The 71,180-nt window shown below is 37.0% G+C and overlaps 6 protein-coding genes and 2 long non-coding RNA genes across 12 annotated transcripts in view; 5 read left to right on the forward strand and 3 right to left on the reverse strand.

The window, feature by feature from the left end:
• The first annotated feature begins 3,480 nt into the window (after positions 1-3,480).
• LOC17894539 (agamous-like MADS-box protein AGL80) lies at positions 3,481-4,079 on the forward strand. The gene has a single exon (XM_006301080.2). The coding sequence runs from the start codon at positions 3,543-3,545 to the stop codon at positions 4,032-4,034; it is 492 nt and encodes a 163-aa protein (XP_006301142.1). The 5' UTR covers positions 3,481-3,542; the 3' UTR covers positions 4,035-4,079.
• A 1,195-nt stretch (positions 4,080-5,274) lies between these two features.
• LOC111832145 lies at positions 5,275-7,080 on the forward strand. Its single transcript, XM_023788482.1, has 2 exons — positions 5,275-5,477; positions 6,675-7,080. The coding sequence occupies exons 1-2, from the start codon at positions 5,275-5,277 to the stop codon at positions 7,078-7,080; spliced, it is 609 nt and encodes a 202-aa protein (XP_023644250.1).
• Positions 7,081-11,243: 4,163 nt separating this feature from the next.
• Positions 11,244-12,544, forward strand: LOC111832002. Its single transcript, XR_002835108.1, has 2 exons — positions 11,244-11,418; positions 12,397-12,544. It is a non-coding gene; the product is annotated as an uncharacterized LOC111832002 (long non-coding RNA).
• Positions 12,545-14,415: 1,871 nt separating this feature from the next.
• LOC111832037 lies at positions 14,416-15,480 on the reverse strand. Of its 2 annotated transcripts, none has more exons than XR_002835166.1 (4): positions 15,317-15,480; positions 15,126-15,232; positions 14,820-14,993; positions 14,416-14,692 (listed from the first exon to the last, which is right to left on the reverse strand). It is a non-coding gene; the product is annotated as an uncharacterized LOC111832037 (long non-coding RNA). The 2 variants fall into 2 exon arrangements; XR_002835165.1 differs by having other exon boundaries at positions 14,416-14,707.
• Positions 15,481-28,731: 13,251 nt separating this feature from the next.
• Positions 28,732-33,054, reverse strand: LOC17896304 (probable disease resistance protein RF45). 3 transcript variants are annotated; one of them, XM_006300650.2, is made up of 6 exons: positions 32,939-33,054; positions 31,742-32,611; positions 31,512-31,655; positions 29,402-31,083; positions 29,147-29,191; positions 28,732-28,942 (listed from the first exon to the last, which is right to left on the reverse strand). In XM_006300650.2, exons 2-4 carry the CDS (start codon positions 32,601-32,603, stop codon positions 29,405-29,407), a joined length of 2,685 nt encoding a protein of 894 aa, XP_006300712.1. In that variant the 5' UTR covers positions 32,604-32,611; positions 32,939-33,054; the 3' UTR covers positions 28,732-28,942; positions 29,147-29,191; positions 29,402-29,404. The 3 variants fall into 3 exon arrangements, with proteins under 3 accessions (XP_006300712.1, XP_023644103.1, XP_023644104.1); XM_023788335.1 differs by lacking the exons at positions 28,732-28,942; positions 29,147-29,191 and having other exon boundaries at positions 29,587-29,824; positions 30,289-31,083; XM_023788336.1 differs by lacking the exons at positions 28,732-28,942; positions 29,147-29,191 and having other exon boundaries at positions 30,062-30,181; positions 30,289-31,083.
• A 29,238-nt stretch (positions 33,055-62,292) lies between these two features.
• On the forward strand, positions 62,293-64,504 carry LOC111831886. The gene is made up of 4 exons (XM_023787420.1): positions 62,293-62,831; positions 63,186-63,239; positions 63,668-63,793; positions 63,966-64,504. The coding sequence occupies exons 1-4, from the start codon at positions 62,427-62,429 to the stop codon at positions 64,161-64,163; spliced, it is 783 nt and encodes a 260-aa protein (XP_023643188.1). The 5' UTR covers positions 62,293-62,426; the 3' UTR covers positions 64,164-64,504.
• Positions 64,505-64,644: 140 nt separating this feature from the next.
• LOC17894782 lies at positions 64,645-69,556 on the reverse strand. Of its 2 annotated transcripts, none has more exons than XM_023788426.1 (12): positions 67,290-69,556; positions 67,085-67,213; positions 66,850-66,978; positions 66,718-66,764; positions 66,466-66,599; positions 66,297-66,376; positions 66,031-66,228; positions 65,740-65,946; positions 65,509-65,656; positions 65,279-65,412; positions 65,100-65,186; positions 64,645-65,002 (listed from the first exon to the last, which is right to left on the reverse strand). In XM_023788426.1, exons 1-12 carry the CDS (start codon positions 69,237-69,239, stop codon positions 64,883-64,885), a joined length of 3,363 nt encoding a protein of 1,120 aa, XP_023644194.1. In that variant the 5' UTR covers positions 69,240-69,556; the 3' UTR covers positions 64,645-64,882. The 2 variants fall into 2 exon arrangements, with proteins under 2 accessions (XP_023644194.1, XP_023644193.1); XM_023788425.1 differs by having other exon boundaries at positions 66,850-66,984.
• A 1,529-nt stretch (positions 69,557-71,085) lies between these two features.
• LOC17895882 (defensin-like protein 226) overlaps positions 71,086-71,180 on the forward strand; it is a 380-nt gene continuing 285 nt past the window's right edge. Inside the window, exon 1 of the mRNA XM_006301612.2 lies at positions 71,086-71,168. Within this exon, the coding sequence (XP_006301674.1) occupies positions 71,102-71,168 (67 nt within the window). The 5' untranslated portion in view covers positions 71,086-71,101. The remainder of the gene's footprint in view (positions 71,169-71,180) is intronic.

Consider the following 71,180-nt stretch of genomic DNA (forward strand, 5'->3'; position numbering starts at 1 on the left):
GCATATTTATTTCCTTTTTTTTTTTGGTAAATAGCATATTTATTTCCTTTGAAAATATATTTTGTTGTCTTTAAGATATTTGAAAATTTTGATATATAATATAATAATGCTTAAACTTATAAATTTTTAATTGAGTTTAAGTATTTACTATATTTTAAACTTTACATTTAGTTTAAATATTTATAATATTTTTAAAACCTTTTAAAGGAGTAAATATTATTAATACCTAAACTTCTATAGAATTTAGATATTTATAGCATTTTGGATCTTTCCTTGGACCTAATTTATTTTGCATGTTTATTTACCTAATTTAAACTATTTACATATATACAATTTAAAATACTATAAATGGCAATTTATTTCCAACGTTTCAAAAATTAAAATATCATAATATTTTGAAATATATTAGTTTAAATTATCTAAAATTTATTAGAAAAATCTAAAATATGTTTAAAAATATAAAATTTCGAATTTAATAGGCCTTATTTTATGGTAACAAATTTATCATGATTTTCATAAATATTGGTTAGTTATTAGTTTTGATTTTTCTATTTATTTTAAAGCATATTTTTTTATTTGAAAATCTGTTATTAATTTTGTTTGGCTATAGGTTTAGGATTACATTTTATTTCATTTTTTCTATTTAATCTATTTGGCTACACCTTTAAAAAATGCTTCCCTTTTAATAGTATAGATATGAATCGTGCTTTTTTAAGTTTGTGTAGTAATATTGGGTAATAATATATGTTAGATTAATGAAATAATATTTACTAATTTTTTTAATTTGAACTTAGTAAACGGACTTCTAATGAAATATAATGATTTTTCTTCACAAATCTTAAGGATAAGAATCCATGAGGATGGTGTAAGTATTGTTTAAGTGTTGTTAATAATATTTCGAAATCCAAACAAAAAGGCCCCAACTAAAGAGTCCATTTTAAATGTCTTACCAGCAATACACGTAGGTAAAATTAATTATCTCACAAAAGAAACAAAGTAATCAACGCATACACAGTGAATGTTCTTAATTTTCCTAAATCTAGATGAACAACCGATTTCCTTCCATGGTTTTTTCCAAAAATCGTTTCCATGATATCTCGAAACTTTCATTTTTAAACTTTAGTGAATAATGTTTACACGGTTTTCAGAAGAATTGTATTTTTGAAAAAAGTAAATCTTATTCGATGTTTGCTTTGAATCTATACATGGAACAATAGAAGATATGTTCATAAGACACATGCGATAAACATGATTGGTTGCCCTGAATTTTTTCATTGCCTTAGTCAACATGAAATTCTCAATGATACTCCATTGTCCAAGTACCTTAGAAAGGATAGAAATTAAAGTGTTGTTAGAAGACGTAATGCATGAGAAAGCAAAAATGGAAAAACTTGTGAATCAGTAGCCATTGTCATAGGGAAATAATTAAGATGGAGAAGAATGGTTTTCTTGAATGTCGAATAAAGACTTTCGACTACAATCGTTATATAGGAGAAGGGTTACTGCGTTAATTTAGGTTTAGTTTGGTAAAGAATATTCAGGCAATATTCTTTAAATAATTATACGTGATTAACTGGGAAAGTTAATTACAATAATTTTATGATTTGATCTACGTATATATGGATAGTTTAGCTTTCTCGACGCTGTTGACAAAATTAATTAAATTTTTTTAACAAATGTTTGAAGATTGTAATCAAATTATTGTATATTCTTTCAACTTATAATCCCGTAATTTGATATTTTGTAAACATAAAATTCCGTAACAAATGTAAAACATAAAATTAGGAATATGTTAGTCTAATATATTAATTAGCGTTGCCATAAATGTTACAATTTAATAATTAATGACAGAATTAGCGTTGATATAGCATAGCATAACATTCGGCGATGTATTAAGAAAAAATTAGGAAATGGATCTAACCCGAACCCATAGAAATATCCGATTAAAAAGATCCAATTTCAATTTCCGGATATTTTTTCTATTTAACCCGACCCGAAAGAGTTTTTTGTACTTCGCTTTTACTAATATAGAGATATACAAGTAAGCAATTAAGATCATGATCACATATTAATAGTACCAAAAACATCCAAACCAGTCAATTAAAAACAAAAATTGCGCTCACAGAACACTGTCGATTGACACCATCAACTAGTGTCGGTCGACACCCTCAACTGGTTTCGGTCGACACCACCACGATAATGCACTGCGAACAACAGTCTAATGTCGATCGACACCCTCCTGGTGTCAATCAACACTCACACCCTAGAACACATCCAATTTTGATCTGATAAACTAGAGGACCTAAAATCATCACCACATCATCTCCCACGCCGACACAACCAAGGAACAGCTACAGAAGGCCACATAAACACCAGAAACACATAATACAACAAGGAAAATCATTCCACACATCAAATAAACACAAAACACACAATCTTAATGCTTAGATAAGCCGTGGTCACGAACTCACTTTGATAAAGAACTAACAATGAAGAAAACAACACAATCAGAGGCAGCACAAGACTCTCTTAACACCACAGCCACAAAATCTTCCTTCCCTTTAGTCAAAACTCTCAAGAACATCACCTAAATCTCTCTAAAAGCCCATAGAACTTCACAGGAAAACTTAGGAACTTTTTCCACTCTTCTGAAAGAATAAAAGCGGTTGATAACCCTTCAAGGCGCCGAGTTTTCTCTTTAAAATGAGGTTTAGGGTTTAGCGATACCATCCCAAATTAATTTTTCAATTTAAAACAAACATGTCAAACCGAAATTTGTTGGTGTTGATCGACACTAACAAAATTTCAGACAGGGGTGTTACAATTAGGGATCGACACTAACCCGCTCAACAATCCTGAAAAGACCCATAAACTCGGGCGTTATAAGTAGGTATTTACAAATATGAATACCTTTTATATCCATAGTCACTACAGCCTAATATAATTTTGAAAGAATAGAAACGATAAGCTTTACTTTGTCCACACATAGGCTTTCGTGATTACCAATTAAAATGTTTACTGATTATGTCATTTGCCCTACTGTATGATAAATTATTTTTTGTTGTTAGTATAATAAATTTGTATTCACATTACAGCTTGATTTGCAACTCATCACTACAACTTATCAAATCAACTTTCTAATTGGTCTAGTGTAAGAAACCAAAAAAGAGTTCAAACCTTTTTACATGTGTATATGGGGACATTAATAGAAAAATATTACCTCCCTTCTTTTGAGGTTGACTAGACTAACCAACAAAAGACACATAATAAATAAATAAAACTTCTTTTGATATAAGTCTTCTTATATAGAAAGCTTTCACATATAGCTATTATTTTTTAAAATTTTAATTTCTATTTTTCTGTAACAACCTTTCTATATTTTTATTTATATTAAAAACTACCTATTTCAATGTGTTGAAACATCTTTTGTGGACCTAGTAGAAAAATATCAAAGCTAGAAGTCATCTATATAACATTTTACCCATTAGTATCTGAAACCACACAAATCCTCCTATCCTTCTTCTTCAAACTTTTTTTTCACCATGGGTAGGAGAAAAGTTACACACCAATTGATCACCGACAACACCACTCGCCGAGTTACATTTCAAAAACGCAAAGCTGGTTTACTGAAAAAGATCAATGAATTAACCATCCTTTGTGGTTTACCAGCTTGTGCTATCATTTACAACGAGTACAAGGATGGTCCTGAGCTCTGGCCAAACGTTAACGAGGTTCGTTCTCTTCTTGACAGGTTAAGCAAGCTTCCAGTTGAGAAACAAATCAAATACATGATGGACCAAAAGGATCTCATGGAGAAAATGATTCAGGACGCAGAGAAGAAGTTGGAGAAGGAGAAGATGCATACTCGTGCTATGAATCTTGGGATAATGGCTTCAACCAATGATCTAACCACCGAATCAGATTGTTCAGAGGAACTGGTGAAAGCAGCCAAAGTGGTTGACAAGAAGCTCAAACTCATCCAAGAGAGAATCAAGGCTGTGGAAGCAGGAGCCCCCATCATCATGAGAGATTAGTCTTATAAAAAATTTATTATCTTATTATCTAATTTAATCTCATCGTTTTTATAATTCTTTCCGATTACGATGTTTGGATTAATGGTGTTGACATTTATGTTCTATGATTTATGCTTTGCATTCTTAAGAAGGACTAGGAGAATTGTATCAATCTCGTTGGCCTTTGTGTTGTGTAATTTTTCATAGATTTAATAGAATGGATACCATGAGTGATATATTCGATTTATTACCAAATTTGTTTTATATTTATGAAGATTCTATCCCTTATATGTTTGCTATTTTAATTTATTTCTATTTTTTCAGTCAACGATATACTTTCTATATTATAGAAAATCATATATCTTATTTCTTATCAAGAAAAAAACTTATTTATTATCTTCTACAATAATTCAAATTTTTTTTTTTTATATATGAACTACATACGATTTAATCCGTGATTTATAGGAAGAACTTTTGTTGGTGCCAAAAATAACGGTGACAATCGTCTGTAGTGAATTCGATAAATATTTCATATATAAATTAATAAAAATATGTCTTGAAAACCTAATTAAATTGGATTCATGAATGATAGTTTACTCTCAACGGTAGCTATTTAATTTTGTTATTATATATTATCTAAACACAATATTTAGTCCAACTCAATATATAGGCAGCAATAAAATTGAAAATTTTAATTTTACAGAAATTTATTTTATTGTGCGCGGGTTATAATTTTTTTATATTTTTATTTTTAATTTATTTTTGCAACGTTTATTTTGTTGGTTTTGTTATTCTATTTTTCATATGATTTTTTTTAAGTTTATATTAGTTTAATATTTGAAATGTTATTGTTATTTGTTTAACTGTAAATTAGGCTCAATAGTAGATGGTACAACCTGATTTTACAAAAACACAAAGCATAACTGCTTTTCTCTCATGGGCGATATCAACGAGAAAAACAAGTCGTTCGTTTTTGTCACTCTTGCCGGCCATCGTCATTTCTATTTTCCATTGTTTGAATTTCTCTAATTCCCTTCTTAATCTTAGGTTTTGAATGAATATAACGGCAAATCATGAGTATCAACAGTACGCTCTATGCTATGCGATGATGTTGTGTAAAGTATTGAGTGTGTCTTTTCTACGTAAGAGTCCGATATCTCTATGGGATCCATCTCTGGTTTGGTTTTTGGATCAAATTGACCAGAGGCTTTCAGTAGATATGACAAAATCATTTCTTTTACAATGTAGTTCCTCCGCTATTATGTCATTTCGATGGAATAGTGATGTCCTTCTTTGTAGAAGGTTTGTTTCCGGTGCTTTCACTCGTTGCCGGTGTTTCTTTCGGTTAATAACCGGTGATTGTCCTCTTATCCGAGGGTATGGAGGTTTGACTTGGGTGTTTGATCCTGGAATTAATGGAGGCATCAATGGACTCGATGGAATCATCATCAGAGATCGAATCAGGTATAATCTGAAACAAGTGACATACGTTATGGAAAGGACAATGGCGGTGAGTGACTGTGATGGCGTTGCTCTCTATTTACCTTGGCCGGAAATTTCTGTTTCTATTGAAAGGAAAAGTATGGCCACTAAACGGCTGTAACGCCCGTGTCTGGAAATCCGGGTGGTGTCGATCGACACTGTGGTCGGGTGTCGATCGACACTAGTAATTTTGGTTTGACGGTTTAAGTTTTAAATCGTCGGTTCAATTGAGGTTTTGGTTAGGGTTTAACCCTAGGTCTCGTTTAAAAGAATAAAGGTCGTGAGGTGGCCGCTTTTATTCTTTTAAAAGGTTTCTAAGTTCTCTAGAGAGGTTTGTGAGGTTTGAGAAGTGTTCTGAGGCTTGTTCTTGGTGTTTCTGTCCTTGGGAAGATAGATCTCGTAGCTGTGGTGTTAGAAGAGTCCTTGGTTGCTGTTGTTGTGATCTGTTCGTCCTTGTTTCTGTCCTTTTGAAAGGTGAGTGCATGACTAGGCTGATCTAAGCAGTTTTGATACATATTTTGAGTGTTTCTTCTGATTGATCTTTGATTTCTGTGTTTGCATGCTTGTCTATGTGATATGGTGTCTTGGTACGAGTCTGAGAAGGAGATAGATCAGGCCTGGAGTCCTGGAGTTGGTGGATTCGTCGATGAGAAGCGGCTGGAGCGATGTTAGGGTTTCGGTGTCGCTCGACACCAAGGGAGGGTGTCGATCGACACCAACTTTCTTTCTCGCAAGGATGGTCGCGAGTGTCGAGCGACACCAGCGGATGGTGTCGATCGACACTGCTCGTCAGAACGGGTCATGATGTGTTGTTTTGCGTTGTATTGGTGGTTGTTTGAGTTATACTTGAATGTGTTCATTTCTGTTTGTGTGTATAGCCAGTGGTGGGATGATTGTCTCACTAAGTAATTATGAAATACTTATGCATCTCTTTCTTTGATGCAGGTAAAAGCAAAGTGTGATCCGTGGAATCATGGCGAGGAGAGGAGGATGATCTAGGTGCTCATTGGTGTTTAGATGTTTGTAGGATTTGTTAGAGTGCTAGGATGGAATTTAGAAGCATGTTAGGATGAATTCGTTTTCTGGAATAATGATAGTTGAACTTGTTGGATTAAAGGAATTGTTTGATTGGATTTTTGTTTAAGTCTTCCGCTGGTTACGTTGAATTGGTTGTGTTAGTGAGATTGTCTGGTTTGCTTTAAATGGGTTAATCCGGATTGTTCGCATGTTAAAAAAAAAAAAATGGGATGGGTTCTTTCAACGGCAACGATACGATAGGCGTTTCGTGCATATTTTTTTGAGTTTCAGACAGCAAGAATCAGAATCATTTCAAACAACATTTCTGTTTTTTATCTCAACAAAAGTAATGCGAAAAGAATTTTGGAGTTTCTTCTATAAGATGATAGCCAATTATGAGTATGTGAAGGGGGGACGTAACATATTTTATCTGTTTGCCTGTAAGGCTTCCAATCGAAAAGCAAGGTCATGTCTACTTCTTTATCAAAACTGTATTCAATTTCCTTTATTTATGTCAATGGTTGTTTATGAATGGTTCATGTATCATGTAAAACTCTTTATAATATAATATACTTGATTTGGCGAAAAAGTAATATTTCAGAAGCCTTAATTAAATTGTTGTAACCCTCACAAACTATTATGAATTATCAAATTAAATAGCTCTCTGTATGTATCCATTTAATAAGTTCATATTGTATAAAAGTAACATTATAGACTCACATAGATATAATTCTTTGCATTTCTATTGGCTCTCATATAATAGATATATTGGAGTGTGAATTGATTTTGAGGACATATCATAACTATTTTCTCCTTAATAATAGCCCTTTAAAAAGAAATCTTTTTGTTGTTTGCAGGTTAACAAAATTTATTTTACTCACCCTTGACGTCTCGTCATTGCCACCCTGTCATTTGACTCATGGTCGTTGTTTCGAGAGATGTTGAACTTGGCTAATTGCATATACTTGAGGTTGACAACTTGAATTTTTTTGTGACTTTAGGTTGGTATTTTCATAGTATCAAAGTTTGGGTATTAAACAACTGTTAGGATGAATGAATGAATGAATTTTCAAATAGTTTAATTTATTCATGTGCATTATTATCTTGAGAAATTCTTACTAATAACCTTTTTATGATACCCTCTTGCAAAACTACCCTTTTTGTTTGCCATTTTCATTTTTGCCCGCTCTTAAATTTTAATGGTCATTTTACCCCTAGTTGAAAGAATATTCCTTTCTTTGGATGAAATATTATTTCCAAAAAATATTCCCGATAAAAAAATTTTCGATAAACTTTTCCTGCAGAAAAATTTTTTTTTACAAAATTTTCCCGCCAAATGTTTTTTTAAGGGTTTACAAGAAGTTTTAAAGGGTCTTTTAAAGGATTTACAAGGGTTTTTAAAGGAATTTAGAAAAGTTTTTAAATGGTTTTTAAAAGATTTGTAATAGTTTTTAAAGGGCTTTAGAAGTTTATAAAGGTTTTTGAATGGTTTTTAAAGGACAATGATTTTTAAAAGTTTTTATAAGTTTATAACAGTTTTTAAAGGATTTACAAGGATTTTTAAAAGATTTTCAAATGGTTTTTAAAAATTTACAAGGAATTTTAAAAGGTTTTTAAAAGAATTAACAAGTGTTTTTAAAAAGAATTACAAGTGTTTCTAAATGCATTTACAAGGATTTAAGGGTTTAAAAATTGTTTTAAAAGGATTTACAAGCATTTTTAATGGTATTTACAAAGATTTTAAAATAGCTTAAAGGATTTACAAGGGGTTTTAAAGGGTTTTAGAAGTTTACGAATGTTTTTAAAGGGATTACAAAGGGTTTTATAGGCATTACAAGGACTTTAAAATGGTTTTTTTAAGGATTTACAAGGGTTTTTAAAAGGTTTTAGAAGTTTACAAAAGATTTTATTAAAGGATTTACCACAGTTATAAGGGGTTTAAAGGGATTTACAAGTGTTTATAAATGTTATAAAATGATTTACATAGGTTGTAAAAGGTTTACTTAAGTTTTGAAAGGTTTTGGATGATTTTAAAAAGATTTACAAGGATTTTAAAAATATTTACTAGGTTTTTAAGGAATTGCGGAAAATTATGGCTGAAAACTTTTGGCGGGAAAATTTTTGTCGGAAATTTTTGGCGGGAAAGTTAATGTCATAAATTTTTGACGGAAAATTTTTCGAAATGAATATTCTTTTGTTGGAAAGAATATTCTGTTCTTCAACGTGGGTTATACTAAAGGATAGTAATTTTGTCATTTTGTACATTAAAGATGGTATTTTTGAAAATGGACATCTAGACAGGGTATTTGTAGAAAATGATATCATAAAAAGGTTATTTGTGCAAATCCCCCAATTATCTTTTCAAGTTTTAATAATTTATTGTAAACTCGTTTGACTACTATGCGTCTTTTGTTGGTTGATTTAGTCAACCTAAAAAAAACAGAGGTATTATTTGCCTATTAATGTCCCCATATACACATGTAAAAAAAACTTGAACTCTTTTTTGGTTTCTTACATTAAACCAATTAAAAAGTTGATTTGATGAGTTGTAAATGATGAGTTGTAAATCAAGTTGTAATGTTAATACAACTTATATTTATTATACTGACAAAAAAACATAATTTATCCTACTAAGTAACTGACATATGTCAGTAAACATTTTAATTAGTAATCACAAACGCCTATTTATGGATGAACAAAGTAAAGCTTAAGGTTTCTTTTGTTTCAGATACATATTAGGTTTTTGTGATTATTGATTTTAATGGTGTGCATATTTGTAAATAAGTGTTTACACCACATCAAATCCTCTTTTAATTGGTATAATATTAAAAGTTAAGGCCAAAGTTTTCTACTATGGTAAAACATATAAGGCAAAATGAATATATATGTTTCATTTAAAACATTTCATGAGATCTTATCCAAAACATTACATTTTTCTACAATTGTATTTTAAAACCCAGGATTATGGTTGGGCTGACAAAAAATTCAGACGGGATTTTGTTATAACAAAAGTGGGGAATGTTTGTTTAACCCACTGTAAAATTGGGATAGGAAAAGACTAAAAAATGATCTTATGAACAAACATATAAAAATATGCTATTATAACTTATTTTTGAAAAACGTACTAGTTTGACGATTTTTTTCAAAAACTTTTACTAAAACATGAAAACTAGTCTCTATGCATGGCCTCCGCGTAATATACCTCACATGCTCACAACTCCTCGCTCTCAGGTCGCAACCTAGAGCCATACCGCTCTCACACTTAGACCTTAGTCTTTAAGTCATACCATCTCACTTTTGGGTCGTCACCCTCAAGCACTCCTAGTATCCGGGGAACTAATCATACCCTATGAGAACTAATCATCTCATCTGCCACTCTCATCAAAGGAATCTTCTTACGCCAAAGTTCCTTAACCCTCCTCTCGAGAACCCTCACTGGTATCGTCTCCAGGGTCATGTTGGGCAGAAGATCTGTAGGAATCTTCGCCAACACCTCATCATCCTTATGCCACCATTTATTAAGCATCAACTCATCTTTCCCCTCTATATATTTCATCTTTCTTAGATGATATATTTTATGCGGTGTGGGGAAGCATTTACAACATATATCACACACCCATATAATTTCAAACTAGAAATATTTTATCTCCAATAATGAATACATAACACGGGAGAAAGATTTCTTACAAATTGTTTTCCTCATGTATAATCATTACTACATGGAAAATTTCACGTTTAATCACCTATGAATCGTTTTGCAATCTCTTGTATTGCACTATGAACAATTCATTAAAGCTCATTTTTAGGGTGGACATCATGGATGTTTCACATTATCACTTCAACATATATAATCGATAAAATATGGGATATGATTTCACCAAATTTATTTCGCTCTGGGTGTCAAATTCACCAAAGTTTATCGACTTAGTGTCAATGTGGGATTCTTTAATTCTCCTCCTCGAGATGATAACTCTTGGAGTACATTCATCTCAGACTGAGTCCCACTTTAGGATCAACAACATACCACTTTTGTTCATGTGTATTTACATCTTAAATCAAATATGTGAGACCAGTATTACCCCCTCTCTAGGTGATGACTTTTTCGAGTCCATTCACCTTGGAACAAATATAAGTTGTAGATCGGCTATACGAGGCTTAAATTATTATCTTATTATCTTCCCACAAAGCTATACAAAGCGTAGCTAAGTGTAACACCCCAACCGTCACCCCTCTAGTGGGCCACATGTTCACTCTCATCCCATGTGCCCACCTCTCTAAATGGGTCTCACGTCCTCTCACTAGGCCCATGAGCTCATCCATCCTTTGACTACTACAAATCATCTTGAGTTCTCTCAGGACCTTTGACAGAAAAATAATTGCAATTTGGTGACATAGGTGGCCAAATAAATTCATTTAAAATTAACCAACTAAACCAACAGAAGAAATAAACCAAAAACCAATCCAATAAACAAATATCGTTAAATTAGCAAATATCCAGCAATTCTTATCCCTATATTAGTAAAAGAGAAGTACAAAATGGAATACGGGTCAGATCAAAATAATAAAAAATTACCCGATTTAAACAAGAGAATTTGTTAGAAATACCCCTTTTGGGATACCAATTTTTAAAAATACCCCATTTTCTTGGCATTTTTAATCTTACCCTTCTTAATTCTAATTTGCCTATTTTACCCTTCATTTGATCTGTCTTAATTTCTCAGATCTCCGATGACGACTAAATTGCGAAAAAGATAAGCCTGAGGGCGGCGGAGTTGCTGCCGACGTCGGAATTGCTGCCGACGGCGGAGTTGCTGCCGACGGTGGAGTTGCTACCGACGGCGAAGTTGCTGCCGACGGCGGAGTTGCTACCGTTCAGTCTTCGTCGTCGATGTGTGATCCCATCATTGTCAATCTCTCTCTCTCTCTCTCTCTCTATCTCTCTCTCATCACTCTCATCTCTCTCTCTATCTCGCTCTCTATCTCGCTCTCTCTCTCTCTCTCTTGTTATCGTAGATTCTGTTCTTCTCTGTTCTAAAATATGGTTTCTTAGATCTGAAGAGACAAAATCGGGATATGAAATTAGCATTTTATGTTGTTCAAAATTGATGTCTGCATTTTTTTATGTAACTAATCATAGTATTGATGTCTGCATTTTTTTTTGTATTTTGGATGATTAGCTGATGGTTTTGAATCGGGAATTGTTCATATGATTGTGAAATAGATGGTGATGGTGATGATTAGAGTTAGCATTTTGTAAGCTAATTAAGGGGTTTTGATGGTGCTTAGTGTTCCAAGGAGATAGTGAAATCATTCCAGATCGATGTTAATTAATGGGTTTCGTTCATTTGATTTGGATGATAGGTTTCAGCCCAACATCAGGAGATGTAGTCATGGAAAAAATGACCAAGTTGGTTCTTATTATGGTGTTTGACCATGTTGCTCGTGGTGAAAATGAGTTCTAGAGTCAAATCCCAAATTATGTTCATGGCTGAAAGAATCACAACAATATGGATTTTAATTGTATGTACGTTACTTTCAAAGTTAGAGTATGGGTTTGAGAGATGCTTTTGGTTTATGAGGAAATGATAAATCATAGTTGAAGGTTTAGATCCAACAAGAATGAACTCACTCAAAGAAAGCTTGACATTCCTTTTAATTTTTCTTGTTGATGCCGTCATTTTATATTTGGTATTGATGATTTGTAGAGGACCCTTTGATATTTATTCTAGTTACATGGACATGAACGGTAGGGACATGAACGTTATTCTTATTTTATTGATTGTCTTGAGGATTTACTTGATATTGAATTTTCCCTGCATCTTCTCTTCAAAGAGGTCTGCTTATGAGAGCTTGATTTTGATTTGCTTGAATTGGTATATTTTAGGAATGGAGCAACGTTGGGGATAAAGTATTTCTGCAGTTGTACCATATGATGAGAGTGGATAGAATTATGCAGGGGAATAAGAACACCCACAAGATCACGTTGTATAAAAAAAATTATGGCTTGTATTTAAACCTTATACAGTTCGTTACTTTACGATGGTGTGTCTTGACTACGTAATCTCAACATGATCTAGGACAAGGCATGATCTAGGACAAGGCATGACTAACAGACTTATGAAAAAAACTTTTGTTTTGGCGGTTGGTTATGGATTTGATGATTTGATTATTTGATGAAGACTGTGTTGTCTTGGCTTATAAAGAACTGAAGGGGAGCATATTAGGTCGACAAAGGTTACTTTTAGTTGAAGATTGGGAAGAAAGTTCTTTAACCATTATGAAACCATGAGAGTGAAGAGCTTTTTATATAATAATTGATTGTATTAGCTTTTTATGAATTGCTTCGTAAGACTTTGTAAAACCTTCTAAATATGTTGTAAAAACTTTTTAGATACTTTATAGAAACCTTTTAAAACCTTATAAAAGCCTTATAAAATCTTTATAAAAGCTTTGTAAAGCCTTATAAAAACCTTATAAAATTTATTTAAATAGTTTTGAAAGCCTTAATATACATTTAAACGCCTTATAAAACCTAGTAATCATTTTAAATACTTTGTAAAATATTTTTAAAAAACCTTTAAAAAAGCCTTATAAAAACCTTATAAAAGCCTTATAAGAACCTTATAAAAGCTTTATAGAATCTTACAAAAACATTGTAAAACTTTTTAAATAGTTTTTAAGACCTTAATATACATTTAAACACTTTATAAAACCTTTTAAATACTTTTTAAAACATTTTTTAAAAACCTTATAAAAGCCTTATAAAAGCTTTATAAAAAACCTTATACAAACATTGTAAAACTATTTAAATACTTCGTAAAAAATTTTTTAAAAACCTTATAAAAGCCTTATAAAAGCTTTATAAAAACCTTATAAAAACATAGTTTTTAAGACCTTAATATACAATTAAAAACCTTATAAAACCTTTTAAATACTTTGTAAAACATTTTTTAAAAAAGCCTTGTAATTTTTTTAAATAGTTTTGAAAGCCTTAATATACATTTAAACACCTTATAAAAACTTTTAGACCCCTTGTAAAATGCTTTAAAAGGTTTTTATTGATCTAACAAGGATCCTCGAGTTGACTCGATATATAATCACCCCTCAACGTCCAAGAATATAGTTCTTAAACCATTTAAAAACCTTATAAAATCTTTATAAAAGCCTTGTAAAAATTTATAAAAGCTTTATAATAGTTTTAAAAACCTCAATATACATTTAAACACCTTATAAAACTGTTGATAAAAAAAGAATGGATTTTAAAAAGAAAGAAATTGTTGACATGTTTAAAAAAAATATTTAAAAGGTTGTATAGGGATTTTAAAAGGTTTTACAATTTTTTACAATGTTTTTAAAAGTTTTAAGGAATTTATAAGAAATTTATACGGTTTTTAAATAGGTTTTTGAGGTGTTTAAATGTATGTTAAGGTTTTAAAAACTATTTGAAAAATTTTACAAGGTTTTTATAAGGTTTTATAAGACTTTTATAAAGATTTTATAAGGTTTTATAATGTTTTAAAGCTTTTATAAGACTTTTATAAAGATTTTATAATGTTTTTAAGCTCTTAAAAGATTTTATAAGATTTTTATAAAGATTTTATAAGACATTTATAAGGTTGTTAAAAGGTTTTATAACGTGTTTAAATGTATATTAAAGTTTTCAAAACTATTTAAAAACTTTTACAAGGCAAACAACGCGTTTATAAAGCTCTTATAAAGCTTTAATAAGGTTTTACAAGGCTTTTATAAAGCTTTTAACATGATTTTACAAGGTTTTTAAAAGGGTGTATGATGATTTAAAAACTTTACAAGGGTTTAAAAAGATTTTATAAGATTGTATAAAGATTTTAAAAGGTTTTAAAAAAATTAACAAAGTTAAAGGGTGTGTGTGCATTTATGTCTATAACAAATATTCGAATATTTTCATTGACAGACAATGCAACTTTAAAGATATATTATGAATCCTTAATATTCTATAACTGATGTACTACTTGTATAATCAAAAATACAAATAAGAATTGCAGAAAAGTTAAACAATGTAACATGTCGTGTTTCATATACAATATAAGCTCTCCTGCAATATAAAACCAGTCCGAGCCATGTTTCTTATTGTTTGATCCTTTCACACTAAATCCACATAAGCATGAGCTCCTAATTGTGTTGCATGTTGTATGTCCCACCTTCAACAAGAGCAACTTGAGCCAGATCATTAAACAACATTCCTCGCTTGGATTCAACATTATACAAAAACTGATGGATTTGTGTTCTCTGCAACATTCATAATTTTAAAAGAGAATGTATTATTACCTCAATGCAAGTCAAGATCTCTTGGGGGTGAAAGAGATTGTGAATATTGGGCATCTCTCCTCCATCCTCCTTTGTCTATAGTCTCAGGTGCTCCAACAAAGACGCACCAATCACTATACATTTACATCATCTCTTCTTCTATGTACAAAGACAATCCAAAATGAGATTTTCTACCTAAGTAGCATAAAAGACAACACATATAAAACAAATGCACGTAAGAATGAAAAACACAAGTAGCTAAAAGCAAATAAATGTCATTCTTTACGATATATAAACATTACAACTAATCAAATTATGAGACCAAACCTTCAGATCAATATCCATTAGTCGATTTAGGTATCACCTTAGACTTGGTTCAAAATCATGGCATTCCTGACACCCCATATGCTCAATTGACCAAACAAGATTTCCATCTATGAAAATCAATAGAACTAAATTAATGATGACGAGAGGGGATACAAAATGTCAAATAAGGTTGTGACAGAGAACTCCACTACCTCCGCTGCTATTTTGAGAAGCGAAAGCTAGTTCGAGATCGAATCGCAATGAAGTTGAGATTCGTTTAGATAGACGACGAGATCAGAACGACAACAACAGCGACGATGACGATGACGATGACGACATGATGATGAAGACGACGACGGCACACCGACAAAGATGAGACGACGACGACACACCGACAAAGACGAGACGATGACGACACACCGACGAAGACGAGATCGAGCAAGAGAGTTTGACGGCGAGAGGCAAGAGAAATTCCAAAACAAAAGAAATTAAGTTAGTTTTTGAAGGGTAGAATTGTCTTTTTGACCAAAAATGGGGGTATTTTTAAAAATGGTCTTCCTTGTGGGGTATTTTTAAAAAATTTCTCCCTAAAAGGGGTATTTTTAAAATTGTCCCTTTAAACAATTGGATACTTCAAAATTGGATATTAAATTGGGTTTGGATACATACATCGGATACTTCCCATATCTAATTTTAGGATTGTATTATTTCCATAACTAATTATAAGATTTCCTAATATTTTTTGGGAGATTTTCACAAGTAACCTTTTTATGATATCATTTTCTATAAGTACCCACTTTAGGTATCAATTTTCAAAAATACCCTCTTCAAAGTACAAAATGACTAAATTACCCTCATTTATGATAACCCATGATGAAGAAAAGAATATTCTTTCCAACAAAAAGAATATTCCCTCTGAAAAATTTCCCGCCAAAAATTTCCCCCCAAAAAAGTTTTCCCGCCAAAACATTTCCGATAAAAAATTTCCCGCCAAAACTTTTTCCGCAATTCCTTAAAAACCATTTTAAACACCTTGTAAATATTTTTGAATCTTTTAAAATCCTTTAAAACCCCTTGTAAATCTTTTAAAAGTCATCCAAAACCTTTCAAAATTTGACTAAACCTTTTAGGCATTTCGTTTAAGGCAACACGACGTCGTTTGTACTTGTGATTCTCATTTTTCGACTTAACAGAGATCGATTAACGATCCTAAACGGCTGTTAACTCCTCTGTTAGACTCTGTTAGAGGATTTGATTTGACGACATGTTCAATCTAGCTCAGGCAACAGAAGATGGTGATTTAAAAATAATGTCAACGAAAAGTCTATGATTTTAATTGCCACAGTGGAAATCGAGGATTAAAATGGCCAAAATTTGTTGGTTGGTTGGTTCTTTTCTTTGGATAATGGTTGAATGTGCTTGTGTGTATAGCCAGTGGTGGGATGATTGCCCCACTAAGTATTAATGAAATACTTATGCATCTATTTCTTTGATGCAGGTAAAAGCAAAGTGTAATCCGTGGAAACATGGCGAGGAGAGGAGGATGATCTCCGCGCTCATAGGTGTTTTAGATTATTGTTAGATTTGTTAGGGTGTTAGAACGGAATTTAGAAGCATGTTATGGTGCTCATGTTTCTGGAATAATGTTTGGTTGAACTTGTTGGTTTAATGGAATTAATTTCATGGATTGTGTTTAAGTCTTCTGCTGGTTATGTTATATGTGATTTAATTGATCTAAATTGATCAGGCTGGTTTAGTTGGTTTACAATTAGTTGGGTTAATCCGGTCTGCATGTTTTCAAAAAAAAAAAAAAACGGGATGGGTTCTTTCACACTACTCCTTTTACCAACAATTCTCGGTTTTAACGCCGTGACCGCCACCTCTATAGTGGGTCCCATGTTCACCATCAGCCCATGGGCCCATCTCTCTTAATGGGCATCTCGTCCTCTCACTAGGCCCATGATCCCACCATTATCCGACAGCCAGTTTGCTACGTCTGGGAGGGTTAAAGACTTGCTTACCAACCCTACAAATCAACACATGATCTTTCCCTGTGTTTTGGCCTCACTCACACAGTTTTTACAATCACTTCCCGGAAGGAATTCTGGAGTAGTCAAAGGATGGGTGGCCTTCCGGGAAGTGGTTGTCGGAACTGTGTGAGTGAGGCCAAAACACAGAGGAAGATCATGTGGTGATTTTTAGGGTCAGTAAATGATAACCCCATATTTTACCCAATTTAGGCATACTTTTATTGCATGTTTTTCATAGTTTGAGTCTTGTTTCATATGCATTAGAGTCTCTTTTCCTTCATTTTGCACTCTTAGGTGGTTTTTGCATTAGCATTGCATATTTTGTGAAGTTCGAGCATTATTAGGTGTTTTGGAGCTCTAAAAGAGAAGGAAGGTGTTATTTTCATTTTTGAGACTAAACAAGAGAATTGGAAGCATAAAAAATGAAAAAATGAGGCATTCGCCAACCAACTCGACCGCGTCAACAATCATCCGATCGGATGCAGTATACGTCCCTCAAAGATCGACTCGAATGAAGATCTTGAGTTGGGTTTTAGCTTTTGAGGTCTTCATCAAACTTGTTGGAAATTAAGTTATCTTTCCATTTCCGGTGATTTGAAGCCGATCCGAGTTGCGGTTCAAGAGTTATCACTATTTTAGTGAAGGTATATACATCCAGATTGAAAACTGAAGCTGACCCGACCAAGCCACTATCTGACCCGATCGGATGGAGTGAATTACCAGATTTTCAACTAAGCAATGGACCCGACCGAGTCTTGGATGGACCCGAACGAGCCCAACATGCACCCGACCGAGCTCACCTCAAACCGACTTTGTAATTCGTCTTTTTCTGTTTTAGGGCTTCCTGCCTTTAGTATAAATAGACCCCTTGGGTCATTAAGCTAAAGACGAGTTTTCATTAGGGTTTTCTTTGTAGCCACCAAACATTTCCAGAAACTTGTCATCTTTATATCTTTTAATCTATTGAGAATTTGGAGTTGTTTCCTTACAATATCTTGCTCCTTAGATCATTATCTATCTGGTTATGCAAGATTCAAAGATTTCTGGGTTTGTGTTCTTCATGATGAACTCCAGATCTGAGTAGTTTTTCTAGGGTTTAGAGGATGGGTTAGGTGATGAGGAATCTTAGTTTCTAGGGTTGCTTAAGTATAGAATTAGATAGATACCTTCTGGATTAGGAGATCTTAATGCTATATTAACCATGTGGGATTAGATCTTAGATATTCCAGCACTCAAAAAAGTGTTCAAATAGAATGTCTGATCAACTAATGCCAGAGATCTGTTTACTTACCCAAGAGATTGGTTGTTAAGGAGTAGATTGACATTAATGAGCTTGTTCTTTATGCCTATTTATAGTATGTTTCATCAATGAAAGTTGAGATTAGGAAGTGTTATAGATCTGATAATCTTTGCCAAGAGATTGGACTGATTAGGTTAAGTGGTTCATTGTCTAGGATTAGATCTATCTGAGCATGTTAAGCATCCCAAACATACTAAGAGGATTCATCACCCCATTAGCCCATCCTTAAGACCCTTTCCTATCTGATTGATTACATGCTTTTACTTATTGCTTTTAATATTGCTTTCTTTAGTTTTCTTTTATGCATTAGAGTTCTTTAAACCAAACCTTAAATTACTTGGCTTGACTTGATTAGATCTGCTATATCTTGATTGCTTACAATACATCCATTTGGATCGATAACCTCTTATGCTACATCGCATTGGGGAATTAAACTCCAAGGGTACAAAAATACTTGTTTTAATTTGGCGCCGCTGCCATTTGGATGTTATTTGTTCCATTTAGGATCCCAGTTCTATCTAGATCAAGTTCTTTTTATTTCCTTTCTATTTCATTACTGATTTCTATTTGCTGCTTGTCTGATTTGCATTTCAGGTACACGACTACTCGAGCCCGACCACCCAACCCGATCGAGTTACACCAAACCCGATCATGTCTGCTCTCAGCTCGACCGTGTCTCACCTCTTCTCATGAATCCGATGGACCAGTTCATGATGAATTTTCACTACAAGCACCACCCAATGCAAGTCACTTCACCTTCTTATCAATTTCAAGATGTCTATCATCAATCTTTCGCTCCACAACATGATTTTCAACATCCAGCACCTAGGATAGCCCCTGCTAAAGATTTTCAGTTGAAGAACATGTTGCAGCAACTTCTACAGCTGCAAGCTGATGATCAATTGGAAATGACTAGGATGTTCGATGAGTTCTCCAACTATATAACTTCCTCATTCAATGATCTGTCCCAAAAGTTTGACGCTTTAAGCAACAGGATCATGTATTTAGAAGCCAAGGAGTTTGCACCTCAACAAGCTATTCAACCTCAACAACAATCCCAAGCAAGTGACGTCCAGGCAGTTGTCAACAAAATCCTACAAAGTCAAACCGACAGCGATCAACAATACAGCAAACTACTGATGGAAAGCAGAAGGAACCACACTACATCCCTCCAACCTACAAGTCTCCATTACCATTCCCTGGAAGATTTAAGAAAGAAATCAAGGAGGAGTATAGAGGAATACTCAATACATTAAAAGGGGATGAGCTAACAAAGGCTTTGTTAGATGCTTTTGCCAATATTCCTTCCTACAACGTGATCCTGAGAGAGGTACTAATTGAAAGGATTCAAGAGAAGAAGGCTGCTCAAGAAAAAGCTAACCTTAAATTACTTGGCTTGACTTGATTAGATCTGCTATATCTTGATTGCTTACAATACATCCATTTGGATCGATAACCTCTTATGCTACATCGCATTGGGGAATTGAATTCCAAGGGTACAAAAATACCTGTTTCAGTAAACAAGTATTTAAGCCTCCCGGGCGTAGCAAACCGATCGTCAGATATTGGTGACTCACGGGCCTAGTGAGAGGACATGAGGCCCATTAAGAGAGGTGGGCCCATGGGCTGGTGATGAACATGGGGCCCACTAGAGAGGTGGAGGTTGGGGCGTTACACTACGCCACGCATATGAGGGTCGATAACCCATTTTAGTCTCCAAGAAAAGCATGTTTGGATAATGTACTACTTTATAAACCCTGGCTAGTAGAGATGAAGGAGATTTTAGAAGCCTCCATGACTGTTTTGCAAGCAAAGCTTGATTAAACCTACCAATATCACGAAATCCCAATCCTCATATGTCCTTTGATCTACAAACTTTCTTCCGAGCAACCCAATGCATCTTGTTTTTATCCTCATGAGCACTGCACCAGAACTACATCATGGCACTTGTAATTTGCTTGCATTGATGTTTAGTCAGCTTAAAACAGGACATTGCATAAACAGGAAGGGTCATTGCTTTAGATTTTAACAAAACTTTCTTCCTGTCCAAAGAGAGTGTCTTCTCAAACCAGCCACTTATTCTTGACTTCAATCTATCTGTGATAAAATTAAGGAGGTCGCACTTTGATCCACTAAAACACTCAGGAAGTCTCAGGTACTTGCTATCACCACCCTCTTGTTCAATACCAAAAAACAGCCCTAGCATTTGTCGCATGTAAGGGTCTAGCTTCTTCCCAAAAGTAATAGCAGATTTCTAGAAGTTAATCTCCAGCCCCAAAGCCTTTCCATACAGCTCAAGGCATTTCAAAATTTCAGTACACTCTTTAAGGCTTGCTTGACAAAGGAAAAGACTATCATCCACAAAGAGCAGATGTTGAATCGATGGACAGGAACGTGAAGGTTTCATTCATGTTAATCTTCCGTCAAGCTCAGCTTTATTCATGATGTGCACCAAAGCTTCAGCACAAAGAATGAAGACAAAAGGCGATAACAGATTACCATGCCGTAGTCCTCTTTGTGGTTGAATATATCCATATGAAGCTCCATTAATAAGAATAGAATATGAGACCAAGGTAAAAAAACTCATTATCCATTTCACCCACATGATATCAAAACCTAGCCGACTAAGTAGCTCTTCTAAAAAAGACTACTCAACTCGATCATAAGCTTTAGACATATCGGCTTAATAGCCATGAAATCTTCATCACAACTAGTATTTGTCTTCAAGGCATGAACGAGTTCATGTGCAAGTAAAATATTGTCTAATATCAACCGGCCGGAAACGAAAGCTCCCCGATTATCTGAGACAATAGAAGGTAAAATGCATTTTAATCGATAGCACATAACCTTAGAAACAATTTTCTATAGTACCGAACAAAGACTAATTGGTTGGAGATCAGTCATCTTTGATGGCTTTAAATTCTTTGGGATCAAACAAATATGTGTGAAGTTCCACATAGGCGGTAAGGAACCAGATTCAAAGAACTGTTGTTCCTCAGATATAACTTGAGGCCCAAAAATGTCTCAAAAAAATTGATAAAAACACCCCGACAAGCCATCAGCTCTTGGGGTACTGTCACCTCTAATACTGAATATTGCCACCTTAATCTCCTCGCCTGAAACTGGATGCGCTAGAGTGTTCTGATCCCCATCACACATCCATTTTTCTTTGCTCTGCTGCTTCCAAAAGAGTTCTTCCTCATGATAAGCTTCAACTAATTTCCACAGTAGAGTCTCCCAAAACTAAAAATCTGGTATTAGTTTAGCTCCCTCAATTTCAAGTTCATAGAACAGCCTCGAAATATTCTCCTGAGAGTTCTGGTTATTAGATTGATTCCAGAGAGATATACACCTTCTACAATCCGCAATATGGCTCATTAAGGAATAGTTATCCAAAGCAAAACCTTTATTCCAACCCTCTCTCACTACCTCAGAGAAATCCGGTTTCGAAACCCACCTGTTCTGAAACATAAACCGGCCTCGTTGTGACATGTTTTCATTCACAAACCTTGTGATGATAGGGCGATGATCAGAGCCAATCCTTTCCAAATACTTAGTTTGCACCCTTGGAAAAAGATGAAACCAAGCTGCATTACCAAGAGCTCTATCAAGCTTACATTGCACCCAAACTTGATTGTGTTCCCCAGCCCATGAAATTTATTACCAATACTAGCAATTTTCGGTTTACCAGACACCGAATCAATGCCATCGTCATCATCAGTCAAAAATCCAAACAAAGGATCATCCTTACTAGTTTTTGGAACCAGACAACTTGGAATGATCGATTCAATTCCCCCGTAGCAACAGTTTGCCGGTTTGAGGGATTAAATGGGCAGCGTTCCTTGTCATGAGTTAGCCTTTGACACTGATTGCATCGGCGCTAGATTCTCTCATACTCCATCCCAATGTTAATCTTCTCTCCATATGGGATCTAGAGTTCTCTAGAATTCTTCAAGGGTTTGTTTACATCAAATAGAACTCTAACTCTGACATATCCCTTGCTTAGTGGTTTCAAGGGATCAAAAGCAACAATAACTGTCCAATATGCGCTGCAATTTCCTTAATGGTATCAGCTGTGTTAAAGTTACCGGAATATTGCGAAGACGGATCCATATTGGCAGCACTTTCAAGTAATCAGTTGGCGGTTTCTCCACCCATCGCTCCAGCGTAATACTCCAGTCATTTAAGGTCCAAGCACTGATTTCTAAGACCGTAGTTAACTCAGACTCTGAATCAAAGAAGAAGTGAAACTGTTCATTAGAAAGAGCTATTCCTCTAGCTCTGTTGTACACTCGCCATAAGTGAGGCATTTCATGAATCAAATCAGACATCTTCTAGTTCTCTGGGTACAAAAGACGACCAGTGATACTACTCTTGTTTCGCAAGAAAGAGCTGAACTGCGGAAGGTTTTGCAGCACAATCAGTTTATCATCTTCAATCGACATCTCCTGCAAAGCTTTATCCAACTCATACTCTATGACTGCACGTAATTAACGTATCAAACAAGGGTTTTGAGCTTTAACACTAGTAGGTTCGACGACGGCTCTCAAGAACACGACGAAATAGGTTAAATATATAAAAGATCTCCAAAGATTTTGTAACAAAAGTGATTAAAACAGAAAATATTCTCCCAAATCCGGCGAAAACAGAGATATTCCCGGTTTACTTAAGTTCTCTCCCTAGAGAGAAAAATCGCTTTCCCAACTAAAAAAGAAAAGGTTCCTTTCATCGGAAAATCAACAACCTAATTCAACTCACTTCTTTTACCGGGCGGTGGAAGACTAGGGATATATCATTTAATCAGGAAGGGCATCACCAGCGTTAGGGGCGGCCGGTCCGGGGGTTACCCGCGATTGGTAATGGCATAAGCAGAAGAGGGATAGGGGGACAAGGTTACGCGCTGGGTAGCGCAGCGAATCTGTTTTGGGTACAGAGGGTCGAACCTATGCTAGCAAATGGTAGAGTTGTTACAAGTGAAACAGTTGGTACAGTTGTGTTAAATTTGCATCTTAGTTTCATTGAGGTTTTCTACATTAAGAATATGGGCTTTGATTTGATCTCGGTAACACAACTAATGGAAGAAAATAATTGTGTGATGCAATTGGCTGTTCCATTTTGTGTTCTTAAGGACCGTATTACGAGGACGCTGATTGGAATAGGTGAGCCGGCTGGGGGTTTGGTCTATTTTTGGAACACCGAGGTTGTCGCAGCTTCGAAGGGTCTCACGAATCAGTCCGTGGAGCTGTGGCATCGTGACTTGGGACATCCATCACCAAAAATAGTGGAGATGCTTTCTGATTTCAGTTTTAGTAGTAGTCGTACTTCTATGAATAAAGTGTGTGACATATGTACTCACGCTAAACAAACTCGTTGTTCTTTTCCGTTGAGCATTAATAAGACTTCAGAGATGTTTGAAATGATTCATTGCGATATATGGTAACCCCGTCTTTCTCTGGGGCTAGATACTTTCTCACCATTGTTGGTGATTTTTCGCGTGGAACTTGGATATATCACATGAATGCAAAGAGCGAGACACCGACAAAGCTTCAATTTTTTTTTTCTCTCGTAGAAGGACAGTTTGGAAAGCAAATTCGATCGTTACGTCGTGATAATGGTAGTGAATTTTTATCACTAACGACATATTTTTTGGAACACGGCATACATCATGAGACCTCGTGTGTGGGAACACCGCAGCAAAACGGCTGCGTTGAACGTAAACACCGTCATTTGCTGAATGTTGCTAGAGCTATTCGTTTTTAAGGTCATTTGCCTATTAAATTTTGGGGAAAGTGTGCTCTAGCTGCAATGTACCTCATCAATCGGACACCATCTGTGATTTACAAGGTAAAACTCCTTAAGAAATTTTGTATGGAGTTAAGCCTTCTTATGATCATCTTTGTGTTGTGGGTTGTGTATGTTATATTCATAATCAAGACCATCACGGGGATAAATTTGCAAGCAGAAGTCGCAAATGTGTATTTGTGGGTTATCCTCATGGGAAGAAAGGATGAAGAGTCTTCGATTTAGAAAAGGAATTTATTGTGTCTCCCATGACGTTATTTCCAAGAAGACACTTTTCCATACCAAAAGAACGATACACAAGACATTGGTTTGGTCGATGAGCATCCATCGTTGCAACCACAAACCTGTCTCGGTGAAACTCTAGTCTCTCACCCGTCTCTCGTGGAAGATACACCGGCAACTGTAATTCCAGCTGCAGACACGACGACTTCAAGTGCATCTTCAGCGGACGACAGCTCTAACGATGATGAGTGACAAGTAACTCTGAAAATGGAAAAGAGCACGTTGACTACGAAATTGAAGTAGACCTTGATATGGATAATGCTCCAATTGCTGTTCGCAAAGAAGCTCGCCAACGACGTCCACCGGGGTATCTCGCTGACTATGATACTACACTTGTGTGTACTGGATCTAGCTACTAGTTTATATCCTCTATCTGATGTGTTGTCTAACGAACGCTTCTCTGCAAGTCACAAAGTGTTCTTGGCTGCTATCACCATTGCAAGCGAACCGAAAAATTTCTCTGAAGCGATGCAAGATGCTCACTGGAAAGATGCAGTTGGAAATGAAATTACCTCTCTCGAACTGAATAATACGTGGACGCTTGAAGACTTACCTGACGGGAAAAAGGCCATTGGTTGTCAATGGGTCTTTCGTATTAAACACCGTGATGATGGCTCCATCGAACGTTTCAAAGCAAGATTAGACGTTTTGGGAAATAGACAAGTTGAGGGTGTTGACTATGGTGAGACAATTGCTCCAGTTATTGAAATGACAACACTACGTTCTTTTCTTGCCGTGGTCTCCGTACGAAACTAGGAAGTACATCAGATGGACGTCCATAACGCTTTTCTACACGGTGATTTGGAAGAAGAAGTGTACATAAAGCTTCCTCCGGGTTTCTCTAAGCCAACTGATGGGAAGGTATGTCGTTTAAGAAAGTCTTTATACGGTTTAAGCAAGCGCCAAGATGTTGGTTTGCTAACCTTTTGACGTCTTTGGAAAAATATGGGTTTCAACAATCTTGGTTTTGTGTTCAAGAAAGCGACGACTGAAATAAGAGTTCTTGTTTATGTGGATGATCCGGTTGTTACGGGAAATAATGTTGAAGTAATCGAAGCTTTCAAATTATATCTCAGCACATGCTTCCACATGAAAGACCTTGGTGTGTTGAAATATTTTTTTGGGAATTGAGGTAGCTAGAAATTCAGAAGGTATATATTTGAGTCATGGTAGGTTCGAGGATCTTGCGCGGCGGAGCGAACTCCTCGAGAGAAAATATACACTTGATATCTTATGAGAAACTAGACTACTAGGCACAACCTGCTGCATTTCCTCTTGAACAACATCTTCAACTTGGCCTGGCGAAAGGTTCTCTTCTACCCGATCCCAAACCATATCGACGATTGGTTGGGAAGTTGATCTATATCAACGTCACTCGACCCGACTTGGCTTACTCCGTGAACGTTTTGTCCCAATTCATGAAAGCTCCTTGTGCAGATCATTGAACAGCAGCACTACGGGTCGTTCGATATTTAAAAGGCACCCCAAGTCAAGGAATCTTGCTCCGGTCCGATTCTGATCTCCAAATTTTAGCATGGTGTGACTCCTCATATGCTGATTGTCCATTGACTCGACGATCTACGGCCGGCTGGTTAATACAACTTGGTGCATCTCCTATCTCTTGGAAGACAAAGAAACAACAAGTGGTTAGTATGTCTTCTGCTGAAGCTGATATAGAGCAATGGCTTGGACGAGAAAGGAGTTGATATGGCTAAAGGCATTATTTCTTGATCTCGGAGTTATTTTGAAGCAACCTATGCGATTGTTCTGTGACAACACCGCTGCCTTGCATATTAATGCTAATCCGATTTTTCATGAACGAACCAAACATATTGAGAAGGATTGTCACTTTATACGCAATGAGATTAAATCCGGGAGCATTGCAACAGCACATGTCTCTACAAAGATCCAGCTAGCTGATATTCTCACAAAATCTTTGGGAGAGATTGAGTTCAGCATGTTCTGGTCAAAGCTGGGCATTTTAAACCTCCATGCTCCAGCTTCACCTAAGCATTCTAATAAAACACAGAAAACATTCTCTATTAATCGACTCTGAATTTATCAGGGCATGAACACAAAAATAAGCTACATGGTGACTTCTCACAAGTTTCTAATCCATGAACGTATATAGAGAAAGAAGAAGTTGTTAGAACGGTCTCCCTCTATTATGTAAGTTGACTGGCCAAGCCCGAGTGCTTCAGAGGAGTTTGTTTTTTACCAGAGACCTGAGTTCATCAGTAGATTGCCGCTTCTTGAGTACATTCATCCACGGTTGGGTGTTCTGAATGTTGCAAGCAAGTTGATTCAGGTCCAAAGATCCACATTTCTTGTGGGATCTATCAAGAACTTGGTCAAGGCGATTCAGTTACTCATCTTCACTACAACATGTGTGACATGGTTTACCTGTTAGTGCATACATCTAAAGGAATGGTAGATGCAACAAAAGAGAGGAAAGCTCTGAACCAAGATCACAAGTTGGAATCTTCTCCCACGGACTGTAGCGGAGCTCGATGGGATATCTTCAGGTGTCAAGACAATGCAAAGCTCGCTAAGTATCTGAAAAGGAAAACGAGAATATTTCAGAACCCTCCTAAGTATTGTACAGATGACTTTTTGAGTGTTATCATCTAAAATCATTCAGTTGTTGCATCTAATTAACCGTTGCGTTTCGTTTCTGAGTGTTTTTCTGTGTGTTTTAGGCATCATGCTAGTTATATGAAGGACATTACCTAAACGAATACCACAAGAGATAACTAATAACAAGAGTTTGGTAAGCAAATCAAACGTTTTGTGTATCCCGTGGAAAAGTTGAAAGAACGAGACACTTAATCTTCTTTATACGTTTCAGGAGTTGAGCCATTTTCATTTGAGCAGCGTCGTGGTGAAGCCATTTTTATTCCGACTGGTTCTACCTTCCAAGTTAAGAATCTAACGATGAAAAGGAAAAGAAGGAAACACTTTCTTTTCTCGTTTGTTTACATAATAACTGATTCTTGCACATGTATGTATAAACATAGTCGAACGTTCAGATAGCATTCGACTTCTAGTTTCCTGAAAGCGTTAGGGAGGGCGTGAGACTAGCTGAAGAGATTCGATGTTTACCTAACGACAATGAGGCAAAAACATCAGATTGTAGAGGTACCAAAACAAAACTATTCTTGATTCCTTTTATAACATTAACCCTCAAATGCCTTATTGCTAAACTGTTGAAGTTTTTGGGTTTTAGATTGGAAAGTTGTCGCTATACGCAGCAAGTTCAGCTATCAAAGAGGTTCAAAAACTGGTATTGGATCCTAAGTAAGTCTTAAAAACTTTATAATGGATAAAGCAAAATCCAAATCTTTGAGCTCAAAATATTTGGTTTTTTATTGTAATTGTTGCAAGATTGGGAGCAGAGCTGGGTTTCGATCGAGTTTCTTAACTTGACCAAAGAAGTCACTGAGAAGTTGGACTATGCAGTAAAGCGTCCGCAGCTGATCAGCTGTCAGTAATCAGATAGGCCTTGTACATACATTGCTATGAATTTAATGCACTCTAGATAAGTTGTATCAATTAGATAGTCTACACATGTATATGCTTTTTATGTGAATCATTCCCTTGAAAACATCCCACTCGATAGTAGACTGGCTGTTGCAAGCTACTTCTTTTTTAATGAATAAAAGAAGAAGCAGAGACTACCAAGTGCTAAAGGCATGGGCATTGGCAGTCCATGTCCAGTCCCACACCCAAAAAGATAAAAAAAAATCAAAAAATAAAATATATAAAAGGGACGTACCTCCAAACGGGACCGTTCTCTGCTTTGTGTTTCACTATTCGCGGGCCCCACTGACATGTGGCGGCCCGCGATTGGTTACCTGTTTTTTTTTTTCTAAAAAATCTATTAAAAAAAAAACTTTTTTCTGAGTCCTACTGATGCCCATGCTCTAATAGCTCAACTGGTAAAGATATTTGGCAAAAGCTCAAAAGTCACCGGTTCGAGTAGCGCTTGGGACGAAACCATATAACATGCTCTGGTTTCGGGTCTGGGGGATGTATGAGTTTCGGCCCAGAATCTCTTTCATTATTAAAAAAAAAAAAAAGAAGCAGAGACTTGCAAGTAAAACAGAAGTGATTGAATTGGTTGATTAAGCATAGGTTTTAACCAACTGTAATGAACTGGAAATTTGGTTAAATTTCATTATACAAGGGGGATCTTGGATAAAGCAAGACTTGCTGGTGAAAACTAATTTCATTATACAGCAACACACAAGGTTTAAATAAGTGTATCATTCAATACTCAAACCAGCAAACATAAAACTTAAAAAAAAAAAAAAAAAAAAAAGAAATTTGATACAAACCACAAAAGCATAACACAGTCTCGTTTATTATTCGGTTGATTCGCTGGTGCCCAAGTTGGTAAGAGATTCAGTTCAGATCATGGTCGGCTACAAAAACATAAGAACCAAAAAGAAAAAGTCAATGAGATTCAGAAGAAATGTTCGTCTCTGTTAGAAAAAATGTGACACGGTATATATATGGGTAAATTGTTTTTAGAATCTATTTTGCCAACAAACACTTCATTTCTCTTTCAGAAAAAAAAAAAGTTTTATTAGAGAGGCTAAAGAGTTTCTAGACGTTTCGTCGAATACCTTCAAGGGCTTCATCCAGTTGATGAAATTGAAAACCATCATAATCTGCAACACATAGTCACATAGCATCAAACGAGTTCCGATGAAACTAACTAAAAGTGTAGTTTAGGCTATCTCCAATGTATTCCTCTATACATAGAGAAAAATACAGTTTCTCTATAAAAAGAATAAAAAATAGAGTTCTATATGCTCTTACGTAAACTATTCTCCTCCCACACAAATAGCTGAAAAATCATAATTTACCTACTAGTTTACCTGCTAGTTCCCGAATTCATCAATGTAAACAGGATGGATGTGTTTGACTTTGTAATAATCTGCTCCTCCTTCCGACCATCTATTCTTCCAATCCTCTCCCATATCAAAAAAAGTCAGTTCTTTTAAGGATCGCAGCACATCATCAGGAATCTCCTTTAGTTTCTTGCAATTCGAAATAAGAAGAGAATTGAGAAGTGGCATGGAGCCTTCTTCTACTATCCATTCTTCCCACTCATCTAATTCATGAAAACTTAGTGACTGCAATTGAGGAAACCCACCCCTAGAGCAAACCATTCTCCTCCCACAGAAAGAATTTCGAATTAAAAAAACATCTTTCAATTGACCAAACTTCTCTAGAATGGGCATCGGATCCTCCTCCAAACGACACTCCTCTAGAACCAGCTTTGTAAGACTTGAAGGAAACTGCAATTCATTAGATAACAATGGAATATTTATATCCAAATTCAGCTGTTGGAGATTAATGAATTCGAATAGACTTCTCCATTCTTTCGTCCCCTTAGCAGCCCCGTTAAGTGTTATATCAAGAGTTTCCAGGTGTCTAGCTCCACCTATCGATGCAGATAGGGTTTCTAAACTGATCTCACCAGTTAATCTGATTTCAAGAGTCCTCAACATGGTCATACCACAAAGATCCTCTAAACTGCAATTCTCTGTTGAGAAATTAATCAAGATCTCCAAGTTTACTAGATGGCTCAATTCCAACTTTGTCTCCATATGCATATCATATGGTAATCTAAGGTATCTCAATTCTTTCATCCCCTTCAAGACATTAGGCACGAATATAAACTCTCCATCCACATATAAATTTAGATAGATCAGCAACTTTAGATTTCCTAGAGAAGATGGTAGATAAGATATGTCCGCACCTTTTAAGCTCAGATATCTTAAGTGGATGAGCTTTCCAATGCTAGAAGGTAACTTCCTTCCTTTGAAAGTGACTCTAGGGAGATGTAATACTCTCAGCACTTGTAACCTTGTAAAGCTTACACATGAAACTTCACAATAATTTTCCGTCACATACTTCTTGAGAACAATGAGAGATCGAACCTTTGAATTATTTATCTCTCTCTCAACATGTAATGCAGATGGTTCATGTGAGACAAATCTCCGAGATGTACTTTCAGACGGGGAGCTGTTACCGACAATTTGTAGGAAGTTCTCTTCTTCTGCTTTTGACAAACAAAGATCTCTCATCAAGTCATGCATACGGCATTTCTCAAATCTCCAAGTGGTACTGACTCTTTCAGATATAACCATATTTCTCTTTACCAATTCTTCTATGTAGCTATCTCCAACATCTCTAATGCTCTCTCCATTGGTATACTTGATTATTCCTTCTGCAGCCCAGTAATAGTACAAATTTTTTATACTTATTTCGTAATCTTCTGGAAAATGGGCCAAGTAGAGGAAGCAATACTTTAAATGACCAGGCAGCTCTTCAAAGCTCAGAGACAATACACGGTTCAATAAATTGTTGTTGCCATCATTGGCTCTTCCAACGAGATGAGATTCAATATTCTTAGATACTCGTTCCCAGTAGAGTTCTGTGTAATTTTCAGCCAACAATCCTCCTAACACCCTGACAGCCAAAGGCAATCCCCCACAATGTTTAAGCATTCGTCTACCCATCTCTTCCATTTCCTTAGCAACTTTCTTCGGTTCTACACAACATCATCAAACAAATAAAAAATACATCATTTATACCATGAAAAGAATTTCAGTTCAGTATGATGTAATAATGATATACTACAATAAGCTATTTTAAAGCTATGTCTTCCGAGACATAGGTAATCCTCGTTATGACGATGGTCTCCGTCTCTGGTTCTCCACCCGCTAATATTCACCTATAACTTTTTAAATTCTGTTTTATTTTCCAAATACTTTCTAATTTTTCAAACCAACTGAAACATTCTTTGTACACATGGTTTTTAATTGAATAAAATTTTACATTCAATTCAAAAAAAAAAAAGCTATGTCTTGCGATCATCCCTTCTTGAATGCTTACCAGATCCATTCATATTTATGTGATCAAAGTCTATAAGAAATATATATATATATATATATATATATCCTTCATTTGAATGCTTACCAGATGCATCTTTCATTGGTATCGCTATTCTTTGGAAAAGTGTCCAACTGTCTTCATCAGATAGGCATTCTGGTTTGAAGTTGATAAATGGTTCTTCACGTCCAGCGACTCTTTCATTTCGTGAAGTAAGTAGCACTTTCCAACCTGTACAACTTAAAAATTAATATAACACAGAGAGCATAATGAGTGTGATTGTGTGAACTGGAATTTTATCTTTCTTTCATCATCACCTTTATTGTGTGGAAATATTGGCTTGATTAGGTTCCAATCTTCTTCTTTCCATATGTCATCAATGACAATTAATGATTTTGATGTTTCCAACAATCTAGAGAGTTCATCTTGGAGTCTTTCTTCTTTCATCTGCATGATTTCGTTTTCTTCTGCTTTGGTTCTGAAACTTTGCAAGATATTTTGCCACACAATCTTCCGATCACAAACTTGTGAAACACATACCCACGCAAGTCTATCAAACTTCTCCGTAACCTTGTCGTGATGAAAAGCTTGTCTAGCAAGGGTGGTTTTCCCAAGACCACCTATCCCGGTCATTAGTACAATTGGATCATCATCTTCCTCCACCAAATATCCAACCAACTTCTCTACGTTTTCTTCCAGCCCCACAAGATTGCTTTTTTCCTGTCTAGCGAATTCTTTTCTTTCAGGAAGAGGTTCTGGATCCCTCATGTCGCCAATAATCTTTTGTACTCCTTTAGTTTCCATATCACGAATCACCTTAGAGATCCTATTACTTAAGCTTCCAATTTCTAAAGCGATTTCCCTGCGTTCAGGAATGATGCAAGCAAGTCTTCTCATATGTTCCTTGATGCCACCACTTTTTTGGAGTTGGTCTTTTAGGATAAAAGTTTCAAGTATATCTTCCGCGTCAAAAATGATTTCCTTGATCACTTCCACACAGTTCCTCACCCTCGCACTTGTATGCTTTTTAGCCTCTGCGTCTTCCATAAATGACTTTAACCTGCCTAGATCAGTTTTTAGTTCATCAACTTGATCTTCAACTCCCTGAAATTGTTTGTGTTCATGGCTCAGTAGGTCCCAAAGCTTTTGTATTCCAAATGACAGAAGCTCCGTAGCCATAGTGCCTCCTGCTTAAATAGTATGAAAATAACAACCAAGTTACTTAGTATTTGACGAACATTTATAATCACACCAGATTCACAAGAGCCAAATATCACAAGTTCCGTAAGAGGTATAACAAAGCAATATAAGATTTTCATAATTCCATTAAAGCCTATATAAACTAGTGAGTAACCTGTAAGATCCAATCAAACTGCCAGAAATTTATATGGATATAGACAAGGTTTTAGTATCAAAACTTGAAAGATATATAGAGATTTCATTCACCGTAAACAAAATTTGTTGCCATGAACAAAAGAAAACAGATTGATAACATTAAAAGAAAAATGACTAACCTTTTGAAGAAGAGAGATTCTAGCTCTTTAGCTCATCCTGAGGAAGAACTACCTTTATGTTTTCAAGACTTAATTTCCCTTCTTTCTGATATTTTGTTTCTCAGACTTTTCAACTATCGACAACTCATGGTGTTCTTAACCACATACTTTTTTGTCTATCTTTCTCTTTATCTATTCTTTTTTTTTTTGCAGAAATATTTTTCTTTTGTTATGAAATTATTATTTTATATATAGGTGTGAGGAAAGTAATTATATAAGTGTTTGTTTTATATTAGTATATATATATATATATATTAACATTTTCGAAGTACCTTTTGTGTTCTACCCTTTTATTTTGTAATATTTGCATAATTAAATCCTTACCATTTGATTAAATAGAAAAAGTTTAACATAAATTTTGTAATTAAATCATAATAATTTTGCAAAATTAGAAATCAATATTTATTGCATTTAAACAAAATTTCCTAAAATCTCTCCCTAATAAATCAAAGATTTCTCCAACATCTTTATATGATCTTATTTGTTTTTAAATTTATATTATTACATAAACATATATATAATAAAAATAAAAATATAATTTTTTTTTGCATATGTTGCAATTTGAATTTTTAGAAACGGATGTATATTACTCAAACGATACAAAAATGTATGTGCTAAAGTATTATTGATAATTGTGTAGAACGGGTCATGTGATGGAACGGGTTATAATTTACATAATTATGATTATAGATATTTTTACGGGTTGTTTACTATAGTATAACTCACAAAAATATTTTAATATGAAATTATATTATGTAAACGAATATTATGTCAGTATCATTTCATTATTTTAAATATTATACTATTTAATTAATTTAATCAAATTACGATTACATAAAAAAAAATTATCATATAATATTCTACGGGTTAAATCATAAACTTAACAATCAATATATAGTAGTACACTCTTATATACCAAACAAAAATAATAAAAAGAATATATTTTAAAATGTCGTTACGCGGTGTACCGCGGGTTAAAATCTAGTATATATATTATATTTGTTATTGGTTAAAAGGGAGAGAAAGTGACGAAGAGGAAAGAGAGTGAATTATTATCACTCTTGCATTTTTGTTGCTTTCATACACACAGTTGTGTATTTAAAAGAACTAAACCGACCACAAACGACATGTCTAGGCCTTGAAAGACCATCCACATCGTCCCTCCAAATAGTCTCCAATACATCAGGAACAAAATCAAAAGTAAATAAACCTAAAAGCAAAGTAAGGCATAGTTTGTTAATCTATCCGCAAGGTGATTAGCTTTTCTATACATGTGAGGAACCCGGACAATCCAGTTTCTCGATAAAAAGCCATAACACAAATATACTAGGGATGATGATGGGTAGGACTTGCAGATACCCTTCTTGAGAAACACCACCACCATTTTAGAATTGATCTCCGGTTCCACTCTTAAAACTTGTTTCTCCCTGGCAATAACAAGTCTATAGTAGACAACCCAAAACTCTGCTAGAGGTGCGGAACATCGACCAATATTGAGTGCAAATCATTCACACCAGTTTCCCTCTCCATCACGTAGAACACCACCACCAGCTGCCAGCCCTAGATTGCCACTTGAAGCTCCATCAGTATTAAGCTTATACCAGCCGTTAACTGTTTATTATCCTCTAATGTCTTTAATTTTTTTTGGTGTGTTTGGGAGATTCCAAGCTTGATTTCTATGGAATTTTGGGTCTTCTTTCTACATTATTATAATTGAAATTGTTTTATTTCTATATATTTAAATTAATTATGAATATGAATTTTAAAAAAAGGATAAAGTAGTAAATCTATTATTGAGATAGAATATTTTTGGCAACCAATTCATATTTATATTTAATTGAAAAAATTTTGATCAAAGAAAAAATAATAATAAATAGTTCTACATATAGAGGTCTCGGGTTCGACGTCCAGATAATGTGATTTATTAATTAATTTGCAGAAGAATGAGACAAGCTTTCTAGAGATCTAACACGATGTACAATTAGAACTGTTCACCGTGATTCTACGCATGGTGAATGAAGTGTCGTTCGTCTGAGGAAAAAGAGTAATTTGTGATGAATCTATTAGGATCGGGGAGAATAATCTATAGTAGAATCTTTATTTTAATAATTCTCATAATTTTCAATAATCAATAATTCAAGAGTTTAAAAAAAACTAGAACTATATAGAATGCAATCTAGGGGTTAAAACGGAGTAATGCTTATTTAGAGAAAAATAATTCTTATTTAGAGTCGAATTTTCTAAGGAAAAATGATTCTCAGCTACATGAAGTATCCGCCAACACATTGTTACACATGTAAACAATATAATTGTCTCGTTAACTACATGAAGTATTACCATCACATAAGGACATGCATAAATGATGCAACGCATCTTCTTACCGGGCTTGGTCGTTGCTATTGTGGGCTTTACGCAATCGACCAAATGGGTGTTGATCTTTTAATTTCATTTGATATTTTGACATTGTTTTAAAATAAGGATGTTAACATATCCATCCCTTCTTAGATTTGGCTTTATCTTATTAGTTGGTGTTTAGGGCTTTATAAACTTTGTTGCGTCTTTGTTTCGAGTCAGTTTTTGATATTTATAAGAAAAAAACCAAAAAGAGGCAAACCTTTGCCCAAAGAGCTTGTGTCAAGCTAGAGAGGAGGACTCTCAATATCCTTCTGTTCTTTTGTTACCATTTCCGCTTATGCCTCTACATTATTTGGTATCAGATTCATCTCGTTCTTAGAGAGAATTTGTGTCAACGTGTAGCCATGCCTCCAGCCAACAAGAAAGGTGAGGGAGACGACGGCCGCCACACGATGACAACGACTGATTGGGCTGAGTTTCGTGATGCTCTGTTGACATCAAAACACAACCTACAAGCATATCTCCTAGATGCTATGCGAAATTTAACAGACACGCTTGTTCACAGTCTCGGAGATCGCCATCATCGACGAGGGGGAGAAAATTTTTGGGCCATGGACAATCCGTTTGCTCATGAGGGAGCACATCGTGGGGAGTTAGTGAATTTCCGGCAACAAGACAACCATGCTCAAGATACACGGTGGAAAGCTAGCTTTCGAGTGGAGATTCCAGAGTTCCATGGTGGGATTCGCGGCGACTCTCTCCTTGATTGGTTAGTGGTTGTAGAGGAAATTCTCGAGTTTAAGAAAGTACCAGACGATCGCAAGGTTGCCTTAGCTACGGCACGGTTTCCCGGACACGCCGCATCATGGTGGCAACATACCAAGGCCACACGCAGCCGTACGGTGAAGGATTATATACATTCATGGGAAAAACTGAAGAAGAAACTACGAGCCACGTTCCTACCACACAATTATGATCGCACCATCTACAACAAGCTACAGAACTTGAAACAGGGGAGTCGATCCGTAGACGAATACGTCGAAGAATTTTATTTGTTGGTCACTCACAATGATATTTTCGACAGTCCCATCCAGTTAGTGTCTCGTTTCATTGGTGTCTTAAGAGTACAACTACAAAATGCGATGTCGCAATTCGATCCTACCTCGGTTTCAGAAGCGCACCGTCGAGTTGCATCCTTTGAGCTCCAATTTCGCTCACCATCGTGCTCTACTCCTTCGGCCAAGACACGACCATACGACCAGAGCACAACCACCACATCGGCCGCGATAAAAGAACTTGGAACCGCTAATGAAGTGACAAACAGAGCAGCTCGGGAGGAACAGCCGCTACGCCGTTCCACTCGACCCAATGCTCTTCGATGTTACTCTTGTGGTTAGGCGGGACATCGTCAAACGATATGTCCAAACCAAACACGTCGTGGACTGCTCATGGATGACGGACAAGATAACTCACCACCAGTTTTCGATTAAGAAGAAGATGGAAGAGACGAGGACAACGTGGAAGGTCTTCACACAACTGGCGACACGGGAAGGTTGTTAGTAGCACGGCGGCTCTGTATAGAACCACCTAGCCGGACAGATTCTTGGCTGAGACACAACATCATTCGCTCATCGTGTATAATCCAAGACCGTGTGTGCACGTTCATTATCGATTTGGGTAGTTCAAGGAATATTATGGCGGAGTATGTTGTGCAGAATTTGAACATCCTGGCTGAACCACACCTACTCCTTACTCGCTTGGTTGGATGCAAGATGGCGTCGATATTCGCATCACTAATTGAGCCTTGGTCGCTTTTACTATTGGTCATCACTACAAGGACCGTTTCTATTTTGATGTTGCTCCTATTGATGTGAGTCACCTAATTTTGGGTTGACCTCGGGAATTTGACCGAATGATTTTCCATGACGGAGCCAAGAATACTTACAGCTTCTACTGGGAGACATATCGCATTGTTTTGCTGCCAACTCTGGAGACTCCTCTACCCGTGACGCCTCCACCACAGGCAGCATCTTCGACACTGTTATGTTCCGTAGCTACCTTTGACGATGAGTTCAAAAAAGAGGGGATCGCCTTTGCTGTTTTGCTTCACCGCTGTAGGCGACGTCCGTCCAAACCATTTCATCATATGCTCCGTGCTGCGCGAGTTCACCGACATCTTTCCAGAAGAGCTACCACCGGGTCTCCCTCCCCTCTGGATATTCAGCATCAAATTGACTTGACTCCAGGTGCAGCTCTACTGAACCGTGCTCACTACAGAATGAGCCCTCAAGAACCCGAGGAGCTCCGACATCAAGTTGAAGACTTGCTGCGCAAAGGGCACATTCACGAGAGTCTTAGTCCTTGCACCGTCCCAGCCTTGTTAATTCCAAAAAGATGGTTTGTGGCGAATGTGTGTGGATAGCTGGGAAATTAAAAATATCACAGTCCGCTACCGGTTTCCTATTCCCCGCCTTGACGACTTGTTGGATCAAATTGGAATGGCCTCTAATTTTTCGAAGATTGATCTTAAGAGTGGCTACCTTCAAATCCGTATCCGCCCCGGGGATGAATGGAAAACGGCGTTCAAGACAAGAGAAGGACTTTTCGAATGGTTGGTCATGCCGTTCAGGCTTTCCAACGCGCCTAGTACCTTTATGCGTATCAAGAATCAAGCATTACGGCTGTTCATCATGAAGTTTGTAGTGGTATACTTCGACGATATTCTGATCTTTCGTTCCTCCGCCGCTGCCCATTCTTCCCATTGCGTGAGGTGTTGTGTGTTTTCCGGCGTAAAGAACTCTTTGCGGCTAAACACAAATGCGAGTTCGGCGTCACACGTCTTGTTCTTGCTCACGTCCGCTCCTATATTGGTACTGCCGGATTTTTCTCTTCCATTTGAGCTACATTGTGATGCATCAAAGCTGGGTATTGGCGCGGTTTTGAGCCAACAAGGCCGTTCAATCACATATTTTAGTGAGAAGTTAGCCGGAGAGCGAGGCCGTTACAGTATTTACGATGCAGAGTTTTATGCGGTGGTGCAAGCTATCAAACATTGGCGACATAACTTGGTTCACCGGGAGTTTGTCTTGTTTACAGACCATGATGCTCTACGCCATTTAGATAGCCAAGCAAAGGTGTCTTCCCGTCACGCCTCATGGATTGCATTTCTTCAGCAATTTACCTTCTCTATACGATACCAATCAGGCAAAACAAACCGTGTAGCTTATGCATTAAGTTGTCGCCACACCTTACTCACTACGATGCACACGTTGGTAACCGGGTTCTCCAAATTTGCTGACTTGTATGGAACTGATCCGTACTTTGCTCCTCATCTCGCTGACATTCGCCAAGGCCTACATTCTAAATTCACTATGCACGACGATTTTATCTTCTATGGTGCTCGGTTGTGTGTTCCAGTTTGTAGCTTGCGGGTCAAGATTATTGAAGAATTATACAATGAAGGTTGTCATGGCATCGTATTTTTGGCCTACTCTTCGTAGGGATGTTGAACGGTTTGTGGAGAGGTGTCGAGTTTGCCAACAAGGAAAGGGTTAGGCGTCGAACTCTGGTTTGTACATATCGTTGCCTGTTCCCACCCAGCCGTGGACCGATGTTGTAATGTTCCTAACCGAGGCCTAATATTCAGATGGAATGGTCAAAGAATGGATCAAAGGAAAATGGATCAAGGAAAAGGAGAATTAATTTTTGGGCTTGAGCCATATTTCATATGACGATGAAGTTTCTGGCCGAAGGAGTTTTGAGTACGAACGCGATCACAAGCATATCATTTCGTTTGCATCCGCAAGCTAGTAGGTTGGTAGGCAAGCTACTGCACTATTATGGATAAGAACAATAAATGGATAAGCATGAAGTTTAGGATAAGCATCAACATTTGGATAAGGATAGAAATAAAAATAAGCTAAATCAAGCCTATCAATGCCACCTCGTTGTCACGGACTTGATCTTTGGTGATCAAACTGTGCAGCCCTAGACGCTCTCTGTCTCGAACAAATGGACTAGGTAGCCTAACTCTCCCAATATTTCCGACCCTTTGTGAGAAAAGAACCCAGAAAGAACGAAAAGAACGTGAAAAGACAAGTGATTACTGAATTGCTCTAGTATTGATAAAAATGCTGGATGATTACAAATGAGGGATCTCACCCCTATTTATACAAAACACCGCCTTAGTGGACGGTAGAGATTAAAGCGATATAATGGCCGATATTTAAGATATCGTCATAAATACAAGGATTTGGCTTGGTGACAAAGTCTTCCGAGAATCCTCTCCAAGTCTTTCCTTAAGTGGCTTCGAAGCTCTTCAACGAAAAAGGCTGGAAAATGCTAAGTGTTTGGTGGGCTTTCTCCATAGTCCGGCCCGTATGTGTGTTCAAGTAAATGGGCCGTGACATCCTCCCCCATCTAATTCGGCGACGTCCTCGTCGTTGTGAATGCCTTGAGTTCCTCTCTGAATTGCCATAGCTCTTCTTCTGGTTCCCATGAAGCCCCCGCTTTTGGTAAACCCTTCCATTTGATGAGGAAATGTGTTCGTCGAGGAACACCACGTTTCCGAACTACCTTTGACGAGAGTACTTCCTCGATCTCCTTATCGTAAGACTTCATCATAATGGGTGGAGCTCGAGATGACTCTCCATGATGTTCGTCCTCAACATCTCCGTGATAGGTCTTGAGCATACTCACATGGAAAACCGAATGGATCTTCAAAATGTCGGGTAGATCAAGTTTGTATGAAACCTTCCCTATCTTGGCTATTACTTCAAATGGTCCGGAGAAGCCCCTTGTGCATGCTCCCGAAAACCTTAAATTGTTGGGGAAGAATTTTCACCAAGACTCGATCGCTTACTTTGAAATCCAATGGTCGTCGTTTCTCGTCAGCCCACTTCTTCATACGCTTGCGGGATTTTTCGAAGCATACCCGGGCAAAGTCCGCATGATCTTCCCATGTTTTTGCCATATTCTGCACTCCCGGACTTCGTGTCTCGTTGTTCAGTATGACCATGGAATGGGGAGTCATCGGTTGCTGCCCGGTCGCCAGTTCGAAGGGACTCTTCCCTGTCGCTTCGCTCCGTTGTAAATTATAGGAGAATTGGGCAATATCGAGCAAATTTGCCCAATATTTTTGGTTTGCAATTAAGTTGTGTCATAGGTAGCACTCCAACAACAAATTCGCCTGTTCTTTTTTACCGTCGGTTTGAGGATGAAAGCTTGTTGAAAAACTTAGCTTTGTTCCGAGATTCTTGAACAACTCCGTCCAAAGCTTCCCTGTAAATCGAGGATCCCGATCGCTCATGATATTCCTCTGGTATTGGTAATGGCTCCAACAATCCTGCTGGTTGTCGGTTTTCGGACTTGTCTTGGTAGCACACCAAACAAGTCTTCACATAAAGCTCCACGGTGTCCCTCATCCGTGGCCAATAGTATACTGCTTCGACCAAGGCCATCGTACGTTTTTGTCCCGGATGCCCCGCCCACTGAGTATCATGATACTCTCGAATGATCTCTCGTTGTAGGCTCCCCACATTTGGGACATATAAGCGTCGACCCTTGGTGTAGAGTAACCCATCCTCTACCCAAAAGCGAACAGTCTTCCCCTTCGACGCCAATCTCATCAACTCCCTGGCTATCTGATCATGCTCGAGACTCTCCCGAACACGACTCAAGATTTTCCCCTCGGCTTGACTAATGTTTGCGAGTTCGGCCTTCTGACTCAACGCATCAGCCACAACATTAGCCTCCCTCGGCTTATACTCCAACGTGAAGTCAAACTCAGCTAGAAAATCTTGCCAACGAGCTTGCTTCGGTGACAACTTCTTCTGAGTCTGAAAGTAAGTTGTTGCCACGTTGTCCGTCTTAATGGAGAAATGGGAACCCATTAGATAATGGCACCAAACACGCAAGCAATGCACAACGGCCGTCATCTCTTTCTCTTGAACCGTATACCGCCTCTCAGTGTCATTCAGCTTGCGGCTCTCAAAGGCTATTGGGTGTCCTTCCTGCATAAGAACACCACCGATGGCAAAATCAGAAGCATCGGTTTGTACCTCAAATGGTTGACTGAAATCCGGAAGGGCAAGTACTGGTTCCCGGCTGACCGCCAACTTAAGCTCCTCGAATGCCTTCTTACACTTATCGGACCACTCCCATGACTTATCATTTTTGAGGATATCGGTCAACGAGGCCGCCCTCATGGAGTACCCCTCGATGAAATGCTGGTAATAATTAACAAGATCGAGAAAAAACCGTAGTTCATGTATCTTATTTGGAGCTTCCTAACTCGTAATCGCTGAAACTTTGGCATTCTCCATTCTCAGCTTCCCTCTCCCAATGATATGCCCCAAGAACTGCACTTCTTCGGTGGCAAATGTGCATTTCTCCCGCTTCACGTATAACTCGTTCTCTCGTAGAACTTGGAATACTATCTTCAAATGCTCAACGTGCTCCTCCTTGGAGTTGGAGTAAATGACGATATCATCGAGATATGCTACCACAAACCGATCCAAATAGGGCTGAAGGATCTGGTTCATGAGTGTGCAGAACGTGGCCGGCGCATTTGTGAGGCCAAAAGGCATCACTAACCATTCGAATGAACCGTACCGAGTAACACACGCGGTCTTGGGTTCATCCCCCTTGGCTATCCGAACTTGGTAGTAACCCTTTTGTAAATCCATCTTGGTGTACACCTTCGCACATCCCAGCCTATCGAACAAGTCGGCAATTAACGGAATCGGGTAACAATTTTTGATGGTTACCATGTTAAGTGCCCGATAGTGCACGCACATCCGGAGTGAGCCATCGTGCTTGTTCTGAAACAAAACCGGTGCGCCGTAAGGAGCCTTCGATGGTCTCAGTATTCTGGTTGAGAGCAACTCGTCGAGTTGCTTTCGTAGTTCGGCCAATTCGGATGGAGCCATGCGATACGATGCCATGGCCAGCGGTTTCGCTCCAACTTCTACCTCGATCCGATGGTCCACCACTCTCCTAGGTGGTAATTTCTCTGCTCCAAGACTTTCTCGATCACCGGTGGGATAACAAGCGCTTCTCCAAACTCGTCATCCAACTTCAAGAAAGCGAGATACGTTGGGTCTCCTTCTTCACTCCCTTCGAGAATTGCATCGCCAAAAGTTGCCGAACTTCACCATTCTTTCGAGCTTCTACGGTAGGCACCATACATGGTGAATTCTCCTCAAGGATGCACATTGTAGTAAGGGCGGGCATAGGTATCGCCGATACTTGCCTTTGGAATTCGAGGCCAAGCACGACCTTGAAGTCGTCCATGGATACCACCGAGAAATTCACGCTCCCCTTCCAAGCCCCGATACTAAGCTCCACCCCATGTGCGATCCCGTGAAGTGGTTGAGCTTTGGCGTTCACTGATTTCAACCATCATTCACCCTTTTTCCATGTGAGACCGAGCCTTTTCACATCTCCCTTGGATACAAAATTGTGGGTTGCACCCGTGTCCACCATTGCTTGTGTGGCTCATCCGTTGAAATGGATATCCACGTACATCAATCCTCTACTTTTCGCCTTGGACGTAGTCTTGAGGGCGTTGAGTTACTGCAACGACCCGATCATTCCAGTCTCTTCTTGACCATCGGCTTCCGTTTTTTCAAGGAGAGCGGACAATGACCCCAGTTTTGGGCAATCCCTCGCAGGATGTGGCCCTTTGCACACGTAACAACTGCTCCTAGGGACAAAAGAATGCTTCTTTGCCTCATACTCTTCTTGTCCTAAACTCTTCCCCGGGTTCCGAGTATAAGACGATGCCGGCTGGTCTCGCCTATCTCCATTACCCCTAGGCGCTACTTTCTCCTTCTTCTTGTAGGAATCAGGTTGATTTTGGGTGACAAAATTGGAAAGCGACTCAGCTGCAGGAATTGCCTCATCCACGGTGCTTACATTCCGCCATTGCAACTCTTGCTTCGCCCATCCTTGCAGTCCATCAATGAAATGGAACACCAAGTCTTGATCGGACAAGTTTGGGATTTGCAACATGAGGGTAGTGAACTCCTTCACATAGTCCCGCATCACACCCCTTTGGCGAAGCTCTCTTAGCTTCCTCCGTGCCTCATACACCACATTTTCAAGGAAGAATTGGCGCTTGAGCTCCTTCTTAAACTCCTCCCAAGTGTCTACCCGACATGTTCCCCGCTCAATGTCCGCATGACGCCTCCGCCACCATAACATTGCCGTATCGGTAAGGTACAACGTGGCAGATTTTATCTTTGCAGTCTCGTCTCCGAGCCCGAGATTGTCAAAGTACCGCTCCATTTGCCACAAGAAATTCTCAACTTCTTTGGCATCTTGTACCCCCATCAAATCGGGATGGTCTCGGGTAATCCATTCTACCCAAAATTGCGTTGCTAGTCCCCCCACTGGCAACAACCTTCTTGCACAAGGTAAGGTTTTCTTGCATCGCCTCGATGCTCACCTGCAATGCTTGAACCACCCCCATCATCTTCTCTTCCAGTTGGACGAATTGACTCTCAATTCCCCCCACGTTCTCCTTGACTCCACTGAGCTCGGAGAACACAATTTTTTGAGTTTGGAGGCCAAGTACTTGACACGCTCGACCCTCTCCCCCAACTCGTTCACCACAACAACCAGAGACCCGAACTCATCGCGAACCCTGCTCTTCTCGCGCTTACTCGCCTTCCTCGGAGCATGGACATCAGCAGTCTCCGTCACCAGGTTTATGTCCTCTCCGTCAACAATGATGTTTTCATCACGACCCACCATCTTTCAGTAACTTCCTTGTCTTCGAACGAACCTGGCTCTGATACCACGTGTCACGGACTTGATCTTTGGTGATCAAACCGTGCGGCCCTAGACCCTCTTTTTCTCGAACAAATGGACTAGGTAGCCTAACTCTCCCAAGATTTCCTACCCTTTGTGAGAAAAGAACCCGGAAAGAACCAAAAGAACGAGAAAAGACAAGTGATTACTGAATTGCTCTAGTATTGATAAAAATGCTGGATGATTACAAATGAGGGATCTCACCCCTATTTATATAAAACACCTCCTTAATGGACGGTAGAGACTAAAGCGATCTAATGGCCGATATTGAAGATATCATCATAAATACAAGGATTTGGCTTGGTGACAAAGTCTTCCGAGAATCCTCTCCAAGTCTTTCCTTAAGTGGCTTCGAAGCTCTTCAACGAAAAAGGCTCAAAAGTGCTAAGTGTTCGGTGGGCTTTCTCCATAGTTCGGCCCGTATGTGTGTTCAAGTAAATGGGCCATGACATCGTGCTTCCATAGCTTCCTCCCCAAGTAACCACGTCCTATAAATACCCCCTCTCCTTTTCATTTGTTCGTCACACCAAAAACCAACAAAAACTTTCCCAAGTGAGTAAGTGTTCGAGCTGGTCCGTGGTAGTATCCGAGTAGGATCGCCAAGAGTCCCAAAGCGTGTGAGGTAGCACACGACTAGGATTATTTAAAGTATTTATTTATTTATTAATATTTAGCATGAGGTTAGGGGTATATTGGCATTATTTGTGGTAATGGTGAACTGTTCTTGATTGATGATTATGTGATAGTATAACATCGCGATAGATAACTGTTATGCTAGCATTTAATTGCATAACCATTATGCTGTCGGATTGTTATATTATTTGGTTGTTGGTTATGCTTTGGTTAGATATCTAGCACTAGTCGGATCGTGCTATCCTCGTCGTATATGATACATTAGGTAAAGTGATTATATACGGAGGCTCGGGGCTGGGCCGCGACAGATCGGGCAGCTACATGACGATGTAGAGTGAAGGGATGACAGATCTTCTATAGACTTTGTGTCTAGAAGTGTAGGTGTTGCCTTGAGGATATCATGTAGTTTTGTGTATAATACATATGACTCTATTTTCCCGATATTAATAAAGCGATGCGTTTATAAACACCGTGTCTCCCATGATGTTATTAGTCTTGTCCAGATTAACACAACTCGTGTTCGTGGTACGGGTTGCAAAGCCATAGGCCGTGATCTTGAAGAACGACTCCTGCGGTTGGATGGCCTAGGCGTACGAATTCGTTTCGGGAGCTTGAGTCGGCCGCCTACGGGCGTCTAACGTGACGCTCTTGGCTCCTTCTTGGCCTATAACGGGTCGGGGGTGTTACAAGTTTGGTATCAGAGCATTGTTCACTGTGCTTACGGGACGCACGTTTTCAAAAAAAAAAATTTATCGAGTAAATATAGTCACAAAGGAAATTAGGGAACCAGTACGTCCTTCTGCAATTAGGTAGATGGGATAGGATTTTACCCTTGAATGTTGGATGCAGATGTCTTGCCAGAAGGTGGAGAGATGAATACCATGGGGTAGAGTACATTCCTTCCCCATTGGTTACTCATCAAGCAAGAAATTCGGCAAGACGTAAGGTGAATGCCAATGAAGAAGATAAACCTTAGGATTATATTACCCTTCCCATTAGGTATCATAACAGGTAAGTATGGGTTCTATCTTTGTCCTTTTTATCGTGTTTTGTGTGTTGATTGTTTGTTTTATTTCAAGTAAGTGTTGGTCTAGTTAGGTGTAGTATATTAGGGGAATGGCAACCCCATATGTGTCCAGAGTTAGGATTTTAGTCTTTGTGTAACCCCAAAGACTATGAATCCTAAGAGTGAGAAATCTAGAATTTAGGAAACCATAGTTTTCTAGTAGAAACCACCCTTTACCTTTTGGTGGTGACTTGTGGTGTGGAAGTAAGGCATGTGGAGATAGGTAAGCTGTCAGGTAATAGTAACAAAAGGAAAAATGAAGATTGATAAATAGAGGAGTCCCTAGTATGGTTGTGATGCCAATAGCCATGAAGGAAGGAACCTTCACTAGAAAATGGAAAAGTTGATAGTAGTATGAAGGATTGAGAGGAAGAAGCGAGTGCAGAGTATTCTGTAACGACAAGGCGAAGAAATTTTGCGAGGACCAAAAAGGAGTATTCATTCTACTCACAAAAGAAGAAAACTCATGAGTAGATTTTAAGGTTCGAAAGAAGTAAATCATGAGGATATAATCAAGTGCGAATGGGATTTTGAAGGGTCATGACGACCCAATGAAGCAGCTATCAAGCAATGAACTGGTTAGAGAGGACCACTTATCATGCTTGATAGAGGAACGGTTCCACATATGGAGTAATGGTGGCACCAAGCAGAGAGCAGAGAAGATGGATTCATTGAAGGACCCAAGAAGAATCATCTAATGGAAAGGATAATTAGAAGAAGAGAGTGACAAAATGGAGTCAAGTATAGTGGAGAAACGAAAAGAGAAAATTACGGGACAATAAAAGAAGTGAAAAAGAGGACAGCAAGATTAACCCCATGAGATGAAAATCGTGAGGTTAAAAAGACTATATCTAAAGACAAAGATAGCTAGAGCAAAGAGAATGGAGAAGTTTGGTGTACTTGCCGATGAAGGGTGTAATTCGAAAGACGTACTTTACATATAGTCAAGTTAAGTCGAAGGGTAGATATATTCACAAGGCGCAAGAGGGAACGTATGGCTAAGAAGATGAGAATCAGAACTTAGAAAGAAGTTAAGGAAGAAAGAGATTACACAATGGAATGTGTTAAAAGCCTAGGCCATAATTGAAAAATCAGAGGAAGTGTTGATTCTCACAAAATCTTGGAAGTGAGACGATAAGTTAATATCAAAGAAGACATCAAAAAGGAAGAAAGTTAAAGATGAAGATGCAGACAAAGACCAGGAAATCAAAGAGGAGTGGAAGGTGTGAACCAAAGAAAATGGTTACACCATATTTTAGGAAGAAGATGAAGACAAGAATTGAGCCGTACAATAAGCCAAAGGGGAGGAGAGTTGTACATCGAAAAAGGCTAGTGAAGAAGTGCAATGATAAAGAATAGGTGAACAAGGAAATCAAGATGTTGGACTAAGAGCCAAGAAAAGAAGAAGAACTGTTGAAAAGTCCAAAGAGGTTGCAAAAAAATAATGGAGTACTATTGAAAAGACCCGACCCGTTTTTTTTTTTTAAATTTATTAATTAATAGTCTCATACCTACTAATTAACCTAACCGAATTAACCCAACAATAAATCATCATGCACAGCGAAAACATATTAAACCAACATCAAATAATCATAATATTAATTAACCAATCATTCAATAACCACAATTTACACCAGCAACCTAGCATGCCTCTTAACCAGGTTCCAACAACAATTAACATATTCATAACATAACAACCGAGACCCTAAATCATCCTCCTCTCCTCGCTATGATTCCACGGATCACACTATACCTGCACCACAAACACAATGAGATGCGTGAGTATTATCACAAATACTCAGTGAAGCGATCCTCCCATCTACTGGGCTATACACACAAGCATATTAAACCAATCTAACATGCGTCAAATTAACCAAAACAAACAAACCAGGCATAAAAAGACACGAAATACACGCTGTCCAGAAAAACTGTCCAAAAATTTGGGGTCGAGCGATACCAGACTGGTGTCGAGCGACAGCGATCCCGCAGAACTCTGAAATCGCCTCTCAACTCCCCAGAGAACGAATCCAACACCTCAAAAGCTCCAGCTATGAGCCCTAACACTCAAACATACAATAACAACAACCAAAACACACAAACATGGCCACACGAAACAAATCCAGCCATCCAAATCAATCAAACACACATAAGAAAGGTTAAACATGCTTAGATCAGCCATAGTCACGCACTCACCTTGATATGGATTGAAGGAAGGACAAAACAAAGAGAAACAGAAAGAACAAAACCCTCCTTGCACCACCAGCCACGAATCCAACCCTCTCTTTGCTAGAACTCACCAGAACTTGCCACAGAAACCTCCAAAAACCCTCACAAGCCTCTTCTTAATCTTTAGGAACAACCAACTCACAACCCTCTCTCTCTCTTTTGTTTTTAAGAAGCGACAAACGCCAAAGGTGAGAAAGAAAAGCTGCTTCCACGAGTTTAAAGTCGTGCCTAGCGTTTCTCTAATCAATTCTAATTAAACCGACGGTTTAAAAGCTAAACCGTCTAACCCAATTTTGTTGGTGTCGATCGACATCCAACACAGGTGTCGGTCAACACCACCAAAATTTCAGACACATGTATTACAATTCTCCCCCACTAACATGGATTTGTCCTCGAATCCTTCAACACCATCCGTCAGCCCACCACTGACTTCCTGAGGCCCCTATCTAATCAATATACTCACGTTCCAGACCCTATTTGCTCATACACACCTACCTCCCCCGTCCATAGGTCGCAACCTATGAATCATACCGGCTCGTCCTCAGGCCTCAGCCTTAGAATACGCTATCTTGGAAGTCTCACCACTCCCTCCGCTCTCAGGTCGCAACCTTCGAGTCATACCGACTCACTATTAGGCCACCAGCCTTCAAGCTACGGTATCCGAGAAGTCTAACCACTCCCCCCATCCACAGGTCGCAACCCATGAATAATAACGGCTCACTATTAGGCCTCTAGCCTTCAAGCTACGGTATCCGGGAAGTGTCACACTCGCTCTCGGGTTGTCACCCTTAAGCGTTCTCTCGAATCGTCATCCGAGACTATCACATCTCATCCGAGACTATCGCATCACACCCGAGCAAGTAAGTCTAAACGCCCCCGAGCATATCTCTAGATTAGATATATCTCTCGTGGTTCCCCTATAGCATCACAATGCTATACTAACCACAATCCCAAAACTTTCTAAAAATAAAACTGTCAAACCCGACACTTTCTAATTTTAGAAACTCACACATATTTCTCTTCACATGACACCAACAAGTCAAAAATCACCAAAAAAAACACAACTTACCGTGGAATCTCATTGAAGGCTCGAGAGGATGATCTAGGTCTCCATGCTCATACAATTGATTAAACACACAAATCAATCAGCATGCAATCCACATCATCATTTCTCATCAACGAAATTCACATATCACATTAAAAATCACCAATTTACTCCCGCCCCAGAACCGTAAGGGCTCTGATACCAAATTGAAAAGACCCGACCCGTTTTTTTTTTTAATTTATTAATTAATAGTCTCATTTCTACTAATTAATCTAACCGAATTAACCCAACAATAAATCATCATGCACATCGGAAACATATTAACCAACATCAAATAATCTAATATTAATTAACCAATCATTCAATAACCACAATTTACACCAACAACCTAGCATGCCTCTAAACCAGGTTCCAACAACAATTAACATATTCATAACATAACAACCAAGACCCTAAATCATCCTCCTCTCCTCGCCATGATTCCACGGATCACACTATACATGCACCACAAACACAATGAGATGCGTGAGTATTATTACAAATACTTAGTGAAGCGATCCTCCCATCTACTGGGCTATACAAACAAGCATATTAAACCAATCTAACATGCGTCAAATTAACCAAAACAAACAAACCAGGCATAAGACACGAAATACACGTTGTCCAGAAAAACTGTCCAGAATTTGGTGTCGAGCGACACCGATCCCGCAGAAACTCTGAAATCACCTCTCAACTCCCCAGAGAACGAATCCAACACCTCAAAAGCTCCAGCCATGAGCCCTAACTCTCAAACATACAATAACAGCAACCAAAACACACAAACATGGCCACGCAAAACAAATCCAGCCATCCAAATCAATCAAAAACACATAAGAAAGGTTAAACATGCTTAGATCAGCCATAGTCACGCACTCACTTTGATATGGATTGAAAGAAGGACAAAAAAAGAGGAACAGAAAGAACAAGACCCTCCTTGCACCACCAGCCACGAATCCAACTCTCTCCTTGCTAGAACTTACTAGAACTTGCCACAGAAACCTCCAAAACCCCTCACAATCGTCTTCTTAATCTTTAGGAACAACCAACTCACAACCCTCTCTGATGAAGACATTCAAACCACATCCTACGAGGATCATACCAGACCAGCCGGTTCGAGCCTCAAACCAACCCTACCGGACAAAAATGAAGGATTCTTGCCCAAATGGAGTTCCGACGAAGCACATGGCCTAGGATTGACTATTTACCATAATATCAACCCTAAGAAGACTCACGGTTTAAGAGGAATCATAAACCAACGGGCCAGAATGAAGACTGTCCACGACGACACATCCGTACCGTACCATGTTCAATTCCATCGACCACATGAAGACTTTCCTCGACCTATATTGTAGATTCATCAGCAAATCACACATTTTAGGAAGATCTATCGAGCCAGAATTAAAGAAGAACGACCAGAAATCAAGATGGTTCATGAAGACCCGTTTCAACCGTACCATGAGCAAGCGTATGGAACCAACGACCAAACCACACGTCTATTCAAGATGAGATTCAAAATCCATCCACAATATGGACATTTTAAGAGGAATGATCGAGAAACATCAGTCCATCATCGAGGTATTTTGAGAGATGGCAATGAGAGCCTCCTCGGACATGTCCAACGGCAAGCTAAGCAACAGTTTGGAAAATCCACTCGTGCATTTGACCTCGGCTTCATTATTCACCACAAAACAAACCATATTGAGCATTATGATCGAGCCAAACCACCCCTGGTTCGATTTGGATTTGCACTTACTCATTTGGCCTTATCCGAGGACCATATGTCGCCGAAAATGGAACTTTCCGTATTTGGTTCCTTGGAGTCTTATCTTTGGAGACAAGGAGAACTTATATACCATTTAGAGACTCTCCAATATGCCTCAATATGCACCAGCATCCAGAGGATTAGGCGAATCCTCTTTCACTCCAACTTTCCATTTCTAGGCGCATTCACACTAGGAGTGTTTAGACATCAACGGCTCTACTTCTACCAAAGCTGATGCGTTTTAAAGACTCTTAAAAGATCCCAGAATGTTCCAAGAAGTCACACGTTCCTCCCCAAGCTTTCAAGATACAAGAGAAGAGACTTTCCTTATTTTGGCCGATTTTGTCATCAAAGCTCCAACGGCCATATTATTTATGTTTTGCGATTTGTTTTCTTGTTTTAGACTCTAGGACCGTTGTATAATGAGCCTATAAAAGCTCAGCTCGTGATTCATTGTAAAGCACCCTTGATCATTGAAATTAATAAGAAAGCGTTTTCTTCTTTACAAAGTCCGAATAACTTTGTGTTTTGTTTGTTCTTTAGATTTAAGTGTGTGATTCACTATAGTCTATTGAAGCTGCGAATTAAGAGTAAGTTGAGTGATTCATCCCTCTTGTTCGTCCATTGACTAAGCGAGTCAATCACGTCTATCCATCGATCCGTCGATCGATTCTTCTTTGTTCGTGGTTCCATCGAGAGAGAGCGAAGGCCAACTCGATAAACCCTTTCTGTCCGTCCGTTAGCCCTTCGGAGCGTGTATCACTCTCTCTCTCTTTTTTTTTAAGAAGCGACAAACGCCAAAGGTGAGAAAGAAAAGCTGCTTCCACGAGTTTAAAGTCGTGCCTAGCGTTTCTCTAATCAATTCCAATTAAACCGACGGTTTAAAAGCTAAACCGTCTAACCCAATATTGTTGGTGTCGATCGACACCCAACACTAGTGTCGGTCGACACCACCAAAATTTCAGACACGGGTATTACAATTCTCCCCCACTAAGATGGATTCGTCCTCGAATTCTTCAACACCATCCGTCAGCCCACCACTGACTTCCCGAGGCCCCTATCTAATCAATATACTCACGTTTAAGTCTCACCACTCCCCCCGCTCTCAGGTCGCAACCTTCGAGTCATACCGGCTCACTATTAGGCCACCAGCCTTCAAGCTACGGTATCCGGGAAGTCTAACCACTCCCCCCATCCACAGGTCGCAACCATGAATAATACCGGCTCACTATTAGGCCTCAAGCCTTCAAGCTACGATATCCAGGAAGTATCACACTCGCTCTCGGGTCGTCACCCTTAAGCGTGCTCTCGAATCGTCATCCGAGACTATCACATCTCATCCGAGACTATCGCATCACACCCGAGCAAGTAAGTCTAAACGCCCCCGAGCGTATCTCTAGATTAGATATATATCTCGTGGTTCCCCTATAGCATCACAATGCTATACTAACCACAATCCCAAAACTTTCTAAAAATAGAACTGTCAAACCCAACACTTTCTATTTTTAGAACCTCACACATATTTCTCTTCACATGACACCAACAAGTCAAAAATCACCAAAAAAAACACAACTAACCGTGGAATCTCATTGAAGGCTCGAGAGGATGATCTAGGTCTCCATGCTCATACAATTGATTAAACACACAAATCAATCAGCATGCAATCCACATCATCATTTCTCATCAACGAAATTCACATATCACATTAAAAATCACCAATTAACTCCCGCCACAGAACCGTAAGGGCTCTGATACCAAATTGAAAAGACCCGACCCGTTTTTTTAATTCATTAATTAATAGTCTCATACCTACTAATTAACCTAACCGAATTAACCCAACAATAAATCATCATGCACAGCGGAAACATATTAAACCAACATCAAATAATCATAACATTAATTAACCAATCATTCAATAACCACAATTTACACCAGCAACCTAGCATGCCTCTAAACCAGGTTCCAACAACAATTAACATATTCATAACATAACAACCAAGACCCTAAATCATCCTCCTCTCCTCGCCATGATTCCATGGATCACACTATACCTGCACCACGAACACAATGAGATGCGTGAGTATTATCACAAATACTTAGTGAAGCGATCCTCCCATCTACTGGGCTATACACACAAGCATATTAAACCAATCTAACATGCAAATTAACCAAAACAAACAAACCAGGCATAAGACACGAAATACACGCTGTCCAGAAAAACTGTCCAGAATTTGGTGTCCGATCCCGCAGAAACTCTGAAATCACCTCTCAACTCCCCAGAGAACGAATCCAACACCTCAAAAGCTCCAGCCATGAGCCCTAACACTCAAACATACAATAACAGCAACCAAAACACACAAACATGGCCACACAAAATAAATCCAGCCATCCAAATCAATCAGACACACATAGGAAAAGTCACGCACTCACCTTGATATGGATTGAAAGAAGGACAAAACAAAGAGGAAAAGAAAGAACAAGACCCTCCTTGCACCATCAGCCACGAATCCAACCCTCTCCTTGCTAGAACTCACCAGAACTTGCCACAGAAACCTCCAAAAACCCTCACAAGCCTCTTCTTAAGCTTTAGGAACAACCAACTCACAACCCTCTCTCTCTCTTTTGTTTTTAAGAAGCGACAAACGCCAAAAGTGAGAAAGAAAAGCTTCTTCCACGAGTTTAAAGTCGTGCCTAGGGTTTCTCTAATCAATTCTAATTAAACCGACGGTTTAAAAGCTAAAACGTCTAACCCAATTTTGTTGGTGTCGGTCGACACAACCAAAATTTCAGACACGGGTGTTACAACTATGCTACTTATGGACAAAGTATAGTACCTACAACATGATCGTATGCTGGAGAAGTGATAATACAGATCTACCCAGAGTCAAAATAGAATCGACTGAAACACGAGAAAGAAGTATGAAGACTACCTGAGTAGTGCTTTACAAGAGAAGAATATTCAGAGTGGTATCAAGATCAAGAAGAGTAAGGAGTTGAGAAGAATGGTATTAATAAAATGTTTAGAAGGGTGTATCACAAAGGAGATGGTTCTTAGAAAAGTCGTTCAGTACCACGTAAAAAAGTAGAAGTGTAAGGTCCGAGTCTATTTGATATGAAAGGAAATTATCAAATACTCGAGACAACAACAACGAGAAAAACGAGAGAATAAGTAAGTTAGACAAAGACAATAGTGGAGACAGAATAAAGTAAAGCGTAAGTCGCAGTTCCAGAAAATTCGAGGACGGATTTTTTTAAGGGGAGGAGAATGTAATGTCCCTCACCCGGGCCTAATATTTGGATGGAATGGTCGAAGAATGGCTATCGAAGGAAAATGGATTAAGGTAAAGGAAAATTAATTTTTGGGCTTGAGCCAAAGTATTCTTTGATGAATACAAAGCTTTTGACCGAAGAAAAATGGAAGTCAGACGATGAAAATCATATTTCATACGACGATGAAGTTTCTGGCCGAAGGAGTTTCGAGTACGAACGCGATCACAAGCATATCATTTTGTTTCCACCGCAAGCTAGTAGGTTGGTAGGCAAGTTACTGCACTATTATGGATAAGAACAAGAAATGGATAAGCATGAAGTTTAGGATAAGCATCAACATTTGGATAAGTTCCGTGGTAGTATCCGAGTAAGTTCCGAAGCGTGTGAGGTAGCACACGACTAGGATTATTTTTAGTATTTATTTAAGATAATTAATTCTTTATTTATTTATTTATTAATTAATCTTTAGCATGAGGTTAGGGACTATTATATTGGCATTATTTGTGGTAATGGTGAACTGTTCTTGATTGATGATTGTGTGATAGTATAACTTCGCGATAGATAACTGTAATGCTAGCATTTATGGGCATAACCGTTATGCTGTCGGATTGTTATATTATTTGGTTGTTGGTTATGCTTTGATTAGATATCTAGCGATAGTCGGATCGTGCTATCCTCGTTGTATATGATACGTTAGGTAATGTAATTATATACGAAGGCTCGAGGCTGTGTCACTACATGACGATGTAGAGTGAAGGGATGACAGATCTTCTATAGACTTTGTGTCTAGAAGTGTAGGGCATTGCCTTGGGGATATCATGGATTCGTAGGGGCCCAAAGTAGGATCGAGATGAGGTGTATTACTTGCATTTTGGTTTTTTGCTTATGGCTTCTAAGCCATAATGCTTATTGATCGCCATTGCTTGTGATTGGGGGTTGGGTTGGGTTATTTTAGAGATCCCGGACTTACTGAGTAATCTAAGATTACTCAAGATTCTACCAATTTGTTTTACAGGTAACCAGTAGTGGAAAAACATTAAGGGAAAAGGACGTTAGGCTAACCGGTGTAGATTTCCTTGCCTTTGTAAGATGTAGTTTTGTGTATAATACATATGACTCTATTTTCCCGATACTAATAAAGTGATGCTTTTATAAACACCGTGTCTCCCATTATATTATTAGTCTTGTCCAGACTAGCACAACTCGGGTTCGCGGTACGAGTTCATAGCCATAGGCCGTGATCGTGAGGAACGACTCCTGCGGTTGGACGGCCTAGGCGTACGAATTCGTTTCGGGAGCCTGATTCAGCCGCCTGCGGGCGTCTAACGTGACGCTCTCGGCTCCTTCTTGGCCTAGAACGGGTCGGGGGTGTTACAGATGTTAGCATGGACTTTGTTTTGGGCCTTCCTTGGCCCCAACGAGGGCATGATTCTATCCTTATGGTGGTGGACCGATTCTCAAAAATGGCCCATTTCACCCCCTGCAATAAGACTACCGATGCAGTTAGTGTCTCTAATTTGTTCTTCCGTGAGATCTACCGCCTACACGGCTTCCGTCGTCCATCGTTTCTGATCGGGATTCCCGTTTTCGTAGCCATTTTTGGAGGTCTCTTTGGAGGTTGTTGCGTAATAGTCTCGACATGAACACTGCCTATCATCCTCAAACGGATGGTTAGACGGAAGTTATTAATCGTTCTGTGGGCGATTTACTTCGTTGTTTAGGTTGTGATAATATCAAGAGTTGGGATGCTAAGTTGTGTCAAGCTGAGTTCGCTTATAATCATGCCGTCAACCGCATCGTGGGCATGAGTCCTTTTCAAGTGATTTATGGTGTTGTTCCTTGCTATCCATTGGACCTTTCTCCTCTACCGGATGATATTCATTTGCATGGCCAGGCAGAAGATTTTGTGGCAAGCTTAAAGGATGTCCATACGCAAGCTCATCACAATTTGGAGACGTCTATCGCTAAGTACAAGGCTGCTGCTGATCATAAGCTGTGTGAGGTAGTTTTTGAAGTTGGTGATCTTGTGTGGGTTGTTTTGACAAAGGACCGTATGCCTCTTTGGGAGTATAATAAGCTGAAGTCGCGGAAGATTGGACCGGTCGAAATTGTCGCCCGCATAAATGCTAATGCTTATCGAGTAGCTCTTCCTCCTCGCCTCAAGACGTCGGATGTGTTTAACGTCAAGTTCCTGTCTCCTTTCCACGGGGAAAACGACGGCTTGGATTCGTGGTCGAATCCTTCCCACCGGGAGGGACCTGATGCAGCGCATCTTCTTATCGGGCTTGCTCGTTGCTCTTGTGGGCTTTACGCAATCGACCAAATGGGTGTTGATCTTTTGATTTCATTTGATATTTTGACATTGTTTTAAAATAAGGATATTAACATATCAATCCCTTCTTAGATTTGACTTTATCTTATTAGTTGGTGTTTAGGGCTTTATAAACTTTGTTGCGTCTTTGTTTTGAGTCAGTTTTTGATATTTATAAGAAAAAAAAAACAAAAGAGGCACACCTTTGCCCAAAGAGCTTGTGTCAAGCTAGAGAGGAGGCCTCTCAATATCCTTTTGTTCATTTGTTACCATTTCCGCTTACGCCTCTACATTAATAAACAAACATGATTATATGTACAACACCATAACCATCCATTTCCGATGAATTTTTCGCCGGAATCCGGCGTTGACCGATATTGACCAACGTTTACCAACAATAAAAAAGAAAAATAATTTTTATAAAAAAATAAGAACGAATATATAATTTTCTAGTAAAATTATAAAATGAAATATTTTTAAAAATAATATACTTAACAAATATACTTTTTCTTTTCTTTTTTCAATTATTTTTACTTTGTATTCAAATGTGGGGTTTTATTATTTTCTAGATATATACTTTTATGTAAATAATATTTTAATTATATTTCTTCTTTTTCGCTTATAAAAAATATATATTTGGCGATGCCATAGAAATATTTGAAATGCCATAATCTCATAAATTTTATATCTATATTAACATTTTTGAAGTACCGTTTGGAAAGTAACCTTTTATTTTGTATTATTTGCATAATAAATCCTTGCCATTTAAATAAATAACAAAATTTTAAGATAAAATTTGTAATTAAATTACACCAGGGTCGAAAAATTAGAAACTAATATTTATTACATATAACAAAATTTCCTAAAATTTTCCCTAATAAATTGAATATCTCTCCAATATCTTTATATGATCTTATTTGTTTTAAAATTTACATTATTACATAAAACATAATTATAATAAAAATACAAAACAAATTTTGCCTATGTAGCAATTTAAATTTTTGAAAACAGACGTATATTACTCAATCGATAAAAGAAAAAACATATATGTATAACGTCCCACATCGGGTAGAAAATTTTAGACAATGGTTCGGAACCATTACAAATATGACTAATATGAAACTTAAAAATCCAAAATCTTGAATGGAAGATTACAACAAATAAAGTTTTACTAAATTTTAGGGAATCCAAAATTTTAAAATATTGATTGGTTAAAAATGAGTTTTTGAAAAACAAAAACCAAAATCTCTCTCGAAATCTATAAATTATTCAAGGTTTATATTTATATAAATATGATTTAACGGGTTTGAGTTATATGTTTTTCTTACGAGTTATCTTATGGGTTAACAAAACAAAAAAAAATAACAAATATAACTTGTTAGAAAAAAATATCCCGCGAGTTAAGTAATAAAAATAACAATCAAAAATACAGTTACACAATCTTAAACACTAAAAAGGTAATAAAAATAACAAATATAACTTAAATATATATTTTGTTTAGTCAAAACAATCCTCTCGCGGTGTACCGTGGGTTAAAACCTAGTATAAATAAAAATTCAAAACATATTTAAAACCCCGGCCTACGACTTTACAAAAGAAAAAAATGATTTTTTAATATTTTGTTATATTACTATATATATATAACTAAATTTACCACGTAAAAATTTTGTGGTATACTTTCTTTACTTGGTATATTTTTTTTTATATTACAAAAATTGCATAACAAAATATTTCACAAAATTTATTGAGAAACTGATACCAATAACCTTTTTATGATACCCTCTTTTAAAAATACCCTCTTTTTTGCAATTTTCATTTTTGCCTTCTCTTAAATTTTAATGGCCATTTTACCCCTAGTTGAAAGAATATTCTTTCCCAAAGGAAGGAATATTCCTTTCAAAAATTTTCCACCCAAAAATTTCCCGCCAAAAAATGTCCGCAAAATTTTTCCCCCAAAAACAAAATATTTTTACAAAATTTTCCCGCCATATATTTTAAAGGGTTTACAAGTTTTTTAAAGGGTCTTTTAAAGGTTTTAAAGGGATTTACAAGAGTTTTTAAATGGTTTTCATAAGATTTGTAATGGTTTTTAAAAGATTTAAAATGGTTTTTAAAAGTTTTTATAAGTTTATAACAGTTTTAAAAGGATTTACAAGGATTTTTAAAGGATTTTAAAATTTTACAAGGATTTTTCAAGGTTTTTAAAAAGGATTTACAAGTGTTTTTAAAAGGATTTACAAGTGTATTTAAAGGCATACAAAGATTTAAAAATATTACTCAATCGATAAAAGAAAAAAACATATATGTATAACTTCCCACATCGGGTAGAAAATTTTAGATAATGGTTCGGAACCATTATAAATATGACTAATATGAAACTTAAAAATCCAAAATCTTGAATGGAAGATTACAACAAATAAAGTTTTACTAAATTTTAGGGAATCCAAATTTTAAAATATTGATTGGTTAAAAATGAGTTTTTGGAAAACAAAAACAAAAATCTCTCTGAATTTTAAAAGATTTACAAGGTTTATATTTACATAAATATGATTTAACGGGTTTGAGTTTTATGTTTTTCTTACGAGTTATCTTATGGGTTAACAAAACAAAAAAAAATAACAAATATAACTTAAACATAATGTTTTTAGTCCCGCGAGTTATAAAAAAAATATCCCGCGATTTAAGTAATAAAAATAACAATCAAAAATACAGTTACACAATCTTAAACACTAAAAAGGTAATAAAATTAATAAATATATGTTAAATATATATTTTGTTTAGTCAAAACAATCGTCTCGCGGTGTACCGCGGGTTAAAACCTAGTATAAATAAAAACTCAAAACATATTTAAAACCCCGACCTACGACTTTACAAAAGAAAAAAATGATTTTTTAATATTTTGTTATATTACTATATATATATAACTAAATTTACCACGTAAAAATTTTGTGGTATACTTTCTTTACTTGGTATATTTTTTTTTGTATTACCAAAATTGTATAACCAAATATTTCACAAAATTTATTGAGAAACTAATACCAATAACTTTTTTATGATACCCTCTTTTAAAAATACCCTCTTTTGCAATTTTCAGTTTTGCCCTCTCTTAAATTTTAATGGCCATTTTACCCTTAGTTGAAAGAATATTCTTTCCCAAAAGAAGGAATATTCCTTTCTAAAATTTTTCCCCCAAAAATTTCCCGCCAAAAACTTTCCCGCCAAAATTTTCCTGCCAAAAAAAATTCCGAGAAAAAATTTTCCGCCAAAAAAATTTCCGCAAAACAATTCCCGCAAAAAACAAAGATATTAATTTTAAAAGGATTTACAAGTGTTTTTAAAAGGATTTACAAGTGTATTTAAAGGCATACAAAGATTTAAAAATAGTTTTAAGGGATTTACAAGGGGTTTTAAAGGGTTTTAGAAGTTTACAAAGGGTTTTAAAGGGTTTACAAAAGTTTTTAAATGTATTACAAGTTCTTTAAAATGGTTTTTAAGGATTTACAAGGGTTTTTAAAGGGATTTAGAAGTTTATAAAAGCTTTTATTAAATGATTTATCACGGTTATAAGGGGTTTAAAGGGATTTACAAGTGTTTATAAATGTTATAAAAAGGGTAATTTAGTCCTTTTGTACATAGAAGAGGGTATTTTTGAAAATGGACACCTAGAGAGGGTACTTATAGAAAAGGGTATCATAAAAAGGTTAGTTGTGGAAATCCCCCAAATTTATTTGGTATATCAGTTTTGACTTTTAATGTGAGATTAAAAAAAATTTACTTTTATAATATGTTTTGATATTTGTTTTGTAAAATTATGTAATATATTTACCTATTTATCAAAAATAGTTGAAATAAAAAATAAAATAATTATGGATTTTTTTTGTTTGAATTTTTTGTTGGTCATCGTCGGTTAGGCATGACGATGGTTACGGTTTATTAACCACCGGTTATGATTATAAATATTTTTTAACCATAACCTTAACTTTTATATATACGGTTACAACGGTTATGGTTATATACAGTTACGGTTATATCCGGTTACGGTTATTTGATATTTATGATATAAATAATATTAAAGGCAAAATTTTATATTTTCTTACCATATCAAATAATGTTTATTTACAAATATGAAATATATGTAATTATATGATTCAAATATTTATAGTACATTAGTTAAAGAAATGATTTTTGTTTAATCAAAGACAACTACAAATATATAAACTAATGGTTATGAACCTACAAATATTTAAATTAAATTATTTTTGATTTGATTAATGGAAATGAGTAGTGGAATGGATTAGGGTTACTAGTTGACATATTTAACCATTTTTTTTCATCAACATATTTAACCATTTAAAACATTGTTTTAATGAGATAATTTTTAGATAAATTATCTCTAATAACCTTTTTATCATACCCTTTTGCAAAATTATCCTCTTTTTTGTCATAATCATTTTTGCCCTCTCTTAAATTTTAGTGACCATTTTACCTCTAGTTGAAAAAGTATTCCTTCCTTTGAACGGAATATTCCTTCCAAAATTTTTCCCGCCAAATATTTTCCTACCAAAATTTATAAATGTTATAAAATGATTTACAAAGGTTTTAAAAGGTTTACTAAAGTTTTTGAAGGTTTTGAATGACTATTACAAGATTTACAAGGGCTTTAATTTACAACGTTTTCTAAGGAAATGCGGAAAATTATGGCTGAAAACTTGGCGGGAAAATGTTTTGGCGGAAAAAAATATGTCGGAAATTTTTGGGGGGAAAATTTTCAGAAGAAATATTCTTTTTGTTGGATTTTGGAAATAATATTCATATTTTCATCATGTGTTATATTAAAGGAGGGTGATTTAGTTATTTTGTACACGAAAGAGGGTATTTTCTAAATGAACATCAAAAGAAGGTATTCTTTTAAAAGGGTAACCTAAAAAAAAGTTATTTGTGCAAATCCCCCTAATTTTTATTCAAGGTTTAATTTTACGGTTAACCGTACGGTTAACTAACGGTTTTATACGGTTACGGTTGATAACAGTTACGATTAATATTTTTTATAACTGTGACCAATATATTTTTACAGTTAACGGTTATGCTTTTTAATCGTTTTATACGGTTACGGTTGAAAAACGGTCTGGTTACGGTTAGAAATACGATTAAAATAAAATTTTAGTCATACCTAACGTTGGTCAGTTCCGATCAAAATTGGTCAACGCCATATTTCAGCGATAAAGTCACCAAAAATAAATGGTTATGATATTGTATACATAACTTATGTTTGTTTATATATGCCCTTATGTAATAACAATAGTTCATGTAATTAACGAAACAATTATATTATTTACATGTATGTAGTTGAGAATTATTTTTTCAATTTTAGATAAACAAACCGGGACTGACTCATAAACCTTTTTTTAAGACCCAATAACACATTATGCTCATTCTTGAGTTTACATCTTTTCATTTTATTCACGCTTGACTTTATTTTTTTGTTTCTACAAACTCGACCGACTTCAAATAAACTAGCATCTTATTTTCTATTCTTATTTTTTTTTTAAGTGTAATTTTCCAATCCACAAAAAAAAAAAGAAAAAAAAAATCATTTTTGCCACTACCAAGTAAACCGACCGGTACAAATTTCGAATTTTGGTGCTCAAATTTTCTTCCAAACCACAAATAAAATTTGAAACATTTCAATTTGGCCACATCTAATTAAACCGGGCCGGTACAAAAGCTGTATTTTGTTTTTGGAGGTTTCTTTTTTTTTTTTTTTGGTTTTAATGTTAAGATTTGGTTTTTGGAGGTTTCTTGCTTTATCACCACCGCACATCTTCGTCTTCCTCGAGCTTCTTCTCCACGGCGAAGAGTTAACCCAAAGCTTCTTCTTCTTCTTCTTCTTCTTCCTACATAGCTCTTGTGTAATCTCATGGTCTTACTATGAAGACTTGTAACTTCATGTGGCCTTCCACATCACCCAGATTCACCATCACCACACCTTATCCACACACACACTTACGCCTCCGCCGCACGTATACATCACGCGCCGCCCCTTTCTTACAGGTAAAAGCTTTCCAGCGCGGTGACTTCGACCGTTTCGCTGATGACGTTAAGTCCGGTAAAGCTTGGAGAGACGCGTGGAGAACCGCTAACGATGGATTCGAACAATTTGTTTTTGAGGCTAAGAAAACCGCCGAGAGAATCGATCGTCAGTACGCTGTTTCTCGCCGGTTTAGCTCCGCTGCTAGTTCTGCCGGTGACCGTGCTCGTGAGATTGATCGTGAATTTGGGATTAGTCCTCGTGTTAGGAGTCTCTCTGCCGATTTTAGTAGAAATTTCCCTAAGGTATATAATGAGAATTGAGAAAGAAGATGAACATAGTTATATGCCTTTGATTGAATTTGATTTAGATTCTCATTTGTTATGCTATTAAGCCCTTCTCTTGGTAGATTCTTGAGTCTTCATTGTTGCTAATGTCATATTATCAAATGGAGCAAAATTGGGACTAGCTCTTTTGAAAGAGACTTTGATTCAGTTACATTCACAGATTAGCATTTGCATCTTATGTATACACTGGAATGTTGAATCATTTGGTTTTATAGAGTTATATGTTGATGTGAATAAACAATGATACATACATGACTCTTTCTTTGCTTTGTTTTGAAGTTTTTCCATTTGTTTTGTTTTTTTTCTTTACAGTACAGGAAGCAGTTCAGTGCATTCTTGAATACACCCCTTGGTGGAAGTTTTGCTGTAAGTGTTACACTTCTACTGATATCTTCTCTTACTTTTGCTGAACTATGATTGAGCTGGAGTTGGGATTGTTTAAGGCAGTATCATATATATGAATAGCATCTTTTCCGCTTAAGCTCGCTGGTTATCTTGTGAAGGATGATCTGTCTGACGTTTTGAGTTTTGAACATTTTTGCGGTTTTACTGTCTGTAAATATCTTATAAAGGGCAACAGGCTTAGACTATGAAACCCAAATTAGTTTCTGTGATGTTGATTTATTATCAGGAATATGAACACCACACCGGTTTTTATAATCTTATTCCATGGGTTTCATTGAGCACTTCAACTTACAAAATTGATGAGTTGTCTGATTAAACTTGGTTTTAAATGAATCGTACTGACTGAGTTTAGATATCTAATATTGGATATGCTTTTGTTTCTTTTCCAGACTATTTTCTTTCTTTGGTTTGCCCTCTCTGGATGGCTGTTCCGAGTAATAATAATTGCGACTTGGGTTCTTCCAATTGCTGGCCCTCTTCTCATTGGTGCAGTGGCCAACAACTTTGTCATCAAGGTATAGATATTAAATCTCCAGGTCCTTGATTTACATTCTTTGATTTACATTCTTTGATTTAGTATATGAAACCGATATCTAACTTATGGATGACCTGTATGATGGAGTGTCTTAATTCTTGAAAAAATGTGTTCCAAAGCTCTGTTATAATAACACGTTTGGGTCTACACAGGGAGAATGCCCAGCATGTAAGAGGCAGTTCATAGGATACAAGAGCCAAATCATCAGATGCGAAGGATGTGGGAACATAGTGTGGCAGCCACAAGGCGACTTCTTCTCAAAAGATGGTAACAACAATAATAACAGCAAGGGAAACTCTAAAAAGCCACCTAAATCCCAAATCATTGATGTCGATTTTGAGGAGAAATGATGATTATACAGAGACCGATAAAGAAGCCAAGAATGAAGCAAAAGGCTCTCTTGTTGCACTAATGCTCAAAAGAAGATAATAATATTTGAATGTAGCTAAACCATTTGCTGTTTTTTTGTCTGTTTTGAGTTGCAGCTCTCTGTAGAAGGCATCGTGTTGCTTGTTGTGTGTACATGATAAGGTTTCTTTGTAGATGAACAAATGTAGTTTTCCACAAGCCGAGAGACTTGATTGAAATCCCTAAAAATTTTACATCTTAGATAAATCATATTATAGAACCATACTTCTCCATTATTTGTATGTTTACTTTTTCACTTTTAACATGTTATAATAGTTTGATACTTTTGATTTGTTGAAACCACAATTACTAGTATTCAATAATATAAAAGATGTTATGTGAAGCTGCTCTTTTTGATATATGACGACAAGAAAATGAAAGTATTCGCATGTTCTAGTCGAAAAAACATTACAACAAATGATATTATATACAATCAAATGTTACACCGTAAGTCTATAAATGGACTTTGCCCACTAAAAAAATGATCGACAAAAAGTTTCACACTGACATAGCTGACCCAGCTGGTTTTAAAGACACTAACTCTATGGTCTCCTTTGTCTGTCTGTGTTACTCTTTCACAAGCTTCATATAAGAGCAAAGAACACGACTGCTTTTGAATTGGGAAGAAGTCACTGCTGTTTACATGAATGTGGTAGGGTTTTCATACTGATATTAACTTTTGCCACTTGCTAGGCCATTGAAATGCTTCGTAAAACAGAATCTCTGGCCGAACCTTTCTTTCTCCACAGAATCTGATAACATTCTTCCAGTTACCAACAACCTATGACATCACCATACATATCAATCATGTCTCTCACCTATCGAAGTACCAAACTCAACTCATAAATGACAAAGACAACTGTTTTGTTATGTCTTACCTCTTCTGCTGAAGCTTCATGTCTGAGACTGACCCACCGGTTCTTTTTATAAGCCATGCAAATGTATTCTCCTTCCACACAGCCAATCTGCAATGTTCCAGAATTCTGATACTGTAATAGAGAAATACAAAAAAAAAAAACGATAGTACCAACATTTGTGACCCTGTTTCAGATTTTACCATTGACACAAGCCTGTACTTAATGTTTGGTTCTTCTAAGCCTTCGTATAGCCTGCTGATATCTATCTCCCAGTCCAACGCCTTTGTTGTTTCGAATATATCTTTTTCAGTTTCATTCTTCACCCATTCCAACACTGTTGTTGCAAACCCAAAAGAACAGCAACATGGGTTTATCATACCACAATAAAAAGAAGTGAGTAGACTAGATCAAAATCATGGTCAACACTTACCAACTGTGAAAATAGGTGGGCATCTAGTTATAATATGGTGAACAAAGTTTGTCTCTCCACAGCCTCCCGTTTTTATATCACATATTATTCCATCTTTCATGCGGGTCGCCTTAAGGATGTCCTCAAACTTTCTATTCCCAAAAGCACACTGCATATTCAAATAATCACAGAGCAGCACTTTAAGTACCAGGTTCTGTAGAAAAGAAAACTATGGATATAAATGAAACATACCTTTAGGTTTCTGATTGAATTTGCAGCCATAACAATTCCATAAGAACTTTGCTCTGGATAGTTTGGCATCCTTCTGCATTTTCTACAACTGATTCTTTCATATTCCTCCAGCGTAAAAAGGCGAGTTACCAAGCTTTCTCTTTCTGAACTTTTCCAGTAATGACAAAACTCGAGGATCGAGACAACTACCTCAACAGCATCACTTGACTGAAAAGAGTAAACAAAACTGAATGACATGTAAAACCATGGAATAACAATCAAGCTAAGAAGCTTATATTTATCCACACAAACCATAGAATGGACTTCTTCTAGGGAAGCAAGTAAGTTGCTCAGGAGGTAACTATAGAGTCCCTCTTCTGTTATCTGTTCCGAGACAAAGGCAGAAAATAAATTTTGCAGTGCATAAGGAACTTGTTCTTCAAAGTTGTCATGAAATGGCTGCCGAATGTGCACCAACTCCTCTTGAAAAACCTTAATGTTTAAAAGGGCCTGCAGTAGAAAAGTTTGTCAAAGCAAATAAAGAGGTAAAGGGATAAATTCAATGGTGACTGATTTACCTTAAGCGTCATGTCAAGAGCTGAACGGTATCTGGTTGCATCATCTAACAGTGAATCTTTCTTAGGCATGTTTTGCAAATCTTGAAGATCACAGATGAAACAAATAAGAAACAAACATCTCAACATAAAAAATAAAATAAAAACGTAAATTACAAATCTCTCTTACAACCTTTAATAGCTTCTTCCTCTTGATTGTTAGTGTTGGATGAACTTTCCAGTCGACCCTTTTCTTCTGGTTCCATAGAATCTTTTTCCGCCATTTTTAGTGATGTAACTCCCGGTTCAAGGTTATTGGCAGATTCACTGGACATATTTAAGAACACGTTTTGCTCAGAAAAAACCTTACAAAAATTATAAACTTGCAAAAAGATTCTTGTGAAACCAAATTTCTCATCTACGCTACCTAAGTAGAGATACTTACTGTTCAACATCCTGAACAAGATGACTAGACAAGCTCGATGAAGTTTTCTGTTACACCATGAAGCAAATTCATTCTTACGACTGAGTAATCAAAAATTCATGGAAGAAAATAGAGAATTTAGACTTTCACTACCTTGTTGCTTTTATGTTTCTTCTTCTTTGGTCCTAATTTCTTCGCCTTCTCTTTCTTTTCCTCGGCTAAAAGCTCTGCTTGTACTGCAGCTAACTTGGCTTTGGCATCCATATCTACAATTTCATCCAACTTTTCCTAGAGAAGAGACATGAATTATAATATAAGGTACCTGTCAATGAGAAAATCAGAGGGAAGATGAAAGCTCTATGTACAAAACCAAAAGTCAAAAACTAACCCGCAAGAAACGTTTCAGCAGGGGAAGGATATAAGAGCGGTAGTCAAAAACAGAAAGCCTGACAAAATCGTCTAGCAAATTTATCCTTGTATTTTCAACCAGCAAAATCTTTGAATCAGCTAGCAGAACCTGCAAATCAATATATATTTTACGAAAACAATAAATGTTAATCTGTTGTAAATTAAAACTTAGAACAGGATTGGACCTTCTTGGTGACCACTGATCTCAGAAGGTCTATGGACTTTAACACAACATCATCACTGAGATTTTTATGACCATATATAAGTGTCAGCCAATCTAATGCATTAGTGAAATACAATGTCGGTTGTGATGCACCTTCGAGAACATCACGTACTGCACAGAATAATATTTCTGTAACATGATGATCTTTGACTTCCATCCTTAACTGCTCTTTACATTTCTCGAATAAAACAGATGCATAATTGTTCCTTTGATCTTCAGGAACATTCAGTCTCCGTTCATCTTCTTGTATACATACGCTCTTAACGTATTTAAGACATTCATCATAACATAGGATCCGCCACTTCTTTGCATATCTGGCTACCAAAGTCCTACGCATGAAATGAATGGCTCTCAGAACAGCCACCCTTATATCAAGATTGTGTGTCCTGATAGATCTGGGGAACTCAAAGCTCTTATCTATGAAAGAGTAGTCAAGTAACCAGGTCATGATATCATCGCCTTGAGGATGTGTCTTGGCATAGTAAACATTGTGATCACAAACATCTATTGACCCTTCATCATCAAATGAAGCAATCTTTCCCCTCAGCAATCTTTTATCCAGAAGCATAAATGAAAATTCATGGTCAATATCAATCTTTTCTTTAACCCTAGTACGACTCCATAAACTGTCTGTTACCTTTGAAATCAGTTCTGTACCATCATCCCTTTCACACTTGATGGATTTGAGAAGGTCTAGAATTTGACTGAGTTGACGACACTCCAAAAAGCAGATACACTGAGGTGTTTCCACTAACCGGCACAAGGTAGCAAAAGTGAGCTCAGAAACTTCAAATTGTGCAAGATGCTTCATCGGAAACTGCATCATCCAGTCTCGAATTCTACAAGAAAGAATTTTATGCTCCAAAAACGAAACAAGGAGCAATTGGATTGCCTTTAGTAACTTCCTACGCTTTTCATCTGCAGCCAAAGGCCAGTCTTTAGACCATCCACCCACATATACAAACTCTTTCACCACTTCAGGCCGGTTCTTGATCATTTCAGCGGCAGCTACTATATCTAGAGGTTCCCAGTCTCCAACCGATATCATACCAGTCCAGACTTCATCTACCCTCTGAACCAAATCCTCTTTCAAAGGTTTATATTTTGTAGCATGAACTTGTTCAAGATGATTCTTAAACTTTTTAGGATAAAAGAACTTCTGTGAACAAGCTCCACACATCCAGAATTTCCATTTTCTGTTTAACCTTGTGGAGTCAAAAACTTCCTCTAAAGCATCCACTCCTTCTCTGCCATATAATCTCTCGACATAACTTCTAAGCTCTGCAGTGCTTACTTTCAAGAAGTTCCTTTTACTCTCAGCATTCATACCCTCCCAATACGGCCTCAATCTTTTCATAGCAACGGTATGCGAATCACTCCTCATCTTGATTCTTATTTTCTTTGACTCCTTAAGTTTTGTCTCAGATCTTTTTGCAGTAAAACCATGGCGGATTCTTGACTCTGCCTTTTCCATTAGACCTCCAAGTTCACGTTTATTATTTTGCTGAACAGAGTCCAATGGATTAAAATCCATGAGAGATAAACTCTGTTTTGCAACCCTCACTGATTTCCCGTAATACAAAGCTGAGCCAAGAAGTTCACCCAAATGGAAAAGAGAAATTGCAGCGAAGGCTTGTGCCTTGTAATCTTCCAAAAAGCATTCAACAGAACCCAACAAGAACACAAATCTCAAGTCACTGTTCTCTGCTTTCTTCGATAGTTCCAAAAAGATAGAACCTTGTAGGAAATGTAGATCTGATGGAATCTTGTGTTTCTCACGGATCATCAAAATCGAATCTTCAATTACCTCCAAGGCCTTGATGTAATCTCCATGATCATGGTAACGTTGTGCAAGTTCGTGTCTTTCTTTATACCCATCGTCTCCTAGGCTTCGAGAAGGAGAAAGCTCCATGCTTTGATTCTCTCAAGCTTTCTTGCGTTCTCTTGGTCTCTCTCTCTCTAGGGTTTTTTGCGAAGCGGGAGAAGATAAAGAAGAAACAACAAGACGAAGCTTTTATAACGTGTGATCCACGTGACGAAGATGTTGAAGCTTTAACCACGTGAGATCCACGTGCAAGTTCGTTGAGGAATTGTGTCGAACACCTTGTGGGCACTCCTTGATTTGAACAAATTACACAAACGTGAGTTGATTTTATTGTACCTTCTCTGAGTAAAGGAATATATAAACAGCAGAAACTGTGTGAAGTCTTCATTTTCAAGATCAAAGATGGGAATGGGATGAAACTAAAAATGGTTTGTAAAATTGTAAGTAAAGTGTTGAGTTTGAAAGATCAGACCACAATGGTTTAAAGCTGTACCCATCCATAATAATTTCGTTAATATTTTTACTATTTTAATTAAATTTGTTGTAAATGTTTTAATTTTAAAATTAAGTTATGAACATAACGTAGAAAATTTTCATATATGTTTTTAGTATTTTGTAATTTTTCATTTGATATTAAATTCGGTAAAAAATGTAAATTGAATGAGAACTCATTCCGGGAAAACGGGGGAAATCAACCTAGACTATTCAGCGAAAGGATTTTCATATCCCAACTCGAATACTCTGTATTTTACAACCTAAACCATCTTAAAATTTAAATAACCAGCCTAAACTACATCAAATTTTGTCGATTCCAACATCTACGTAAACAGTGTGAATTCGGCTTTTGACGGTGCTTAGTCAGCCGACCCGTTGGCGCAGACGTGGCAACAAAAGGAGTAAACGACGTCGTTTTGAGTAGACAACTCGAGTACTTCTGTAAAAACCAAGTCCAGTTCTCTTCATTCTCAACATCCACCACGAATTGTGACCTAGAAGAAGAACCTAATTGTGACATTATATTATTACAAATATATATACATTATTAACAAATTATTATTTTATATATATTGTAAGTGTATACGTATATCCGTTTGGGTTTCGGTTCGGTTCGGGTTCGGATTTTCGGGTTTAGAGATATAGAACCCGTTCGGGTATTTATAGGTTTTGGGTTCGGGTTCGGATCGGGTTTTTCAAATCGGGTTCAGATCGGATTTTTGAGTTCGGGTATTTTGCCCTGGCCTAGACTTCTGGGTTTGAAACTAACCTCCAACATAGTATTTTTTTAGGAAAAGAATTTAAAAAAAAATTACAATATATGTGGTCACTAAATGTTGCACAAAAAGCTTGCAAAAATACTAATATAGATATAATTGCATAATGTAAGAGTCATAACAATGAATATTATAGCAACGAAAAAACAATATAGTTTTATTTTACATGTAAGTTTTATCACACCTACATTTTATCAGACCTACATTTTATTCCTTTAATTTTTCCGAGTAGGTAAAATGGAAAGAAAAATCTTAAACACACACACACACACATATATATAATATATATGTTTTTACATTGATTCAGAGTATCTTATTCATTTTATTTTTGAACAATAATGTAAATAAGATTGATATATAATATATGTAAGACTTTGCGACATGTTTTTGAATTTCTATTTTTTACATAAATGTTTTTGTGTTTTCTTTTCGTAGATGTTAATAGATTAGAAAATTAAATTATAGGAGAACTTTTCAAGAAAATAAAACACGGATTCCATGAATTACGTAGACTTGACTCCATATATTTATTTTAGTTTTTCCTAATTAATCGCAACATCTAATTTTATCATGTATGGAGTATATTTATTGTAAGTGTTGTAGATCAAATAAAAAATACAAGAGAAACTATAATTTTTTTCAATAAAAAGAGACGACTGGTTTCTTATTTTCGGAGTCATGAAATATGGTGTTTTGTTTACGGTTTCTTGTATTCTCACATTCCTCGTTCTCAGCCATGTTAGAGGTAATTTTAGAT

The sequence above is a fragment of the Capsella rubella genome, unplaced genomic scaffold, assembly GCF_000375325.1.
Source record: "Capsella rubella cultivar Monte Gargano unplaced genomic scaffold, Caprub1_0 scaffold_2, whole genome shotgun sequence".
NCBI lineage: Eukaryota > Viridiplantae > Streptophyta > Magnoliopsida > Brassicales > Brassicaceae > Capsella > Capsella rubella.

Coding starts and splice junctions, on each gene's coding strand:
- LOC111831886 (XM_023787420.1), top strand. CDS start 62,427: ATGAAGACTTGTAACTTCATGTGGCCTTCCACATCACCCAGATTCACC. Junction 62,832..63,185: donor TTAGTAGAAATTTCCCTAAG/GTATATAATGAG, acceptor TTTTCTTTACAG/TACAGGAAGCAGTTCAGTGC. Junction 63,240..63,667: donor CCCTTGGTGGAAGTTTTGCT/GTAAGTGTTACA, acceptor TTTCTTTTCCAG/ACTATTTTCTTTCTTTGGTT.
- LOC111832145 (XM_023788482.1), top strand. CDS start 5,275: ATGTCATTTCGATGGAATAGTGATGTCCTTCTTTGTAGAAGGTTTGTT. Junction 5,478..6,674: donor ATCATCAGAGATCGAATCAG/GTATAATCTGAA, acceptor TGGTTGTGTTAG/TGAGATTGTCTGGTTTGCTT.
- LOC17896304 (XM_006300650.2), bottom strand. CDS start 32,603: ATGGCTACGGAGCTTCTGTCATTTGGAATACAAAAGCTTTGGGACCTA. Junction 31,656..31,741: donor AATATTTCCACACAATAAAG/GTGATGATGAAA, acceptor TAAGTTGTACAG/GTTGGAAAGTGCTACTTACT. Junction 31,084..31,511: donor ACCAATGAAAGATGCATCTG/GTAAGCATTCAA, acceptor GATGTTGTGTAG/AACCGAAGAAAGTTGCTAAG.
- LOC17894782 (XM_023788425.1), bottom strand. CDS start 69,239: ATGGAGCTTTCTCCTTCTCGAAGCCTAGGAGACGATGGGTATAAAGAA. Junction 66,985..67,084: donor TGCTGAAACGTTTCTTGCGG/GTTAGTTTTTGA, acceptor TCTCTTCTCTAG/GAAAAGTTGGATGAAATTGT. Junction 65,657..65,739: donor ATTCAATCAGAAACCTAAAG/GTATGTTTCATT, acceptor TTGAATATGCAG/TGTGCTTTTGGGAATAGAAA.
- LOC17894539 (XM_006301080.2), top strand. CDS start 3,543: ATGGGTAGGAGAAAAGTTACACACCAATTGATCACCGACAACACCACT.